Consider the following 72,089-nt stretch of genomic DNA (forward strand, 5'->3'; position numbering starts at 1 on the left):
TGATATTATGACGTTATACGCCGTTCTGAGACATGTTTGAACTTTCTATCACTTTTGGTTCCGGTAATTCTGTCGACCATACATGTGATATTCAGATTCCAAATGTCACATTGGAGCATGTTGGAGATAAAAAACAAAATGTGCCCAAAACGTGATATTATGACGTTATACGCCGTTCTGAGACATGTTTGAACTTTCTATCACTTTTGGTTCCGGTAATTCTGTCGACCATATATATGATATTTAGATGCCAAATGTCACATTGGAGCATGTTGGAGATAAAAAACAAAATGTTCCCAAAACGTTATATTATGACGTTATACGCCGTACTGAGCCATGTTTGAACTTTCTATCACTCTTGGTTCCGATAATTCTGTTGACCATATTTGTGATATTCAGGCGCCAAATGACATGTTGGAGCATGTTGGAGATAAAAAACAAAATGTGCCCAAAACGTTATATTATGACGTTATACGCCGTTCTGAGACATGTTTGAACTTTCTATCACTTTTGGTTCCGATAATTCTATTGACCATATTTGTGATATTCAGACGCCAAATGACATCTTTGAGCATGTTGGAGATAAAAAACAAAATGTGCCCAAAACGTGATATTATGACGTTATACGCCGTTCTGGGACATGTTTGAACTTTCTATCACTTTTGGTTCCGATAATTCAGTTGACCATATTTGTGATATTCAGACGCCAAATGACATCTTTGAGCATGTTGGAGATAAAAAACAAAATGTGCCCAAAACGTGATATTATGACGTTATACGCCGTTCTGAGACATGTTTGAACTTTCTGTCGCTTTTGGTTCCGATAATTCTGTTGACCATATTTGTGATATTCAGGCGCCAAATGACATCTTGGAGCATGTTGGAGATAAAAAACAAAATGTGCCCAAAACGTGATATTATGACGTTATACGCCGTTCTGAGACATGTTTGAACTTTCTATCACTTTTGGTTCCGATAATTCTGTTGACCATATTTGTGATATTCAGACGCCAAATGACATCTTTGAGCATGTTGGAGATAAAAAACAAAATGTGCCCAAAACGTGATATTATGACGTTATACGCCGTTCTGAGACATGTTTGAACTTTCTATCACTTTTGGTTCCGATAATTCTGTTGACCGTATTTATGTTATTCAGACGCCAAATGACATCTTTGAGCATGTTGGAGATAAAAAACAAAATGTGCCCAAAACGTTATATTATGACGTTATACGCCGTTCTGAGACATGTTTGAACTTTCTATCACTTTTGGTTCCGATAATTCTGTTGACCATATTTGTGATATTCAGGCGCCAAATGACATCTTGGAGCATGTTGGAGATAAAAAACAAAATGTGCCCAAAATTTGATATTATGACGTTATACGCCGTTCTGAGACATGTTAGAACTTTCTATCACTTTTGGTTCCGATAATTCTGTTGACCATATTTGTGATATTCAGGCGCCAAATGACATCTTGGAGGATGTTGGAGATAAAAAACAAAATGTGCCCAAAACGTGATATTACGACGTTATACGCCGTTCTGAGACATGTTTGAACTTTCTATCACTTTTGGTTCCGATAATTCTGTTGACCATATTTGTGATATTCAGGCGCCAAATGACATGTTGGAGCATGTTGGAGATAAAAAACAAAATGTGCCCAAAACGTGATATTATGACGTTATACGCCGTTCTGAGACATGTTTGAACTTTCTATCACTTTTGGTTCCGATAATTCTGTTGACCATATTTTTGATATTCAGACGCCAAATGACATCTTTGAGCATGTTGGAGATAAAAAACAAAATGTGCCCAAAACGTTATATTGTGACGTTATACGCCGTTCTGAGATATGTTTGAACTTTCTATCACTTTTGGTTCCGATAATTCTGTTGACCATATTTGTGATATTCAGGCGCCAAATGACATGTTGGAGCATGTTGGAGATAAAAAACAAAATGTGCCCAAAACGTGATATTATGACGTTATACGCCGTTCTGAGACATGTTTGAACTTTCTATCACTTCTGGTTCCGATAATTCAGTTGACCATATTTGTGATATTCAGACGCCAAATGACATCTTTGAGCATGTTGGAGATAAAAAACAAAATGTGCCCAAAACGGTATATTATGACGTTATACGCCGTTCTGAGACATGTTTGAACTTTCTATCACTTTTGCTTCCGATAATTCTGTTGACCATATTTGTGATATTCAGACGCCAAATGACATCTTTGAGCATGTTGGAGATAAAAAACAAAATGTGCCCAAAACGTTATATTATGACGTTATACGCCGTTCTGAGACATGTTTGAACTTTCTATCACTTTTGGTTCCGATAATTCTGTTGACTATATTTGTGATATTCAGGCGCCAAATGACATGTTGGAGCATGTTGGAGATAAAAAACAAAATGTGCCCAAAACGTTATATTATGACGTTATACGCCGTTCTGAGACATGTTTGAACTTTCTATCACTTTTGGTTCCGATAATTCTGTTGACCATATTTGTGATATTCAGACGCCAAATGACATCTTTGAGCATGTTGGAGATAAAAAACAAAATGTGCCCAAAACGTGATATTATGACGTTCTACGCCGTTCTGAGACATGTTTGAACTTTCTATCACTTTTGGTTCCGGTAATTCTGTCGACCATATATGTGATATTTAGATGCCAAATGTCACATTGGAGCATGTTGGAGATAAAAAACAAAATGTGCCCAAAACGTTATATTATGACGCTATACGCCGTTCTGAGACATGTTTGAACTTTCTATCACTTTTGGTTCCGATAATTCTGTTGACCATATTTGTGATATTCAGGCGCCAAATGACATGTTGGAGCATGTTGGAGATAAAAAACAAAATGTGCCCAAAACGTGATATTATGACGTTATACGCCGTTCTGAGACATGTTTGAACTTTCTATCACTTTTGGTTCCGATAATTCTGTTGACCATATTTGTGATATTCAGGCGCCAAATGACATGTTGGCGCATGTTGGAGATAAAAAACAAAATGTGCCCAAAACGTGATATTATGACGTTATACGCCGTTCTGAGACATGTTTGAACTTTCTATCACTTTTGGTTCCGATAATTGTGTTGACCATATTTGTGATATTCAGGCGCCAATTGACATGTTGGAGCATGTTGGAGATAAAAAACAAAATGTGCCCAAAACGTGATATTATGACGTTATACGCCGTTCTGAGACATGTTTGAACTTTCTATCACTTTTGGTTCCGATAATTCTGTTGACCATATTTGTGATATTCAGACGCCAAATGACATCTTTGAGCATGTTGGAGATAAAAAACAAAATGTGCCCAAAACGTGATATTATGACGTTATACGCCGTTCTGAGACATGTTTGAACTTTCTATCACTTTTGCTTCCGATAATTCTGTTGACCATATTTGTGATATTCAGACGCCAAATGACATCTTTGAGCATGTTGGAGATAAAAAACAAAATGTGCCCAAAACGTGATATTATGACGTTATACGCCGTTCTGAGACATGTTTGAACTTTCTATCACTTTTGGTTCCGATAATTCAGTTGACCATATTTGTGATATTCAGACGCCAAATGACATCTTTGAGCATGTTGGAGACAAAAAACAAAATGTGCCCAAAACGTGATATTATGACGTTATACGCCGTTCTGAGACATGTTAGAACTTTCTATCACTTTTGGTTCCGATAATTCTGTTGACCATATTTGTGATATTCAGGCGCCAAATGACATCTTGGAGCATGTTGGAGATAAAAAACAAAATGTGCCCAAAACGTGATATTATGACGTTATACGCCGTTCTGAGACATGTTAGAACTTTCTATCACTTTTGGTTCCGATAATTCTGTTGACCATATTTGTGATATTCAGGCGCCAAATGACATTTTGGAGCATGTTGGAGATAAAAAACAAAATGTGCACAAAACGTGATATTATGACGTTATACGCCGTTCTGAGACATGTTAGAACTTTCTATCACTTTTGGTTCCGATAATTCTGTTGACAATATTTGTGATATTCAGGCGCCAAATGACATCTTGGAGCATGTTGGAGATAAAAAACAAAATGTGCACAAAACGTGATATTATGACGTTATACGCCGTTCTGAGACATGTTTGAACTTTCTATCACTTTTGGTTCCGATAATTCAGTTGACCATATTTGTGATATTCAGACGCCAAATGACATCTTTGAGCATGTTGGAGATAAAAAACAAAATGTGCCCAAAACGTGATATTATGACGTTATACGCCGTTCTGAGACATGTTAGAACTTTCTATCACTTTTGGTTCCGATAATTCTGTTGACCATATTTGTGATATTCAGGCGCCAAATGACATCTTGGAGCATGTTGGAGATAAAAAACAAAATGTGCCCAAAACGTGATATTATGACGTTATACGCCGTTCTGAGACATGTTAGAACTTTCTATCACTTTTGGTTCCGATAATTCTGTTGACCATATTTGTGATATTCAGGCGCCAAATGACATTTTGGAGCATGTTGGAGATAAAAAACAAAATGTGCCCAAAACGTGATATTATGACGTTATACGCCGTTCTGAGACATGTTTGAACTTTCTGTCGCTTTTGGTTCCGATAATTCTGTTGACCATATTTGTGATATTCAGGCGCCAAATGACATCTTGGAACATGTTGGAGATAAAAAACAAAATGTGCCCAAAACGTGATATTATGACGTTATACGCCGTTCTGAGACATGTTTGAACTTTCTATCACTTTTGGTTCCGATAATTCTGTTGACCATATTTGTGATATTCAGACGCCAAATGACATCTTTGAGCATGTTGGAGATAAAAAACAAAATGTGCCCAAAACGTGATATTATGACGTTATACGCCGTTCTGAGACATGTTTGAACTTTCTATCACTTTTGGTTCCGATAATTCTGTTGACCGTATTTATGTTATTCAGACGCCAAATGACATCTTTGAGCATGTTGGAGATAAAAAACAAAATGTGCCCAAAACGTTATATTATGACGTTATACGCCGTTCTGAGACATGTTTGAACTTTCTATCACTTTTGGTTCCGATAATTCTGTTGACCATATTTGTGATATTCAGACGCCAAATGACATCTTTGAGCATGTTGGAGATAAAAAACAAAATGTGCCCAAAACGTTATATTATGTCGTTATACGCCGTTCTGAGACATGTTTGAACTTTCTATCACTTTTGGTTCCGATAATTCTGTTGACCATATTTGTGATATTCAGACGCCAAATGACATCTTTGAGCATGTTGGAGATAAAAAACAAAATGTGCCCAAAACGTGATATTATGACGTTATACGCCGTTCTGAGACATGTTTGAACTTTCTATCACTTTTGGTTCCGATAATTCAGTTGACCATATTTGTGATATTCAGACGCCAAATGACATCTTTGAGCATGTTGGAGATAAAAAACAAAATGTGCCCAAAACGTGATATTATGACGTTATACGCTGTTCTGAGACATGTTAGAACTTTCTATCACTTTTGGTTCCGATAATTCTGTTGACCATATTTGTGATATTCAGGCGACAAATGACATCTTGGAGCATGTTGGAGATAAGAAACAAAATGTGCACAAAACGTGATATTATGACGTTATACGCCGTTCTGAGACATGTTTGAACTTTCTATCACCTTTGGTTCCGGTAATTCTGTCGACCATATATGTGATATTCAGATTCCAAATGTCACATTGGAGCATGTTGGAGATAAAAAACAAAATGTGCCCAAAACGTGATATTATGACGTTATACGCCGTTCTGAGACATGTTTGAACTTTCTATCACTTTTGGTTCCGGTAATTCTGTCGACCATATATATGATATTTAGATGCCAAATGTCACATTGGAGCATGTTGGAGATAAAAAACAAAATGTGCCCAAAACGTTATATTATGACGTCATACGCCGTACTGAGCCATGTTTGAACTTTCTATCACTTTTGGTTCCGATAATTCTGTTGACCATATTTGTGATATTCAGACGCCAAATGACATCTTTGAGCATGTTGGAGATAAAATACAAAATGTGCCCAAAACGTGATATTATGACGTTATACGCCGTTCTGAGACATGTTAGAACTTTCTATCACTTTTGGTTCCGATAATTCTGTTGACCATATTTGTGATATTCAGGCGCCAAATGACATCTTGGAGCATGTTGGAGATAAAAAACTAAATGTGCCCAAAACGTGATATTATGACGTTATACGCCGTTCTGAGATAAGAAACAAAATGTGCACAAAACGTGATATTATGACGTTATACGCCGTTCAGAGACATGTTTGAACTTTCTATCACTTTTGGTTCCGGTAATTCTGTCGACCATATATGTGATATTCAGATTCCAAATGTCACATTGGAGCATGTTGGAGATAAAAAACAAAATGTGCCCAAAACGTGATATTATGACGTTATACGCCGTTCTGAGACATGTTTGAACTTTCTATCACTTTTGGTTCCGGTAATTCTGTCGACCATATATATGATATTTAGATGCCAAATGTCACATTGGAGCATGTTGGAGATAAAAAACAAAATGTGCCCAAAACGTTATATTATGACGTTATACGCCGTACTGAGCCATGTTTGAACTTTCTATCACTTTTGGTTCCGATAATTCTGTTGACCATATTTGTGATATTCAGGCGCCAAATGACATGTTGGAGCATGTTGGAGATAAAAAACACAAGGGCCCAAAACGTGATATTATGACGTTATACGCCGTTCTGAGACATGTTTGAACTTTCTATCATTTTTGGTTCCGGTAATCCTGTCGACCATATATGTGATATTCAGATTCCAAATGTCACATTGGAGCATGTTGGAGATAAAAAACAAAATGTGCCCAAAACGTTATATTATGACGTTATACGTCGTACTGAGCCATGTTTGAACTTTCTATCACTTTTGGTTCCGATAATTCAGTTGACCATATTTGTGATATTCAGACGCCAAATGACATCTTTGAGCATGTTGGAGATAAAAAACAAAATGTGCCCAAAACGTGATATTATGACGTTATACGCCGTTCTGAGACATGTTTGAACTTTCTATCATTTTTGGTTCCGGTAATCCTGTCGACCATATATGTGATATTCAGATTCCAAATGTCACATTGGAGCATGTTGGAGATAAAAAACAAAATGTGCCCAAAACGTTATATTATGACGTTATACGTCGTACTGAGCCATGTTTGAACTTTCTATCACTTTTGGTTCCGATAATTCTGTTGACCGTATTTGTGTTATTCAGACGCCAAATGACATCTTTGAGCATGTTGGAGATAAAAAACAAAATGTGCCCAAAACGTGATATTATGACGTTATACGCCGTTCTGAGACATGTTTGAACTTTCTATCACTTTTGGTTCCGGTAATTCTGTCGACCATATATGTGATATTTAGATGCCAAATGTCACATTGGAGCATGTTGGAGATAAAAAACAAAATGTGCCCAAAACGTTATATTATGACGCTATACGCCGTTCTGAGATATGTTTGAACTTTCTATCACTTTTGGTTCCGATAATTCTGTTGACCATATTTGTGATATTCAGGCGCCAAATGACATGTTGGAGCATGTTGGAGATAAAAAACAAAATGTGCCCAAAACGTGATATTATGACGTTATACGCCGTTCTGAGACATGTTTGAACTTTCTATCACTTTTGGTTCCGATAATTCTGTTGACCATATTTGTGATATTCAGGTGCCAAATGACATGTTGGCGCATGTTGGAGATAAAAAACAAAATGTGCCCAAAACGTGATATTATGACGTTATACGCCGTTCTGAGACATGTTTGAACTTTCTATCACTTTTGGTTCCGATAATTCTGTTGACCATATTTGTGATATTCAGGCGCCAAATGACATGTTGGAGCATGTTGGAGATAAAAAACAAAATGTGCCCAAAACGTGATATTATGACGTTAAACGCCGTTCTGAGACATGTTTGAACTTTCTATCACATTTGGTTCCGATAATTCTGTTGACCATATTTGTGATATTCAGACGCCAAATGACATCTTTGAGCATGTTGGAGATAAAAAACAAAATGTGCCCAAAACGTGATATTATGACGTTATACGCCGTTCTGAGACATGTTTGAACTTTCCATCACTTTTGCTTCCGATAATTCTGTTGACCATATTTGTGATATTCAGACGCCAAATGACATCTTTGAGCATGTTGGAGATAAAAACAAAATGTGCCCAAAACGTGATATTATGACGTTATACGCCGTTCTGAGACATGTTTGAACTTTCTATCACTTTTGGTTCCGATAATTCAGTTGACCATATTTGTGATATTCAGACGCCAAATGACATCTTTGAGCATGTTGGAGATAAAAAACAAAATGTGCCCAAAACGTGATATTATGACGTTATACGCCGTTCTGAGACATGTTAGAACTTTCTATCACTTTTGGTTCCGATAATTCTGTTGACCATATTTGTGATATTCAGGCGCCAAATGACAACTTGGAGCATGTTGGAGATAAGAAACAAAATGTGCACAAAACGTGATATTATGACGTTATACGCCGTTCTGAGACATGTTTGAACTTTCTATCACCTTTGGTTCCGGTAATTCTGTCGACCATATATGTGATATTCAGATTCCAAATGTCACATTGGAGCATGTTGGAGATAAAAAACAAAATGTGCCCAAAACGTGATATTATTACGTTATACGCCGTTCTGAGACATGTTTGAACTTTCTATCACTTTTGGTTCCGGTAATTCTGTCGACCATATATATGATATTTAGATGCCAAATGTCACATTGGAGCATGTTGGAGATAAAAAACAAAATGTGCCCAAAACGTTATATTATGACGTTATACGCCGTACTGAGCCATGTTTGAACTTTCTATCACTTTTGGTTCCGATAATTCTGTTGACCATATTTGTGATATTCAGGCGCCAAATGACATCTTGGAGCATGTTGGAGATAAAAAACAAAATGTGCCCAAAACGTGATATTACGACGTTATACGCCGTTCTGAGACATGTTTGAACTTTCTATCACTTTTGCTTCCGATAATTCTGTTGACCATATTTGTGACATTCAGACGCCAAATGACATCTTTGAGCATGTTGGAGATAAAAAACAAAATGTGCCCAAAACGTGATATTATGACGTTATACGCCGTTCTGAGACATGTTTGAACTTTCTATCACTTTTGGTTCCGGTAATTCTGTCGACCATATATATGATATTTAGATGCCAAATGTCACATTGGAGCATGTTGGAGATAAAAAACAAAATGTGCCCAAAACGTTATATTATGACGTCATACGCCGTACTGAGCCATGTTTGAACTTTCTATCACTTTTGGTTCCGATAATTCTGTTGACCATATTTGTGATATTCAGACGTCAAATGACATCTTTGAGCATGTTAGTAGTATAGATTCGCCGATTCAAGAACCTCCTCCTCGAACCTGCGTTCTAGGAGGAGGTTCTTGAATCGGCAAATTTTTTGGGGGTCAGAGGAGGTTCGATGAGGAGAGGAGGTTCTTGAATCGGCGATTCTTTTGAGGGTCGGAGGAGATTCGATGAAGAGAGGAGGAGGTCAATTAACTTGAGAAGGTCATGTTATTTTGACGAAATTATTAAAAATTTATCTTTATTAAAAATGTATCTTTATTTAGGTTATGTTATTAAAAATTTATCTTTATATGTAACCTGTTTACCTAGATGAAAACAATTACTATGTTTATCCTTCGACGCTTCTCAATGAACTGGTAATGTTTTCGATATATCTCTTAACTTATTGTACACAAAGGTATACGGTTTTGGGACATGTAGGTATACAAATAAGTGAGTCATGATCTACCTGCGGGATATTTTTTAAAATTTATTGTGTAAAGGTATACGGAGCTTTAAAATATGCGAGGAGGTTCTTGAATCGGCAAATTTTTTGGGGGGATACGTTCGAGGAGGAGGTCAATTAACTTAATACTAGTAAGTGAGTCATGATCTACCTGCGAGATATTTTTTTAATTTATTATGCAGAGGTATACGGAGTTATAAATATACATGTATACAAACGCACTCGATGCATCCTCCTCCTCCCCAATAAGTTTCAGGAGCGGTGAGGGTTTATAAACGCCTGCGAAATGTGGTATTGACGTAGTTCTTTCATAACAAGTAGAAGTGTACAACATTAAATTGTAAAATGGTCGTGTGTGAGGATTGTGGAAAAAGTTTTACTCGAGTTGACAATTTAAAAAGACATCAACGATTATCTTGTATTGGCAAGAGAATCAAGCTTGACGCACCGCAAATTCCAAAAGCAGTAAAATGTGAGGCTTGCGATGATTATGTAAATAGACAATGTTACTCTGCACATTTACGAAGCAACGCACACAAGCGTAACGCTTTTGTTATAATCGATGACGGAGTGGAGAGAATAGCTGGAGCATTCGGTGACAAAATTGTCAGTTATCGAATAAGTGAAGAAGGTTTTTTTGTGGATTTGGATGAATTTTCTCATAGAATTCGAGAAAAAATACTAAATCTAATACAAAGCGCAATCGATATTCACCGAAATGTAAAATTAAATATGGAATGTTTTGGTTTGTATTTTTTACAATCAAAGGAAGACTGTGAAATAAAATCATTCAATACGAAAAATAAGGTAGTATCATTAGCGTCGGATCTGTATAAAATATATAAGGAATTTATTGATGAAATTTCATCAAAAATGTCAGAATTCCAGGAACGAGATTCAGGTAAGCGTAATGTGACATAATATACCTATATATTAAAAAATAAATGTTTCAATATTTTATTTAGGATGGACTTTAATGCAAATTCTCTATATGGAGTTAAATTTAAACAAATATAATCCTATCAGAGCATCTAATTACATCGATCTACCATCGCAAATAAAAGCAAAGCGTGCTGTGATAAATATACAAAACGCGGATGATGCATGTTTTGCATGGGCTGTAACATCCGCACTACATGAACCGAACGGTTTACCACAGAGGACATCTTCGTATCCGAATTACCTAGACTGCGGCTTAGACTATTCAAATATTGTTTTTCCAGTTAAATTACGAGATATACCTGTATTTGAAAAGCAGAACAAACTATCTATTAATGTATATGGAATAAATGAGTATTTTAAAGACGGTGTTATGAATTATGACATAATTACAATGTATATATGTCGACAAAAAGAAGAAAGACATATAAATTTATTATTGGTTACAAATGATTCCGGGAATAGTCACTATTGTTGGATAAAAAATCTGTCTCGATTACTATCATCGCAAGCATCGCAGAATGGTCATGAAAAGTATATTTGCGACGGATGCTTGGTATTCTTTACGTCAGAAAATAAACTTATCCGTCATCAAAGTGACGATTGCAGCAAGGTAAGGGCAATTTTACCAACAACAAATTTGAAAATAAATAAATATGGAAATGAAGAAAAGGAAAATATACTACAGTTCGAAAATTTTGAACGACAATTAAAAATACCGTTCGTGGTGTATGCAGATTTTGAAGCATTACAGAAACCGATCGCCGATGCGGAAGCAACAGAACTTAACGATGATAATTCATACTCCGTCAAATGTTTCAAACACGAACCTTATGCATTTGCATATTATATAAAATGTTCATATGACGAATCATTGTCGAAGTTTGAAATATATCGCGGATGTAATGCTGCTCAAATTTTCATGAGCAAGTTGGAACATGACGTTCTGAATATATACAAAAATTATTTAAGCCAACCAAAAGAAATGCTCCCATTACCACCTATTGATAGATTAATACACGAGATGCAGGATATCTGTCACATTTGTTCGCACAAAATAAAAGAAGGTAATAAAGTGTGCGATCATGATCACCTAACTGGGTTGTATAGAGGACCCGCACATGCTGTATGTAACATCAATTATCAATTACCAAAGTTCATACCGATATTCTTTCACAATCTTTCGAACTACGATTGTCATATGTTTGTGAAAGATATGGCATTAAAAGAAGAAGACGTGGACGTTATAGCACAGAATAAAGAAAAGTATATATCATTTTCGAAAAAAATTATCGTAGGAGAAAACATTGACAGCAAGGGAAAGCTAAGGCGGGTTCATATGAAATTGAGATTTGTGGATTCATTTAGGTTTATGGCTTTATCGCTAGAGAAGTTGGGTTCATTTTTGGAAGACAACCAATGCGTTCAAATCAGAAAATATTTTAGGAACGAAGAACAGTTTCGACTTATACGTCAGAAAGGAGTTTTTCCGTATTCCTTTGTGGATTCATTCGAAAAGCTGAATCTTACCGCTCTGCCAGATCGAAGTAGTTTTTACAATACTTTATGCGACGATAGTATAACCGAAGAAAATTATTGTCGTGCACAAACGGTGTGGAACTTATTTAACTGTCGCACTTTAGGCGAATATAGCGACATTTATTTAACGTCTGACGTTTTACTTTTGGCGGACGTATTTGAGAATTTCCGAACCATCTCGATGAAGTATTACTCTTTAGATCCATGTCATTACTTCACAGCGCCGGGCTTCGGTTGGGATGCATTATTACGAATGACAGGGGTAAAATTAGAATTATTAACGGACATAGACATGTTACACTTCTTTAAAAATGGTATTCGCGGTGGATTAAGTATGTGCACTAAACGCAGTGCGAAGGCTAACAATAAATTAATGATGGAATTTGATGAAACCAAAGACCCATCTTATATTTTGTATCTCGACGCTACGAATTTGTATGGACACGCAATGAGACGAAAATTACCGACGGGGGGATTTCGATGGCTATCAGATGAAGAGATTCAAAAGTTAGATATTTACAATACGGAAGACGATTCCGAAAAGGGTTACGTGTTCGAGGTAGATTTAGAGTATCCGGAAGCAATACATGATGAACACAACGATTTGCCATTTTGTCCAGAACGGATTGTACCCCCAGGTTCAAAAAATGCAAAGTTAATAGCAAATTTGGAAAATAAAACAAAATACATCATTCATTACGTGAATCTAAAGCAGTGTATCAAGTTCGGATTGAAACTAACGAAGATTTACAGAGTATTAGAATTTAAACAATCCAACTGGATGCGGAGCTACATCGATTTCAATTCCGATAAACGTGCGAAAGCTAAGAATGAATTTGAAAAAAATCATTACAAAGCAATGAATAACATCGTATACGGTAAGACAATGGAAAATGTGGAAAAGCGAGTGGATATAAGACTAGTTACCCACTGGGAATGTCGTCATAAGAAACCGGGCGTGGAAGCCCTAATAGCTAAACCAAATTTTAAATCTTCGAAAATATTTTGCGATAATTTGATAGCCGTTCAATTGAACGTCGCGGAAGTTCGTTATTGCAAACCGCTGTATGTAGGTTTCAGTATATTAGAGCTTTCGAAAACCGTAATGTACAGCTTCTTCTATGATTACTTAAAAGTTAAATATGGAAATAACATAACACTTTTATACACCGATACTGATTCCCTAATCCTAGAAATTACTACTCCCAATGTATATGAGGATATAAAAGAAAATATTGAATTTTTTGACACGTCCAATTATCCGTTAGAGAATATACACAATATACCTCGCGGTCGATCTGTGTTGGGAAGAATGAAAGATGAATATCCAAACAGGTGCATAACGTCATTTGTTGGAACAGGAGCTAAGGCGTACTGCATCACCTTGTTGAATGATAATGTAAAAAAGGCTAAAGGAGTAAAGAAATATGTTATAGATAAACATTTAAGCGTGACCGATTATAAACGTGTGGTTGAATGTGGCGGATCGGTTCATAAAAAAATGTACATTTTTAAGTCAGAATTTCATACTATGTATACCGAATTAAAGAATAAAATTGCTCTTTCATCGTGCGATGATAAACGATACATATTGCCGAACGGATGTAATACTTTGGCGTGGGGTCATTGGTTGATAAAAAGATTGAATGCGAATAAATGAATTTAATTTAAAAAAATTGTAAAGAATAATAATGTATTTGTAATGTTCGATTGTTAATAAAGTCTTGTAAACTTTTAAATATAGGTCTTTATACGTTTTAAAGAACGTTAGTTTTTGAGATCCAAGAATTATGAGACGGACCTAATCCTAACCATTTCACAAACACTTGATTTCCTTTTCGCCGTAGCACTTTTTCCACCAAGTAGACGTCAGGATATTTAACTTTTTGTAATTCCTCTCGATAAAAACCACCCATAATTTTTTCATTGGATGCATCTTTGAGCAGATATGTTGTTGGGAAAGTATTACGAACAGAATGTATTGTAAACACTTCGTTAGACCAATTGGGAGTATAGTTTTTGGTGAAGGCGTGTCGATGCTTGCTCACTCTGACGTGATCACCGACATTAAATTTTTTGGTATAAGGATCGGCAATTTTTATGTAATTATATACAGTTTTTAACAGTGTCGATGCGTTTCTGTTATTTACCTCGCTAGGTTTCATTCCTATCGTCCTGTGAACTTGGTTGTTATAATCCAGAATTAATTTGGGAAGCAATTCCAACCAACGATAGTTACCTTGCATACTAAATTCTTTCCACATTTTTTCTTTTATTGTTCTATTAAACCGTTCAACAATAGAACTCTTTAAATTGGAAAATGAACTGTAGTGATTGATGTGATATCGTGACATGAGCTTTTTAAAATCCTCATTGTAAAATTCTTTTCCGTTATCCGTTTGCAGATTCTTCGGTATGTTTTTCCGCTTTTCCGATAGAATTGTTTCCATAGCTCGCGTAACTTCTTTGCCAGTTTTGTTTTTTAGTGGTACAGCCCATCCATACTTTGAGAAAGCATTAATAACTGTTAGAATATATTTAAAATTACCATTTGCTTTTGAATAAGGTATCATCTCCACTAAATCAGCTTGAAATAAGTCCGTTAAACCTTTTATAATAACACGTCTGCGTTTATACTTTTTCCTCGCGGACGCGTGCAACTCGTTTACGACGGACCTTTTAATATCGCTCATTTTCTGGATATTTCAATGAGCAGTTCTACCATAAATGGTTTCTTGAGTAAAGTGGTCTTCGTTGTGGGTTTGCAAACTATTTTATCTCCAAAGAAGAGAACATTTAACTTTTTATTTGGATCGAAGATACTCCCGTTAATAATCATTTCAACGTCTCCTTCAAATCGGTATTTCACTATTTCACCAATATATAAAAAGTTTATATATTTACTTACGTAACCTAAATTTTGAATAATGTAATAATTATCCGTTGTATCCGTAGTTCCATCTCCGCTAAACGTAAGTATTGTTGGTTGTTTGAAATATCGTTGTAAGTTTTCACGTTTATTAAAATGAGCAGCAATGTTGTGTCCGTGTACGTGTTTACCAAACTTATCGATCGTCATACTAGACGAATGTTTTCCGAACTTGCTTAAACTCATCTGCTCTAGTTCACAAACGTCGGTGTTTTAAAACAAAAAATGTGAGAGTCGTATATTTATGATAATATTTTAACGTATAATCTCGGCCTCTGTTAGCTCCGATATTATTGATGATATTTCATTGACATGTGCAGAATGACCTGCAGTTTGCGAGGCCATCAACAAACGCAGTCTGTCGACAAGTTCGTTGGGATCGTCCCAATACTCGTATTCGATAAGAGCCCCAGGAACGACTTGTTTTTGTAATGCACCACCGACTTTTTTCTTCGGATTCGGCCAGTATTTAGCCCAATGCACCTTGGGTTTGTTACCTTCAACGATAGGCTTGATAATATTCTGAAATTTCCCACTGTCGTCCTCAGTAGTCATACCTGCCTCTGGAATGTAATTAATGTACGGAGCATTTGAACGTAGTAAGATATCTTTGTAGTTGCGCATGTCCTGAATTGTAAATTTGCCCGGTTCGTTTTTAAATAGTAAATCGTATAAACCAACGGTTCCCGTATATTTGAAGTTTCCAACGTGAATATCCTGATCCTCAAAGTGAACAGGACTGACTCCAATGTAGAAACCTTCGGGAGTTTCGCGAACACCGTATAAACGATCATAATCATCTTTTAAATCAGTTGTTAAACCAACAATATACGTTCTGGGCAAAGGATGAAACTGACTCAAAGCGGCTTGTACCTCTGGAGACTCCAATCTTTCTTCTATTTCATCTTTAAGTCGTTCTATTCGATTATGTGCGTCCGAAATAAGAGCTCCGGTATCCTCGCTAGAATCGAGGAGTTCTTCTTCTTCGCCCGGCGGAACTTCATATACTTCTTCTTCTGCATGAGCTAATGGACCAAGAGGAGAAGACGTGGGAGAAGATACCAACCTTTTTTCAGGAGTCGATGTAGCAAATTTTCGTCGTTGTTCTTTTAATGGAACTTTCGGTTTTCGAATAAAATATTCGGTCTCGGTTTTAGCTGGTACGTCAGAAATATCCGGCGAGTAGCGTTGTATCTTAGATATCAATTTTTCTTCTTTTGGAGATAAACTTCGTTTTGGAATGGATAGTAAAGGCGCAGTGTCAAGTTTTGCGACAATATCCTGTAAGGGTCTTGCGATGGGTGCATATGCGGTTTCCGACCGAATCCTTGACTCCTCTAAGTCTTCTTTTAAAGAACGAATTTTGTCTCTCACGACTTCTCGTGCCGCGATAAGTTCTGCAGCTATCGTCTTGTTCATTGTATGATGTATGTGAAGTTACTACGAACTGTACAGCTGAAGTCGTTAGTTTTAAACTTCAATGAATTTATCAAAACCCTTACGGTAACGTCCCTTAGATACACTACAATCTAAATCAATAACTAGGATGCCGTGTCTATTCTCCCAACAAGCATCGCTAATTTCCTTTAGCCGATGAAACTCCATATCGCTCATTATGTGATCTTCAAATACGTGTTTTAAATTTGTTAAGTCTTGTTTAAATAACACCAAAAAGTTACAATTATCGCGAACTAATTGTTTTGGAATTGCACTATAACTTTGACAAATTAGAAAACAATCAATGTTTTTATGTCGACCATACGAAAAAAATTCCTTAATGACATTTTGACCTGTACAGGAAACATCGTCAAATACGACTACCGAATATTCTTTCGCATCTTCCGGTCGAATGAACTCGTCTATATTAGAAAATTCATAGTAACCGCAATCTTTTATAGGTTCAATTAAACGTCTTAAAAAATCGTACTTATTTTGGTATAACGAATTGGAGCATAAGTATAAGTTTAGGAAGCGGAGGCCATTACGTGCAAGTAAAAGCGATAACATAGCATTTGTTTTTCCGACACCAGAGGGTCCTACAATTAAACCTCGCTTACATTTTCCACCAAATAAATTGCTGTGTCTTGTAAAGTGTTCTTCGACCGAACCATTACTAAAATTTACTATAGGCAGTGTTAGAAGTTGCGGTAGACATTTTAATTTCTCGTCGATCATGATTCTCGTACTAAATGAATTATAACATTAACAGGATAAGACTGAATGAAAATATAGCAAAAGTAACTTTATATAGATATATTGAGTATATTGGAAGTATAAAATAATAATTAACTTAATAATTAACTTAATAATTAACTTAATAATTAACTTAATAATTAACTTAATATTAACTTAATAAATAAAAGAAGAGAAGGAGTAGTTACCACTCCTCCTCCTCCTCTTCTTGATATCTTTGGTAAGGAGGTGGTGGTGCTGCTGGTGCCGGAGTAGTTGCCGGAGTCGTTGCCGGAGTCGGTGCCGGAGTCGGTGAACTTACACATGTGCAACGGTTAATGTGCATGTTTTGCACATGCACTTCACCCCTCACCACAGCCGATTCTGACACACTCTGCAGCTGAGAAGATAAAATTAATGACATGGAAAAAAGTATTATAAGTATAACGTACCAACTTAAATATAGCATCTAATTTTACCTCCAACGAGGCAACTTTCTGCTCCACTTCACATAGTCTTAGCATATGATTAACTCTCATATTATCCATATTATTAGTCATCTTTAAGCTAGGAAGGGAAGTTTACGCTATTAGTAGTGAAACTAGATAAAATACATTCAGCCTTTTTAATTTCACAGGTTAATGATGCTATGGTGATGTCGAGCGATACTGTTAAAGGGTTGTTACAGCTCGATGCCAGCCCTTCTCTAAACTGTGAAAGTTCTCTCAAAGAGGTCTGCAATTGAAGAACCTTTGCATGAAGGTCTTTATAAAAATTTTGATACAAATTATTAATTTCGGCCAAAATCTCCCCTTTGGTTGTTTCTACTGCTGTACACATTGCGTTTGAAAAAAGGCTGGCAGACACATCGGAAATATCTGAAGTAGCAGGAATATTAGCAGGAATATTGTCAACCCTTAAGATGTGTACTTTCGGGCTTAACGAAGGAATTTCGGTGTTAGGGATATTTGAGTTAGTAACGGGAGCCAATGAAGCTTTAGAAGAAGAAAAAGAAGCCTTAGTAGCTTTAAGATACTTCCGGTTACTACAGTGTTGTGATACCGCCATTAAAGCAAGAGAGTCGTCGGATTTATCGGACTCGTTCTCGGTAACCACTTTCGACTGTGTCATTTCAACCTTCGACGGGGTCGCTTGTTCAACTGACACATACTTGCGTTGGCTACGTCGCGAACGAGCACGTGCCTCCCTTCTTTCCTCTCTATACTTTTCTGACGGTACCCACACACCTGCAGCCTTCTTCCAATGTTCACGGTTCCCCGAATTCCGACGAAGTGAAAGGCGTTTCACATTTTTATCGTCGACATTCGCGGAACCTGCGACGTTCAGAAGCGACGGATCTTGCTGCGCATTAGATTCTACGTTAGGATCCATCGGCTGCTCATTAGGTTGCACGTTTGGATCCAGCGCCTTCTCAACAGTCGATATGTTCAACAGGTTTATGTCAAAACTGTTTAACAGGAATGACTCCTGGCTGCTGGCGAAACCGGGAGCAGTTAAATCAATTTGACTAAAACCGTCTTGAGACATCTTGATAAAAAAAAGATTCATACATTAATTTATTTTATTTTAATAAAAAATCATGTATACTTACATCGCTTGATGAAAAGAACGTTAAAATCTAATTGCAGTGGGTGCTGAATGATAGGATGTGAATGATAAAAAATTATTGTAGATATTATGATACAAACGTTCGAATAATAAAGTTATGCTTACCAACAAAAATTAAGATTTAAAATAGAAGGAGCTATAGGAATGAAAAAAAAAACAGATTAGCAACAATATATGCAAAGGAAAAGAAGGCTATAAGGCTTACCAGAAAAAAGTCGCCGAGATAACGAAGTTATCAAAACTGATCGAACTGATCAAACACAAAATGGAAGTGATCAGTAGTAAGGTCCTGTAGGAATTGAAAAAATAAAAATAACAATTTAACATAACAAACAAATAAACAAGTTGTACTCACAAAAACAAAGTAGAAAGAACTGTTATGATGAAACAAAACAAGAATATTTTACATATTATATAAGCAAAGTAAAAAAGGTTACTTACCAAATAAAACACAGCAAAAAAAGAGAAAGCTGAATGAGCAAGGATGTCTAGGAGTGGAAAAATCAATTTTAAATATTATATAAACATACAAAACAAATATAGTTTTACTCACCAAAAAAGAGAAAGTTGTAGAAAGAGCTGTAGTGATGGAGAGAAAATGAACGTTATATAAACATGATAATAAAGAAGGTTGTACTTACCAAAAAACTGAAGAACACAAACACTTAAGTGACTTTCAAAGGCTGGGAGGTGCCTTCTTATACTAGAGTAATGAAGGGGGGCGTGGGGTGGGGCGTGACAAGGGGGAGGAGTGGGGAATGGGCGGAGTTAGAGTGGGGGTACTTTTTTTCTGGCTCTACTTTCCTGGCAACCGGGGGGGGGGGGGGGAATTTTAGATTTCCCCCACTCCCATCCCCACTCTTCCATCTCCACTTTGGGAGGAGCCTGAGGAGGAGCATGGGAGGAGCATAGGAGGAGCTTCAAAACAATCCTTTTCCCTTTTTCTTTTCTTCCTTTTTTCTTCCTTTTTTCCCCTTTCTTTCTTCCTTTTTTTCTTCCAATTTAATACTTTTTCAATGTACAACCCAAGTCATACCAACCCAACCCAATGTATACATACCATGTATTCATTTAGATTAACTATTTTTTTCTTTTAAATTAAAACAACTTTTTACACTTTTTACAATCTTTTATTATTATTAATTTACAATCTATAACTGACAATGTTTATATACTAAACCATACATAAAGAACAATCCTTTCTTGCCGATGGTGGACCATCAATATGCGTTTCCCAATGAGGCAAATTATAATGTTCAAAACAGGGCAGCTTGCTTTGTAATCGCTCATCGTTTCTATACTTCAACGGTAATTTAAACCAAACCGCCGCCAAATCTAATGGCTTTACTTTATTGATATAATAATCGATTGGTAAATAACATAATTCGTAGTTTTTAATATTCGCAAAAGATAAATCAGATTCGTATCTTTCCATAATATCCCACACTTTATTAATTATAAAAGTTGAAAGTCCCAATCTGGTAACTAACCGCCAAAGACGTTCCATCTTGAACTGCTCTACCGCTACTACCCGTCTGCCTTTCTCAATTCGTTTACATATAGTTATAGATGTCTGAATACGTATGAAAATAAATAAAAAACATTCGATAAGGAGCACATACTTGGTCTCTTTTTATGATAGGGACACATCGGCGCACCAACCTCCAATTTGCATTCATTTTCCGGCAATTCTTTTACCGGTATTGTTAAAATTCTTCTTAAAAATGTAGCTTTCTCACGTCCTTTTACGTACGCTACTTTTGTCGAACGACACAAATAATAAACGATCTCATCGAAACGAGACGCAGGAACAAACCCGTCGTTCCAATCAATACAATGATGATGACTCATTAACCAATTCGCCGTATTGCGAAATTTGGTAGATAGTGAAGAAAAGCTTCGACTAGGTTGAAACACGTAATGACTTATACAATGATTACTGTCGTAAGAAGCCAGTTCCTTTGGGATAAATTCTTCATCGTTTATCGTGAAACCTTGAATGTCCAAAATAATAAAATCCCTTTGAAAAACCATAATATCCATAATATACCACTATATGCAAACGTTTCCTTCGATGTTTAGAGATACACTAAATGACGTTGCTTCAACAGTACCACTATATTAATTGCTTAACCATTTTCGTAAGAGGCGAATACACAAATGCTCTGTCATGCAGAATTAATGCGTAAGCTGTCGTACCTTCCGGAATTGGATTTTTCGTTGAATACTCGATTTTTATTTCTACTCCGCTTTTATGTATTGCTTCCTGTTGATACGTGCAATCGATTCCAATTAACGGCGCGTAAGTTTTAAATTCTTCCGGTGAAAACAAAGGTTCGCTTTCTTGATAGTAGTATGCTTGCTGAAATCTTGAATACATATCATACAAAATCGCATAGTGATTGTTATCAAAATCCACATTCAAATTATCGTACGGAAAACGTTCTCCATTCAAGAAAACGGTTACGTTCGTTAAGTTTATATTATCAAATAATGCCATGTTTCCTTTAAATATACCCTTTCGATTTGTTTGAAATCCGATGATTATAAATCTAGGCGTTTCCAATTGTGGAGCAGTTTTGACGGCCCAAGATTGCTTTGTAGTTTGAGGTAATTGAGGGTACTCGTGTATTTCCCACGATCGAAAAGGAACGTGAATGTCTACGTTTCTTTCTGATAGTTTTGTTAATGCCAACTGTTCGCGTAATCCCACCGCCACGTGAGGAACTCTCCATATAATTTTATTAATGATCAATTTCAATTTTTCGTCGTTCGGAGCGGCTGCTGGTTGAAAGATGACGTCCGTATCATCGTGTCCGCGAATTAGCACAAGTTCCTGTCGAACGTTCATCATGATCTTTCTGAAATCTTCTGCGAATCCTAGCAACGTTTTTAGCGGAACGCTAAGACCGAAATTTCCATTTTTATCTAAAGCCTTTGAAACACCCGCTATATCATCTTTCCAAGGTTTTATGTGCCAACCGGCGTTCTCTAATTTCACCACCTCGTTCTGCGTAGATGAGAAATAACCCTTCATGCAAGAGCTTATACCGACGTTCCGCACACCATCAACATGTACTCCGTTAATAAGATATCGAATATCGCTAAACATAAATGCAACGGGATTGTTAACCAATTGCCCCGTTGCGCTGGCATCTTTTGTTATACTTCCGTCCGCGGCTAACTTACGAACGCTACCCTCGACGTATAGATAACTCTCGCTCGGTAAAGTATAATTATCTATTTCCGGAATTGAAATTCTAATTTCGTCATTGTTATCGAACGTGGTCGATCCAAACGGTTGATGCGAATGGAATTCATAACTTACGATAGAGTGATCTGTTTTTATCTTATCCGTTACTTTTAAAATGTCCATTACTTTAACACTTCGTATCCTAACTGAACTAAATACCTTCGATTGACTGGTGATAATCGATGAATGGATCGTCTTCTACTGCCGCTACGTTGACTGATGACGCGCGCTTTATAGTTTTCTCCATTAAACAATTTTCTCGCTCTGTCTCTTCTTGACCACCGCATTCTTTTGTTTTGATATAACACTGTCATAACGTTAGTCAAATTTAAATAATTCAATTTATCGATCTCAGGTGAACTCTCACTGTTATTTCTTCTTCTCTGAAGTCTACCAAGTTTCCGTCCTGATCAAGTATACGTACTGTTAAGCTACTAATCACGTTCGTTAAAACCGGTAAATAAATAGGTAGTTGTGGTGATTCGATTATTTTAAAACCTGCCGGAACGTTTGGGAAAAAATGATATAAAACGTGCACGGGAACTCCGTTATTATACGATCCCGTCACTAAATTACAATAAATTTGTAAGGCGTTCGTTTTATTTATGTTTACTACGAAATCGGATTCCACTTCCGTATCTCTAGGTAATATTTGAGGCTTGAAGCCAAGTAACGGCCCTATAGAATTATCGCATGCAAAATTAATTCGACGGGTACTTTTTATTAAAGAATGTTGTGTGTTATTATTCCCCTTAATCCTTATTACAACACTTTTAGCGTGTCTTTTGTCTAGCTGTTCATTCACGAAGTCGGCAATATCATCAATATCGTACGTTCCAACAGGTACTATTATATTGTTTTTAAAATGTCCTGTCTTATCTTCGTATTGGATTACGTTGTTGTTTTTATTAACGTTTGCTAAACTATTAAACGTTTCGAAATTCAAAAGAGCCAACTCGTAACTACCAAATTCGTTCAAATAGATCGGAGGATTAAAATTACAAGTCAATTCAGATGACTTTCCAGTCAACGTAAATGTATATGTCGTGTGTATTGCTTCTTTCTCCATTACTTCTGAACGTCTAAACGTCTCTAGACTCTAATAGGTTCTTTTATTACTTAGAAACTTCAGACACAACTGTCCGCAATTTTGATCTATTTCTCTTTGATATCGACAGTAATTATACTTTACTTGACCACCCCTACCGTCTGACAGCAAATATTGTTCAATTTCTAATGGCGGTCTTAAATCACCGTAACTGTCGAAATAGTATATGTCCTTGTCGTCTTTCTTATAGGCGACCCAATGAGTCCCTCGTCCTTTCAAGTTATCCAAGTTAACAATACCTCTTTCCTTCTTTTTAATCTTACTCGGGAGATTGTCTCTCATAAATATACCCCGAAAATGTGGAATTTTTAGTACTTTCGCAAACTTTTCCAACTCGACGTTAGTTAACGCACGACGAGGTATTCGAACTAGTTTTTTGAACTAGTGGTTATACCGCAACCTTTCTTATAGGGCTTATTGAAGTAACCTGTGCCGCCAACATTAATCCCCTTTCCTTCAATAAACAAACCGCAACCTTTCTTATATGGTTTTATATAAAATCCGCTACCTACGGCCTTTGCTTCCATAGCCTTGTTATGTCTTCGTTCTTCATCTAATTGCTCTCTAGCTGTTTTCGCGTTGTTTATAGTTCTTGCAATAGCGGCAGCACCACCGCCGATACTACCTAGGGCACCTAAAGCTGCGAACAGGGGAATTAAAGGTAAAAATCCTCCCGTTTTCGGAATTCGAATAACTCGACCTCTAGGTTCGGAAATTCTTTTTCTTATCTTTTTCAAAGCTCCGTACGCCGCTTTAACGTTTGTCAACAAATTCTTAGCACCTGATCTCGATATTGCGTTGCGAGCGAATCGAAGTGCATCTACAAAAGATATAGCTCCACCACGCTTTACACGCGTTCGGACTTTTTTTAAAGGTCGTCGACCCGTACGATTTCTTTTTCTACCTACGCCCATACCGACCGCTACTTTTGCTTTCATTAAGGCGGCAACTGCGGACGATGCCACTTTTTCTCCAAGAGTAGACTCTTTATTTCGTATTCGTTCTTTCGCTGCTTTATATAATGCTCTGTCTGCGTCGTGTCTAAATTTTAAATTTGAACTGACCGTATATGCTATATCGTGTTTCTTACACGCTTCGTCTAATGGATTCACGCCTCGATCTCCTCTCGATAATCTCTTTTCCAACTTGGTACCCGGTCCACAAAAATTATATCCTGGCAAATGAAGTTCTATCGGAAGTTTATCTATCAACTTGTTAAAAAATCCTCGACCAATTCGTTTGCCTGTCAAACGATAACTGTTACGATTAGGTTCTAACAAATTCATTTTATAATTTCACTCCTTCTTCCTTTTCTTCACAGTTAAAAACTAGAAATGAAGCTCTGCTGTTGTGCTTTAAGCTTTTATTCCTTTTAAATATTTTACAAAAACAATTTTGCTCTTAATTTATACTTAAATCTATTAATATTATTATTATTATTATTCAGCTACACTTAAATCTACTAATATCCTAAAAATTAATTGTTACTCAGTTAAAAACATTTCGATTACTCTACAATGCTAAAACGTTCTTGATATATATTTAATCTATAATCTACATCTAAATATTTTTCTAATAACTTATTTACGTTTCTTATCCTAGTCTTAAATCTAATTCCGTCCAACATCTTTTCTTCCCAGTCACTTATCCTTGATTGTCTGTAAGCAAACGTCCAAGTGTGCATTCGGTACACTCTATTTTTCGATTCGCAAAACGTCACTTTTTTTTCCATTTTATTCACTTCACATCTTCATTAATGCGTGCAAATCTAAATCCAGTAATATCTTATCCATACCGTATACGAGCAGTTCTTTAGTTACGCACAAATGTTCACTTGGTGCACCGTTTGAAGCAACCAATATATTCGATTTTATATCACCTTGCATTGTTGATACCACATCGATCACGCTATCGTAATAATTTTTATATTCCATACACTTTAATACTTCTACCCTACTCGAAACTAAATCGCTAAGTTTCCACAATTCGTGTAACGAGTCGTAAGCCAGGTAAAATATTTCTGACCCCCTTTCCATTTTCAACACTTTTCGTACATTTTCTATCCATTGGCTGCTGCAGGTCACGCCGCTTACAACGAAATGTGGTGGTGTCGATAAATCACCAACAAAACTATTCATAATCAATTGTCTGCTATTAATCACATTTTTCCATTCGTCTTCGGTAAAAGTTATGCATTGTCCTTTTCCCATTAATCTTATAACCGGATCAAAATGTAGATTGGCAGACATGCCAACCGATATCCATTTCGTTCGACTTTTATTTAAATAATATGTACTCTCGGAGAATAATGGCGCTTGATTACCTTTTTGGAGATTATTTTTCACTGCTTCATTTAATACTACGTTACTTGTGAAAGGTAACTTTCCACAATTTTCTACATAATGTTGTTGATTGCTAGGAAATACGTACTCCGCTAAGTCGGAAGCCAACAAATTAATTCCATCGAATACCACATCCTTTTTTCTTTGATTATCACTTCCTAGCGACACATTTGTTGCAGTTGTCTCATTACAATTACCCTCCATTTTGATGTTTCGGGCAGGTTTTTTATTTTCACCCTTTTCAAATGAATTTACAGCAGCTCTCTTAGTTGGACATTTGGGGTTCGGTCTGGTTGCCACTAAACATCAATATTATTGTTTACATTAGTACATTATTTACTTGTATTACATTTGAATTACTTACTCGTTACGTTAAAAATCCTCTGTACTAAATGCACCAAAAATCTACACGATATTTTTAATATGTACTAAATACACAAAAACCTTACTCTGAAGCACAACACTCTGCGGTACAACTTCGACCAACGTTTGTATTTATAGCAATACATAAGGTTGCTGGTGGGGGGAGTAATATTTCACATCATTACCGAATATATCTATTATACATGTTCTAACATGTCATTATATCGTGAGACGTCAGACAAAACGCATGACAAATTTATTAAGAAGCTCTTAAAAAATATCTCGCAGGTGGATCATGACTCATCTACTACTAACAAGTTAGTTGACCTCCTCCTCAAACCTGTCCTCCCAAAAAATTTGCCGATTCAAGAACCTCCTCGCATATTCTTAAATACCCGTACACCTTTACATAATAAAATAAAAAATATCTCGCAGGTAAGTTATGACTCACTTATTTGTATACCTACATATCTCAAAACCGTATACCTTTGTGTATAATAATAAATTAAGAGATATATCGAAAACATTAACAGTTCATTGAGAAGCGTCGAAGGATAAACATAGTAATTGTTTTCATCTAGGTAAACAGGTTACATATAAAGATAAATTTTTAATAACATAACCTAAATAAAGATACATTTTTAATAAAGATAAATTTTTAATAATTTCGTCAAAATAACATGACCTTCTCAAGTTAATTGACCTCCTCCTCTCTTCATCGAATCTTCTCCGACCCTCAAAAGAATCGCCGATTCAAGAACCTCCTCTCCTCATCGAACCTCCTCTGACCCCCAAAAAATTTGCCGATTCAAGAACCTCCTCCTAGAACGCAGGTTCGAGGAGGAGGTTCTTGAATCGGCGAATCTATACTACTCATGTTGGAGATAAAATACAAAATGTGCCCAAAACGTGATATTATGACGTTATACGCCGTTCTGAGACATGTTAGAACTTTCTATCACTTTTGGTTCCGATAATTCTGTTGACCATATTTGTGATATTCAGGCGCCAAATGACATCTTGGAGCATGTTGGAGATAAAACACTAAATGTGCCCAAAACGTGATATTATGACGTTATACGCCGTTCTGAGATAAGAAACAAAATGTGCACAAAACGTGATATTATGACGTTATACGCCGTTCAGAGACATGTTTGAACTTTCTATCACTTTTGGTTCCGGTAATTCTGTCGACCATATATGTGATATTCAGATTCCAAATGTCACATTGGAGCATGTTGGAGATAAAAAACAAAATGTGCCCAAAACGTGATATTATGACGTTATACGCCGTTCTGAGACATGTTTGAACTTTCTATCACTTTTGGTTCCGGTAATTCTGTCGACCATATATATGATATTTAGATGCCAAATGTCACATTGGAGCATGTTGGAGATAAAAAACAAAATGTGCCCAAAACGTTATATTATGACGTTATACGCCGCACTGAGCCATGTTTGAACTTTCTATCACTTTTGGTTCCGATAATTCTGTTGACCATATTTGTGATATTCAGGCGCCAAATGACATGTTGGAGCATGTTGGAGATAAAAAACACAAGGGCCCAAAACGTGATATTATGACGTTATACGCCGTTCTGAGACATGTTTGAACTTTCTATCATTTTTGGTTCCGGTAATCCTGTCGACCATATATGTGATATTCAGATTCCAAATGTCACATTGGAGCATGTTGGAGATAAAAAACAAAATGTGCCCAAAACGTTATATTATGACGTTATACGTCGTACTGAGCCATGTTTGAACTTTCTATCACTTTTGGTTCCGATAATTCAGTTGACCATATTTGTGATATTCAGACGCCAAATGACATCTTTGAGCATGTTGGAGATAAAAAACAAAATGTGCCCAAAACGTGATATTATGACGTTATACGCCGTTCTGAGACATGTTTGAACTTTCTATCATTTTTGGTTCCGGTAATCCTGTCGACCATATATGTGATATTCAGATTCCAAATGTCACATTGGAGCATGTTGGAGATAAAAAACAAAATGTGCCCAAAACGTTATATTATGACGTTATACGTCGTACTGAGCCATGTTTGAACTTTCTATCACTTTTGGTTCCGATAATTCTGTTGACCGTATTTGTGTTATTCAGACGCCAAATGACATCTTTGAGCATGTTGGAGATAAAAAACAAAATGTGCCCAAAACGTGATATTATGACGTTATACGCCGTTCTGAGACATGTTTGAACTTTCTATCACTTTTGGTTCCGGTAATTCTGTCGACCATATATGTGATATTTAGATGCCAAATGTCACATTGGAGCATGTTGGAGATAAAAAACAAAATGTGCCCAAAACGTTATATTATGACGCTATACGCCGTTCTGAGACATGTTTGAACTTTCTATCACTTTTGGTTCCGATAATTCTGTTGACCATATTTGTGATATTCAGGCGCCAAATGACATGTTGGAGCATGTTGGAGATAAAAAACAAAATGTGCCCAAAACGTGATATTATGACGTTATACGCCGTTCTGAGACATGTTTGAACTTTCTATCACTTTTGGTTCCGATAATTCTGTTGACCATATTTGTGATATTCAGGTGCCAAATGACATGTTGGCGCATGTTGGAGATAAAAAACAAAATGTGCCCAAAACGTGATATTATGACGTTATACGCCGTTCTGAGACATGTTTGAACTTTCTATCACTTTTGGTTCCGATAATTCTGTTGACCATATTTGTGATATTCAGGCGCCAAATGACATGTTGGAGCATGTTGGAGATAAAAAACAAAATGTGCCCAAAACGTGATATTATGACGTTATACGCCCAAAACGTGATATTATGACGTTATACGCCGTTCTGAGACATGTTTGAACTTTCTATCACTTTTGGTTCCGATAATTCTGTTGACCATATTTGTGATATTTAGACGCCAAATGACATCTTTGAGCATGTTGGAGATAAAAAACAAAATGTGCCCAAAACGTTATATTATGACGTTATACGCCGTTCTGAGACATGTTTGAACTTTCTATCACTTTTGGTTCCGATAATTCTGTTGACCATATTTGTGATATTCAGACGCCAAATGACATCTTTGAGCATGTTGGAGATAAAAAACAAAATGTGCCCAAAACGTGATATTATGACGTTATACGCCGTTCTGAGACATGTTTGAACTTTCTATCACTTTTGGTTCCGATAATTCAGTTGACCATATTTGTGATATTCAGACGCCAAATGACATCTTTGAGCATGTTGGGGATAAAAAACAAAATGTGCCCAAAACGTGATATTATGACGTTATACGCCGTTCTGAGACATGTTTGAACTTTCTATCACTTTTGGTTCCGATAATTCTGTTGACCATATTTGTGATATTCAGGCGCCAAATGACATCTTGGAGCATGTTGGAGATAAAAAACAAAATGTGCCCAAAACTTGATATTATGACGTTATACGCCGTTCTGAGACATGTTAGAACTTTCTATCACTTTTGGTTCCGATAATTCTGTTGACCATATTTGTGATATTCAGGCGCCAAATGACATCTTGGAGCATGTTGGAGATAAAAAACAAAATGTGCCCAAAACGTGATATTACGACGTTATACGCCGTTCTGAGACATGTTTGAACTTTCTATCACTTTTGGTTCCGATAATTCTGTTGACCATATTTGTGATATTCAGGCGCCAAATGACATGTTGGAGCATGTTGGAGATAAAAAACAAAATGTGCACAAAACGTGATATTATGACGTTATACGCCGTTCTGAGACATGTTAGAACTTTCTATCACTTTTGGTTCCGATAATTCTGTTGACAATATTTGTGATATTCAGGCGCCAAATGACATCTTGGAGCATGTTGGAGATAAAAAACAAAATTTGCACAAAACGTGATATTATGACGTTATACGCCGTTCTGAGACATGTTTGAACTTTCTATCACTTTTGGTTCCGGTAATTCTGTCGACCATACATGTGATATTCAGATTCCAAATGTCACATTGGAGCATGTTGGAGATAAAAAACAAAATGTGCCCAAAACGTGATATTATGACGTTATACGCCGTTCTGAGACATGTTTGAACTTTCTATCACTTTTGGTTCCGGTAATTCTGTCGACCATATATATGATATTTAGATGCCAAATGTCACATTGGAGCATGTTGGAGATAAAAAACAAAATGTGCCCAAAACGTTATATTATGACGTTATACGCCGTACTGAGCCATGTTTGAACTTTCTATCACTCTTGGTTCCGATAATTCTGTTGACCATATTTGTGATATTCAGGCGCCAAATGACATGTTGGAGCATGTTGGAGATAAAAAACAAAATGTGCCCAAAACGTTATATTATGACGTTATACGCCGTTCTGAGACATGTTTGAACTTTCTATCACTTTTGGTTCCGATAATTCTGTTGACCATATTTGTGATATTCAGACGCCAAATGACATCTTTGAGCATGTTGGAGATAAAAAACAAAATGTGCCCAAAACGTGATATTATGACGTTATACGCCGTTCTGAGACATGTTTGAACTTTCTGTCGCTTTTGGTTCCGATAATTCTGTTGACCGTATTTGTGTTATTCAGACGCCAAATGACATCTTTGAGCATGTTGGAGATAAAAAACAAAATGTGCCCAAAACGTGATATTATGACGTTATACGCCGTTCTGAGACATGTTTAAACTTTCTATCACTTTTGGTTCCGATAATTCTGTTGACCATATTTGTGATATTCAGGCGCCAAATGACATCTTGGAGCATGTTGGAGATAAAAAACAAAATGTGCCCAAAACTTGATATTATGACGTTATACGCCGTTCTGAGACATGTTAGAACTTTCTATCACTTTTGGTTCCGATAATTCTGTTGACCATATTTGTGATATTCAGGCGCCAAATGACATCTTGGAGCATGTTGGAGATAAAAAACAAAATGTGCCCAAAACGTGATATTACGACGTTATACGCCGTTCTGAGACATGTTTGAACATTCTATCACTTTTGGTTCCGATAATTCTGTTGACCATATTTGTGATATTCAGGCGCCAAATGACATGTTGGAGCATGTTGGAGATAAAAAACAAAATGTGCCCAAAACGTGATATTATGACGTTATACGCCGTTCTGAGACATGTTTGAACTTTCTATCACTTTTGGTTCCGATAATTCTGTTGACCATATTTTTGATATTCAGACGCCAAATGACATCTTTGAGCATGTTGGAGATAAAAAACAAAATGTGCCCAAAACGTTATATTGTGACGTTATACGCCGTTCTGAGATATGTTTGAACTTTCTATCACTTTTGGTTCCGATAATTCTGTTGACCATATTTGTGATATTCAGGCGCCAAATGACATGTTGGAGCATGTTGGAGATAAAAAACAAAATGTGCCCAAAACGTGATATTATGACGTTATACGCCGTTCTGAGACATGTTTGAACTTTCTATCACTTTTGGTTCCGATAATTCAGTTGACCATATTTGTGATATTCAGACGCCAAATGACATCTTTGAGCATGTTGGAGATAAAAAACAAAATGTGCCCAAAACGGTATATTATGACGTTATACGCCGTTCTGAGACATGTTTGAACTTTCTATCACTTTTGCTTCCGATAATTCTGTTGACCATATTTGTGATATTCAGACGCCAAATGACATCTTTGAGCATGTTGGAGATAAAAAACAAAATGTGCCCAAAACGTTATATTATGACGTTATACGCCGTTCTGAGACATGTTTGAACTTTCTATCACTTTTGGTTCCGATAATTCTGTTGACCATATTTCTGATATTCAGGCGCCAAATGACATCTTGGAGCATGTTGGAGATAAAAAACAAAATGTGCCCAAAACGTGATATTATGATGTTTTACGCCGTTCTGAGACATGTTTGAACTTTCTATCACTTTTGGTTCCGGTAATTCTGTCGACCACATATGTGATATTTAGATGCCAAATGTCACATTGGAGCATGTTGGAGATAAAAAACAAAATGTGCCCAAAACGTTATATTATGACGTTATACGCCGTTCCGAGACGTGTTTGAACTTTCTATCACTTTTGGTTCCGATAATTCTGTTGACCATATATGTGATATTCAGATTCCAAATGTCACATTGGAGCATGTTGGAGATAAAAAACAAAATGTGCCCAAAACGTGATATTATGACGTTATACGCCGTTCTGAGCCATGTTTGAACTTTCTATCACTTTTGGTTCCGATAATTCTGTTGACCATATTTGTGATATTCAGGCGCCAAATGACATCTTGGAGCATGTTGGAGATAAAAAACAAAATGTGCCCAAAACGTGATATTATGACGTTTTACGCCGTTCTGAGACATGTTTGAACTTTCTATCACTTTTGGTTCCGGTAATTCTGTCGACCATATATGTGATATTTAGATGCCAAATGTCACATTGGAGCATGTTGGAGATAAAAAACAAAATGTGCCCAAAACGTTATATTATGACGTTATACGCCGTTCCGAGACATGTTTGAACTTTCTAGCACTTTTGGTTCCGATAATTCTGTTGACCATATTTGTGATATTTAGGCGCCAAATGACATGTTGGAGCATGTTGGAGATAAAAAACAAAATGTGCCCAAAACGTTATATTATGACGTTATACGCCGTTCTGAGACATGTTTGAACTTTCTATCACTTTTGGTTCCGGTAATTCTGTCGACCATATATGTGATATTTAGATGCCAAATGTCACATTGGAGCATGTTGGAGATAAAAAACAAAATGTGCCCAAAACGTTATATTATGACGTTATACGCCGTTCCGAGACATGTTTGAACTTTCTAGCACTTTTGGTTCCGATAATTCTGTTGACCATATTTGTGATATTTAGGCGCCAAATGACATGTTGGAGCATGTTGGAGATAAAAAACAAAATGTGCCCAAAACGTTATATTATGACGTTATACGCCGTTCTGAGACATGTTTGAACTTTCTATCACTTTTGGTTCCGGTAATTCTGTCCACCATATATGTGATATTCAGATTCCAAATGTCTCATTGGAGCATGTTGGAGATAAAAAACAAAATGTGCCCAAAACGTGATATTATGACGTTATACGCCGTTCTGAGCCATGTTTGAACTTTCTATCACTTTTGGTTCCGATAATTCTGTTGACCATATTTGTGATATTCAGGCGCCAAATGACATCTTGGAGCATGTTGGAGATAAAAAACAAAATGTGCCCAAAACGTGATATTATGACGTTTTACGCCGTTCTGAGACATGTTTGAACTTTCTATCACTTTTGGTTCCGGTAATTCTGTCGACCATATATGTGATATTCAGATGCCAAATGTCACATTGAAGCATGTTGGAGATAAAAAACAAAATGTGCCCAAAACGTGATATTATGACGTTATACGCCGTTCTGAGACATGTTTGAAGTTTCTATCACTTTTGGTTCCGATAATTCTGTGGACCATATTTGTGATATTCAGGCGCCAAATGACATCTTGGAGCATGTTGGAGATAAAAAACAAAATGTGCCCAAAACGTGATATTATGATGTTATACGCCGTTCTGAGACATGTTTGAACTTTCTATCACTTTTGGTTCCGATAATTCTGTTGACCATATTTGTGATATTCAGTCGCCAAATGACATCTTGGAGCATGTTGGAGATAAAAAACAAAATGTGCCCAAAACGTGATATTATGACGTTTTACGCCGTTCTGAGACATGTTTGAACTTTCTATCACTTTTGGTTCCGATAATTCTGTTGACCATATTTGTGATATTCAGGCGCCAAATGACAGGATGGAGCATGTTGGAGATAAAAAACAAAATGTGCCCAAAACGTGATATGACGTTATACGCCGTTCTGAGCCATGTTTGAACTTTCTATCACTTTTGGTTCCGATAATTCTGTTGACCATATTTGTGATATTCAGGCGCCAAATGACATCTTGGAGCATGTTGGAGATAAAAAACAAAATGTGCCCAAAACGTGATATTATGACGTTTTACGCCGTTCTGAGACATGTTTGAACTTTCTATCACTTTTGGTTCCGGTAATTCTGTCGACCATATATGTGATATTCAGACGCCAAATGTCACATTGAAGCATGTTGGAGATAAAAAACAAAATGTGCCAAAAACGTGATATTATGACGTTATACGCCGTTCTGAGACATGTTTGAACTTTCTATCACTTTTGGTTCCGATAATTCTGTTGACCATATTTGTGATATTCAGGCGCCAAATGACATCTTGGAGCATGTTGGAGATAAAAAACAAAATGTGCCCAAAACGTGATATTATGACGTTATACGCCGTTCTGAGACATGTTTGAACTTTCCATCACTTTTGGTTCCGGTAATTCTGTCGACCATATATGTGATATTCAGATGCCAAATGTCACATTGGAGCATGTTGGAGATAAAAAGCAAAATGTGCCCAAAACGTGATATTATGACGTTATACGCCGTTCTGAGCCATGTTTGAACTTTCTATCACTTTTGGTTCCGATAATTCTGTTGACCATATTTGTGATATTCAGGCGCCAAATGACATCTTGGAGCATGTTGGAGATAAAAAACAAAATGTGCCCAAAACGTGATATTATGACGTTATACGCCGTTCTGAGACATGTTTGAACTTTCCATCACTTTTGGTTCCGGTAATTCTGTCGACCATATATGTGATATTCAGATTCCAAATGTCACATTGGAGCATGTTGGAGATAAAAAACAAAATGTGCCCAAAACGTGATATTATGACGTTATACGCCGTTCTGAGCCATGTTTGAACTTTCTATCACTTTTGGTTCCGATAATTCTGTTGACCATATTTGTGATATTCAGATGCCAAATGTCACATTGGAGCATGTTGGAGATAAAAAACAAAATGTGCCCAAAACGTGATATTATGACGTTTTACGCTGTTCTGAGACATGTTTGAACTTTCTATCACTTTTGGTTCCGATAATTCTGTTGACCATATTTGTGATATTCAGATGCCAAATGTCACATTGGAGCATGTTGGAGATAAAAAACAAAATGTGCCCAAAACGTGATATTATGACGTTTTACGCTGTTCTGAGACATGTTTGAACTTTCTATCACTTTTGGTTCCGATAATTCTGTTGACCCTATTTGTGATATTCAGGCGCCAAATGACATCTTGGAGCATGTTGGAGATAAAAAACAAAATGTGCCCAAAACGTGATTGTTTAGGCAACCCAAATAACAAACCAAATTTTATGTAACCATGACAATTTTGTCGATTTCAAATGTTACAAATAAAAACAAGCAGCCATTATTGTATTCGTTATTAAAACGACGCCTTTTATTCGATCCTCTGAAGATAGAACCCCAATTCAAGTAAGAAATTTCCAATTTTTCTTCGAACCAACACCTACAATTATTCCCGACATTTGTCGCGCGAACATTTGGTCCTTCGAGCCGGATTGTCGGTATTACCGGATTGTCGGTATTTTCTCTTTTCCCCGGTTATCGGACACATCTTCGCCAGCGTGCGTTGTTGGGCCCTTCGTTGCCGCGCTTTAATTCCCGGTACCTTGGGGTGATCCGGACGCACGACGCTGTTTCCGAGATTCCTTTTCCCTTAATTTATATTTAATTTCGTTTATTTTGAATTTATTTATTCACCATGACAACGACAACTGATAAATTACAAAAGGCCGTTTTAAAAAGGACTAGTTTGCTTAATAGATTAAATGAAACTCTTACCTACGGCCAAAACTTGATCTCGGAAGAAGATAAGTGTATCTTTTCTGCACGGGCAGACCGCGTTGATACTGTTTATGATCAATTTCAAGACATTCACAACCAGATCATGGGTTTTATCTCAGATGGTGACTTCCCACAACATGATGAGGTAAGGAAAGAAGTTGATAAAGCTTATTTTACCATCAAATCGATCCTTATAAAAAATAAATCGTCACCTGCACCTATTCCTATTCCGCAATCATGTCCAAAACTAAACAAAATCATAATTCCTGTTTTTGACGGCAATTACAAAAATTGGCCGACCTTTTTCGATTTATTTAATACAATGATTAATGACAATGATTCATTATCAGCCGTAGCCAAATATCAATATCTTCTCACTTCACTGTCCGGAGAAGCGTTAAATTTAATAAAAGGTCTTCCTGTGACCAATGACAACTATATAATTGCCTATAACTCGTTAAAGGGGAGGTACCAGAATAAACGTCATCTTGCTACTTTATATTTTAACGAGATCGTTGCTCTGAAACCAATACAAGAAGAGACATCGAAATCTTTTAGGTTTTTAATAGATACCTTCAAAGAAAATATAGACGGTTTTCGGATGCTTAATTTTCCCGTTGATCAATGGGACTTTCTTTTGTTTAATATTCTTCTTCAGAAGTTAAACATTTCTACAAAAACCAAGTTTGAATCCGAACATACCACCTTTGAAATTCCAACATACCTTCAATTAATTAATTTCCTAGAAAACCAAGCAAAGGCTTTCGATTCAGTGTTACTCACATCTGATAAACTTTCCATGAACAAAAACAAACCTTTTCAAAATTATCGTGGCAAAACATCGGTTAACCTCAAAACTGAAGATGTAAAACTATCTTTTAAATGCATATTATGCCCAGAATCACATTCAATATATCGTTGTTCTAAGTTTCTTGCAAAATCAGCTTCAGAAAGATTATCCATAGCAAGAGATCACAATCTCTGTCGCAACTGCTTAAACAAAAATCACAATACAAGTTCTTGTACATCCAATTATCGCTGTCATTCCTGCGATCAACGTCATCACACATTGCTACATTTTGAAACTAAGAAGCAACCAACTATGCATGTAGGGACGACTGCATGTAATAATGGCAACGTATCCATAGAAGGCGCTAATCATCAGGTCATTTTACCTATCGCGTTCGTACAGATTCGTGATCATTTTGGTCGACTTCATTTGGCAAGAGCTTTATTAGACTCTGGGAGCATGTCTAATTTTATTACCACCAAACTATCGCAAAGACTTCGGTTGCCACGTAAAAGTCATTCATTGGAGATTCATGGATTGAACTCTATGACATCAATTTGTAATAAGGGCATCGTTAATTGCAAGATTCAATCTTGTCAATCCCAAAATTTCTCTTGTGATCTGAAAGCCATTGTTACTCCGTCTATTTGTTCTGCTCAACCTTCATTATCACGTATCATTAATTCTTACGATCATCTTAAATGTTTGGATTTTCATCCTGAACATAATACCTCAGTCAAAGATGTTGATCTACTATTGGGAGCAGAACTAGTTCCTCAAATTTTTACTGGTGGTCGTGTCTGCGGTGGTCAGAACGATCCTATTGCTTTACATTCCGTCTTTGGATGGATATTAATGGGAAAATCTCAATTATCGACATCGACTTCATTATCAACTTGCGTTTCTACGACTGATGATTCTATTGATTCAGTAATTCAACGTTTTTGGGAATTGGAATCAATTTCTGAAAATAAAACAATGTCTTTAGAAGAAGAACAATGTGAAGATCACTACAAGAATACTTATCGACGAGACGTATCCGGAAGATTCATCGTATCTTTACCCTTCAAGAAGGATGAATCTGTTCTGGGAAATTCATACAACATCGCCTTAAAAAGATTTACTTTATTGGAAAATCGCCTACTGAAAAATGTGTCGTTACATAAAAAATACGTTGATTTCATGAGAGATTATCTTGAGACTAATCATATGTCCCTCATTCCTTCTCCAGATATTACGTCTATTAAATATTATATTCCTCATCATTGCATAATTCGTGATGATAATCAATTGTCAAAATTTAGAGTAGTCTTTGATGCCTCTGCGTTATCATCTAATGGCAAATCGTTAAATGATGTTCTGTTGATTGGTCCAAAATTGCAACAGAGTATCGTTAATATTTTAATCAATTTCCGATTTTTTAAATACGCATTCACTTGTGATATTCAGCAGATGTACCGGCAGATTTTAATCTCCCCTTCAGATCGAACATTTCAAAACATTTTATGGCGTTTTTCCCCTGAAGAACCGGTACAGTCATATCAATTAAACACGGTTACTTATGGCGTTTCTTCAGCACCGTTCTTAGCTCTCAGAACAATTCTTGAATTGGCTAATGTGTACTCAAATGACTATCCTAAAGCTTCCCATGTACTGAAACACAACGTTTACGTTGATGACATTGTCACTGGAGCTTCCACTATTAATGAGACACTTACGCTACAACAAGAATTAATAAACCTTCTCAACAAAGGCGGGTTTAAATTAAGAAAATGGGCCAGTAATAACCTTGATGTTCTAACTGCGGTTTCCGAATCCGATTTACAACGACCCATCTCCATGGACTATGATGAAACATGTTCCGTTAAGGTCCTCGGTCTTCAGTGGGATCCTTGCTCCGATCAGTTTTCCTTTTCATATACATCCTATGAATCACCTTGCAATAAGAGAACCATCTTATCAGACATTGCTAGGATTTTTGATCCGCTCGGATTTCTAACACCATGCACATTTAAAGCCAAGCATTTCATTCAACAATTATGGTCCCTTCATCTCGATTGGGATGAATCGCCCCCGTCAAGCATCCATTCCGAATGGAAAACCTTTAAACATAATCTTAGTTTATTATCCGATATTCATTTACCTCGTTTGATCATTCCTGATCAACCCGAACACATCCAACTTCACCTTTTCTGTGATGCATCGCAAACGGGTTACTGCGCTGTCGCATACCTTAGATGTTCCACATCCAATCTCATAACGACTTCGTTCGTTTGCGCCAAATCACGTGTGGCCCCTTTAAAGACGATTTCAGTCCCTCGACTGGAACTTTGTGGAGCCACCTTGTTGGCCGATTTATTTTCATCAATCACCAACACACTGTCGAATTTACCTGTCGATTTAGTCGTTGCGTGGACCGATTCACAAGTGGTACTTCACTGGCTTCATTCAGCTCCGTGTAGATGGAAAATCTTCGTAGCCAACAGAGTCTCTCATATACAAAACGCATTACCTCCCTCATCGTGGCGTTATGTGCCTTCTCATGATAATCCAGCCGATTGTGGTTCCCGTGGTTTATGTCCAAGTCAATTGTCATCTTTTAATCTTTGGTGGAATGGTCCATCATGGTTGAAAGAAGATTCCGATCAGTGGCCAGTTAACCCCATTTTCAAATATGAAAATAATGAAGCAATTGCTAAAGAGAGCAAACCTATTTTAGTAAATTGTGGGGAAAATCAAACACATTTTCTGGATCACTTACTTACTAAATTTTCTTCCTTATCAAAAATCCAAAGAATTATTTCGTACATAAGACGGTTTATTCTACTTTCTAAGAAAAACCGCAACGTTAATTTATTCTCATCATTTTCACAATTTGAACTGCAAGATTCACTTCATGTTCTCATAAAACATGTTCAAAATCAACATTTTTCGTGTGTCTTCAATGCTCTTATCAAAAACCAGTTGGTAACAAAACCCTTTCGTAAACTCACACCCTTCATCGATCGTGACGGGTTGCTCAGGGTGGGTGGACGATTAAGACATTCGGATATACCATACGAACATAAACATCCTTTATTACTGCCGTGTGATTCAAGACTAAGTGAATTAATAATCGAAACAATTCATCGTGAATATTTACATCCTGGTCAACGCACCCTTCATGGATTATTGGCTCAACGGTATTGGATCCTGTCTCCGCGAAGAGCAATCCATCGCGTGTTATTTAAATGCATCAGATGTTTCCGGATGAATCCACGGCCACAAGTTCCATTGATGGCCGACCTACCAAAGTACAGAATATCAGAAGTGAAGGCATTCTCAGCAGCAGGAGTCGATTTTGCAGGTCCCATACGCACTACCATGAACCGATCACGGGGATCTCGTTCTGTAAAATCGTATCTGTGTATTTTTCTTTGTATGTCTACTAAAGCTGTTCATCTGGAGTTGGTTACAGATCTTACGACTGATGCTTTCATCGCGGCTCTCCGAAGATTCCTCTCTAGAAGAGGGAATTGCATCAATTTGTATAGTGACCAAGGAACTAATTTTATTGGAGCGAACAACAAGTTAAAAGAGATTGCCGAAGCTACTGGTTCGACTTTCGGCATTCAGTGGCATTTCCACCCTCCAGGAGCACCTCACTTTAACGGATTGGTTGAAGCTGGGGTCAAATCTGTGAAGAGTCATTTATTAAGAGTAATTGGAGAACAAATACTTACCTTCGAAGAAGTGTACACGGTGATAACTCAAATCGAAGCAGTGTTAAACTCAAGACCGTTATGCCCTTTGTCAAGCGATCCCAACGACTTGCTGCCCTTGACACCATCACATTTTTTATGTTTGGAACCGTTAAATGTGGAATTACCTAGTCCAGACTTTACCAAGAGTCCAATAAACCGTCTCGACCGTTGGAATTTGCTGCAGCGTATGGTACAAGATTTTTGGGGCCGTTGGCGGACTGAATATCTACATACCTTGCAGCAACGTATGAAATGGAACAAAATCACTCCTATGATTAAAATGGGAGACATGGTGGTCATTAAGGATGAACAGCGTCCCCCATTGCAATGGACGATCGGACGCGTAGTGGAAATACATCCAGCGCAAGATGGCGTTGTACGGGTAGTGGTTGTGAAGACCGCTAACGGAAGATTAATGCGCCCCGTCGCAAAGTTATCTGTATTACCCGTCAATTGAATTTTGTATTTTATTTCTTTTCGCTATTTATTTATTTGTTTTCTTTTTTAATTCATCATTGTATTTTGTATTGTTATTATTATTCAAATATTAATTGTTAAAAAATAATATTTTTTGGTGGGTGGAATGTTTAGGCAACCCAAATAACAAACCAAATTTTATGTAACCATGACAATTTTGTCGATTTCAAATGTTACAAATAAAAACAAGCAGCCATTATTGTATTCGTTATTAAAACGACGCCTTTTATTCGATCCTCTGAAGATAGAACCCCAATTCAAGTAAGAAATTTCCAATTTTTCTTCGAACCAACACCTACAATTATTCCCGACATTTGTCGCGCGAACAGTGATATTATGACGTTTTACGCCGTTCTGAGACATGTTTGAACTTTCTATCACTTTTGGTTCCGATAATTCTGTTGACCCTATTTGTGATATTCAGGCGCCAAATGACATGTTGGAGCATGTTGGAGATAAAAAACAAAATGTCCCCAAAACGTGATATTATGACGTTATACGCCGTTCTGAGACATGTTTGAACTTTCCATCACTTTTGGTTCCGGTAATTCTGTCGACCATATATGTGATATTCAGATGCCAAATGTCACATTGGAGCATATTGGAGATAAAAAACAAAATGTGCCCAAAACGTGATATTATGACGTTTTACGCCGTTCTGAGACATGTTTGAACTTTCTATCACTTCTGGTTCCGATAATTCTGTTGACCATATTTGTGATATTCAGGCGCCAAATGACATGTTGGAGCATGTTGGAGATAAAAAACAAAATGTGCCCAAAACGTGATATTATGACGTTATACGCCGTTCTGAGACATGTTTGAACTTTCTATCACTTTCGGTTCCGATAATTCTGTTGACCGTATTTGTGATATTCAGGCGCCAAATGACATCTTGGAGCATGTTGGAGATAAAAAACAAAATGTGCCCAAAACGTGATATTATGACGTTATACGCCGTTCTGAGACATGTTTGAACTTTCTATCACTTTTGGTTCCGATAATTCTGTTGACCATATTTGTGATATTCAGGCGCCAAATGACATCTTGAAGCATGTTGGAGATAAAAAACAAAATGTGCCCAAAACGTGATATTATGACGTTTTACGCGGTTCTGAGACATGTTTGAACTTTCTATCACTTCTGGTTCCGATAATTCTGTTGACCATATTTGTGATATTCAGGCGCCAAATGACATCTTGGAGCATGTTGGAGATAAAAAACAAAATGTGCCCAAAACGTTATATTATGACGTTATACGCCGTTCTGAGACATGTTTGAACTTTCTATCACTTTTGGTTCCGATAATTCTGTTGACCATATTTGTGGTATTCAGACGCCAAATGACATCTTTGAGCATGTTGGAGATAAAAAACAAAATGTGCCCAAAACGTGATATATTGACGTTATACGCCGTTCTGAGACATGTTTGAACTTTCTATCACTTTTGGTTCCGATAATTCTGTTGACCATATTTGTGATATTCAGGCGCCAAATGACATCTTGGAGCATGTTGGAGATAAAAAACAAAATGTGCCCAAAACGTGATACTATGACGTTATACGCCGTTCTGAGACATGTTTGAACTTTCTATCACTTTTGGTTCCGGTAATTCTGTCGACCATATATGTGATATTCAGATGCTAAATGTCACATTGGAGCATGTTGGAGATAAAAAACAAAATGTGCCCAAAACGTTATATTATGACGTTATACGCCGTTCTGAGACATGTTTGAACTTTCTATCACTTTTGGTTTCGATAATTCTGTTGACCATATTTGTGATATTCAGGCGCCAAATGACATCTTGGAGCATGTTGGAGATAAAAAACAAAATGTGCCCGAAACGTGATATTATGACGTTATACGCCGTTCTGAGACATGTTTGAACTTTCCATCACTTTTGGTTTCGATAATTCTGTTGACCATATTTGTGATATTCAGGCGCCAAATGACATCTTGGAGCATGTTGGAGATAAAAAACAAAATGTGCCCAAAACGTGATATTATGACGTTATACGCCGTTCTGAGACATGTTTGAACTTTCTATCACTTTTGGTTCCGATAATTCTGTTGACCGTATTTGTGATATTCAGGCGCCCAATGACATGTTGGAGTATGTTGGAGATAAAAAACAAAATGTGTCCAAAACGTGTTATTATGACGTTATACGCCGTTCTGAGCCATGTTTGAACTTTCTATCACTTTTGGTTCCGATAATTCTGTTGACCATATTTGTGATATTCAGGCGCCAAATGACATCTTGGAGCATGTTGGAGATAAAAAACAAAATGTGCCCAAAACGTGATATTATGACGTTATACGCCGTTCTGAGCCATGTTTGAACTTTCTATCACTTTTGGTTCCGATAATTCTGTTGACCATATTTGTGATATTCAGGCGCCAAATGACATCTTGGAGCATGTTGGAGATAAAAAACAAAATGTGCCCAAAACGTTATATTATGACGTTATACGCCGTTCTGAGACATGCTTGAACTTTCTATCACTTTTGGTTCCGATAATTCTGTCGACCATATATGTGATATTCAGATGCCAAATGTCACATTGGAGCATGTTGGAGATAAAAAACAAAATGTGCCCAAAACGTGATATTATGACGTTATACGCCGTTCAGAGCCATGTTTGAACTTTCTATCACTTTTGGTTCCGATAATTCTGTCGACCATATATGTGATATTCAGATGCCAAAAGTCACATTGGAGCATGATGGAGATAAAAAGCTAAATGTGCCCAAAACGTGATATTATGACGTTTTACGCCGTTCTGAGACATGTTTGAACTTTCTATCACTTTTGGTTTCGATAATTCTGTTGACCATATTTGTGATATTCAGGCGCCAAATGACATCTTGGAGCATGTTGGAGATAAAAAACAAAATGTGCCCAAAACGTTATATTATGACGTTATACGCCGTTCTGAGACATGTTTGAACTTTCTATCACTTTTGGTTCCGGTAATTCTGTCGACCATATATGTGATATTCAGATGCCAAATGTCACATTGGAGCATGTTGGAGATAAAAAACAAAATGTGCCCAAAACGTTATATTATGACGTTATACGTCGTTCTGAGACATGTTTGAACTTTCTATCACTTTTGGTTCCGATAATTCTGTTGACCATATTTGTGATATTCAGGCGCCAAATGACATCTTGGAGCATGTTGGAGATAAAAAACAAAATGTGCCCAAAACGTGATACTATGACGTTATACGCCGTTCTGAGACATGTTTGAAGTTTCTATCACTTTTGGTTCCGGTAATTCTGTCGACCATATATGTGATATTCAGATGCCAAATGTCACATTGGAGCATGTTGGAGATAAAAAACAAAATGTGCCCAAAACGTTATATTATGACGTTATACGTCGTTCTGAGACATGTTTGAACTTTCTATCGCTTTTGGTTCCGATAATTCTGTTGACCATATTTGTGATATTCAGGCGCCAAATGACATCTTGGAGCATGTTGGAGATAAAAAACAAAATGTGCCCAAAACGTGATATTATGACGCTATTCGCCGTTCTGAGACATGTTTGAACTTTCTATCACTTTTGGTTCCGATAATTCTGTTGACCATATTTGTGATATTCAGGCGCCAAATGACATCTTGGAGCAAGTTGGAGATAAAAAACAAAATGTGCCCAAAACGTGATATTATGACGTTATACGCCGTTCTGAGACATGTTTGAACTTTCTATCACTTTTGGTTCCGGTAATTCTGTCGACCATATATGTGATATTCAGATGCCAAATGTCACATTGGAGCATGTTGGAGATAAAACAAAATGTGCCCAAAACGTTATATTATGACGTTATACGCCGTTCTGAGACATGTTTGAACTTTCTATCACTTTTGGTTCCGATAATTCTGTTGACCATATTTGTGATATTCAGGCGCCAAATGACATCTTGGAGCATGTTGGAGATAAAAAACAAAATGTGCCCAAAACGTGATATTATAACGTTATACGCCGTTCTGAAACATGTTTGAACTATCTATCACTCTTGGTTCCGGTAATTCTGTCGACCATATATGTGATATTCAGATGCCAAATGTCACATTGGAGCATGTTGGAGATAAAAAACAAAATGTGCCCAAAACGTTATATGATGACGTTATACGCCGTTCTGAGACATGTTTGAACTTTCTATCACTTTTGGTTCCGATAATTCTGTTGACCATATTTGTGATATTCAGGCGCCAAATGACATGTTGGAGCATGTTGGAGATAAAAAACAAAATGTCCCCAAAACGTGATATTATGACGTTATACGCCATTCTGAGCCATGTTTGAACTTTCTATCACTTTTGGTTCCGATAATTCTGTTGACCGTATTTGTGATATTCAGGCGCCAAATGACATCTTGGAGCATGTTGGAGATAAAAAACAAAATGTGCCCAAAACCTGATATTATGACGTTATACGCCGTTCTGAGACATGTTTGAACTTTCTATCACTTTTGGTTCCGGTAATTCTGTCGACCATATTTGTGATATTCAGGCGCCAAATGACATCTTGGAGCATGTTGGAGATAAAAAACAAAATGTGCCCAAAATGTTATATTATGACGTTATACGCCATTCTGAGCCATGTTTGAACTTTCTATCACTTTTGGTTCCGGTAATTCTGTTGACCATATTTGTGATATTCAGGGGCCAAATGACATATTGGAGCATGTTGGAGATAAAAAACAAAATGTGCCCAAAACGTGATATTATGACGTTATACGCCGTTCTGAGACATGTTTGAACTTTCTATCACTTTTGGTTCCGGTAATTCTGTCGACCATATATGTGATATTCAGATTCCAAATGTCACATTGGAGCATGTTGGAGATAAAAAACAAAATGTGCCCAAAACGTGATATTATGACGTTATACGCCGTTCTGAGCCATGTTTGAACTTTCTATCACTTTTGGTTCCGATAATTCTGTCGACCATATATGTGATATTCAGATGCCAAATGTCACATTGGAGCATGTTGGAGATAAAAAACAAAATGTGCCCAAAACGTGATATTATGACGTTATACGCCGTTCAGAGCCATGTTTGAACTTTCTATCACTTTTGATTCCGATAATTCTGTCGACCATATATGTGATATTCAGATGCCAAATGTCACATTGGAGCATGTTGGAGATAAAAAACAAAATGTGCCCAAAACGTGATATTATGACGTTATACGCCGTTCTGAGACATGTTTGAACTTTCTATCACTTTTGGATCCGGTAATTCTGTCGACCATATATGTGATATTCAGATGCCAAATGTCACATTGGAGCATGTTGGAGATAAAAAACAAAATATGCCCAAAACGTTATATTATGACGTTATACGCCGTTCTGAGACATGTTTGAACTATCTATCACTTTTGGTTCCGGTAATTCTGTCGACCATATATGTGATATTCAGATGCCAAATGTCACATTGGAGCATGTTGGAGATAAAAAACAAAATGTGCCCAAAACGTTATATTCTGACGTTATACGCCGTTCTGAGACATGTTTGAACTTTCGATCACTTTTGGTTCCGATAATTCTGTTGACCATATTTGTGATATTCAGGCGCCAAATGACATCTTGGAGCATCTTGGAGATAAAAAACAAAATGTGCCCAAAACGTGATATCATGACGTTATACGCCGTTCTGAGACATGTTTGAACTTTCTATCACTTTTGGTTCCGATAATTCTGTTGACCATATTTGTGATATTCAGGCGCCAAATGACATGTTGGAGCATGTTGGAGATAAAAAACAAAATGTGCCCAAAACGTGATATTATGACGTTATACGCCATTCTGAGCCATGTTTGAACTTTCTATCACTTTTGGTTCCGATAATTCTGTTGACCGTATTTGTGATATTCAGGCGCCAAATGACATCTTGGAGCATGTTGGAGATAAAAAACAAAATGTGCCCAAAACCTGATATTATGACGTTATACGCCGTTCTGAGACATGTTTGAACTTTCTATCACTTTTGGTTCCGGTAATTATGTCGACCATATATGTGATATTCAGATGCCAAATGTCACATTGGAGCATGTTGGAGATAAAAAACAAAATGTGCCCAAAACGTTATATTATGACATTATACGCCATTCTGAGCCACGTTTGAACTTTCTATCACTTTTGGTTCCGGTAATTCTGTCACCATATATGTGATATTCAGATTCCAAATGTCACATTGGAGCATGTTGGAGATAAAAAACAAAATGTGCCCAAAACGTTATATTATGACGTTATACGCCGTTCTGAGACATGTTTGAAATTTCTATCACTTTTGGTTCCGATAATTCTGTTGACCATATTTGTGATATTTAGACGCCAAATGACATCTTTGAGCATGTTGGAGATAAAAAACAAAATCTGCCCAAAACGTGATATTATGACGTTATACGCCGTTCTGAGACATGTTTGAACTTTCTATCACTTTTGGTTCCGATAATTCTGTAGACCATATTTGTGATCTTCAGGCGCCAAATGACATCTTGGAGCATGTTGGAGATAAAAAACAAAATGTGCCCAAAACGTGATACTATGACGTTATACGCCGTTCTGAGACATGTTTGAACTTTCTATCACTTTTAGTTCCGGTAATTCTGTCGACCATATATGTGATATTCAGATGCCAAATGTCACATTGGAGCATGTTGGAGATAAAAAACAAAATGTGCCCAAAACGTTATATTATGACGTTATACGTCGTTCTGAGACATGTTTGAACTTTCTATCACTTTTGGTTCCGATAATTCTGTTGACCATATTTGTGATATTCAGGCGCCAAATGACATCTTGGAGCATGTTGGAGATAAAAAACAAAATGTGCCCAAAACGTGATATTATGACGTTATTCGCCGTTCTGAGACATGTTTGAACTTTCTATCACTTTTGGTTCCGATAATTCTGTTGACCATATTTGTGATATTCAGGCGCCAAATGACATCTTGGAGCAAGTTGGAGATAAAAAACAAAATGTGCCCAAAACGTGATATTATGACGTTATACGCCGTTCTGAGACATGTTTGAACTTTCTATCACTTTTGGTTCCGGTAATTATGTCGACCATATATGTGATATTCAGATGCCAAATGTCACATTGGAGCATGTTGGAGATAAAAAACAAAATGTGCCCAAAACGTTATATTATGACGTTATACGTCGTTCTGAGACATGTTTGAACTTTCTATCACTTTTGGTTCCGATAATTCTGTAGACCATATTTGTCATATTCGGGCGCCAAATGACATCTTGGAGCATGTTGGAGATAAAAAACAAAATGTGCCCAAAACGTGATACTATGACGTTATACGCCGTTCTGAGACATGTTTGAACTTTCTATCACTTTTGGTTCCGGTAATTCTGTCGACCATATATGTGATATTCAGATGCCAAATGTCACATTGGAGCATGTTGGAGATAAAAAACAAAATGTGCCCAAAACGTTATATTATGACGTTATACGTCGTTCTGAGACATGTTTGAACTTTCTATCACTTTTGGTTCCGATAATTCTGTTGACCATATTTGTGATATTCAGGCGCCAAATGACATCTTGGAGCATGTTGGAGATAAAAAACAAAATGTGCCCAAAACGTGATATTATGACGTTATTCGCCGTTCTGAGACATGTTTGAACTTTCTATCACTTTTGGTTCCGATAATTCTGTTGACCATATTTGTGATATTCAGGCGCCAAATGACATCTTGGAGCAAGTTGGAGATAAAAAACAAAATGTGCCCAAAACGTGATATTATGACGTTATACGCCGTTCTGAGACATGTTTGAACTTTCTATCACTTTTGGTTCCGGTAATTCTGTCGACCATATATGTGATATTCAGATGCCAAATGTCACATTGGAGCATGTTGGAGATAAAACAAAATGTGCCCAAAACGTTATATTATGACGTTATACGCCGTTCTGAGACATGTTTGAACTTTCTATCACTTTTGGTTCCGATAATTCTGTTGACCATATTTGTGATATTCAGGCGCCAAATGACATCTTGGAGCATGTTGGAGATAAAAAACAAAATGTGCCCAAAACCTGATATTATGACGTTATACGCAGTTCTGAGACATGTTTGAACTTTCTATCACTTTTGGTTCCGGTAATTATGTCGACCATATATGTGATATTCAGATGCCAAATGTCACATTGGAGCATGTTGGAGATAAAAAACAAAATGTGCCCAAAACGTTATACGCCATTCTGAGCCACGTTTGAACTTTCTATCACTTTTGGTTCCGATAATTCTGTTGACCATATTTGTGATATTCAGGCGCCAAATGACATCTTGGAGCATGTTGGAGATAAAAAACAAAATGTGCCCAAAACGTGATATTATGACGTTATACGCCGTTCTGAAACATGTTTGAACTATCTATCACTCTTGTTTCCGGTAATTCTGTCGACCATATATGTGATATTCAGATGCCAAATGTCACATTGGAGCATGTTGGAGATAAAAAACAAAATGTGCCCAAAACGTTATATTATGACGTTATACGCCGTTCTGAGACATGTTTGAACTTTCTATCACTTTTGGTTCCGATAATTCTGTTGACCATATTTGTGATATTCAGGCGCCAAATGACATGTTGGAGCATGTTGGAGATACAAAACAAAATGTGCCCAAAACGTGATATTATGACGTTATACGCCATTCTGAGCCATGTTTGAACTTTCTATCACTTTTGGTTCCGATAATTCTGTTGACCGTATTTGTGATATTCAGGCGCCAAATGACATCTTGGAGCATGTTGGAGATAAAAAACAAAATGTGCCCAAAACCTGATATTATGACGTTATACGCCGTTCTGAGACATGTTTGAACTTTCTATCACTTTTGGTTCCGGTAATTATGTCGACCATATATGTGATATTCAGATGCCAAATGTCACATTGGAGCATGTTGGAGATAAAAAACAAAATGTGCCCAAAACGTTATATTATGACGTTATACGCCATTCTGAGCCACGTTTGAACTTTCTATCACTTTTGGTTCCGGTAATTCTGTAGACCATATATGTGATATTCAGATTCCAAATGTCACATTGGAGCATGTTGGAGATAAAAAACAAAATGTGCCCAAAACGTTATATTATAACGTTATACGCCGTTCTGAGACATGTTTGAACTTTCTATCACTTTTGGTTCCGATAATTCTGTTGACCATATTTGTGATATTTAGACGCCAAATGACATCTTTGAGCATGTTGGAGATAAAAAACAAAATCTGCCCAAAACGTGATATTATGACGTTATACGCCGTTCTGAGACATGTTTGAACTTTCTATCACTTTTGGTTCCGGTAATTCTGTCGACCATATTTGTGATATTCAGGCGCCAAATGACATCTTGGAGCATGTTGGAGATAAAAAACAAAATGTGCCCAAAATGTTATATTATGACGTTATACGCCATTCTGAGCCATGTTTGAACTTTCTATCACTTTTGGTTCCGGTAATTCTGTTGACCATATTTGTGATATTCAGGGGCCAAATGACATATTGGAGCATGTTGGAGATAAAAAACAAAATGTGCCCAAAACGTGATATTATGACGTTATACGCCGTTCTGAGACATGTTTGAACTTTCTATCACTTTTGGTTCCGGTAATTCTGTCGACCATATATGTGATATTCAGATTCCAAATGTCACATTGGAGCATGTTGGAGATAAAAAACAAAATGTGCCCAAAACGTGATATTATGACGTTATACGCCGTTCTGAGCCATGTTTGAACTTTCTATCACTTTTGGTTCCGATAATTCTGTCGACCATATATGTGATATTCAGATGCCAAATGTCACATTGGAGCATGTTGGAGATAAAAAACAAAATATGCCCAAAACGTTATATTATGACGTTATACGCCGTTCTGAGACATGTTTGAACTATCTATCACTTTTGGTTCCGGTAATTCTGTCGACCATATATGTGATATTCAGATGCCAAATGTCACATTGGAGCATGTTGGAGATAAAAAACAAAATGTGCCCAAAACGTTATATTCTGACGTTATACGCCGTTCTGAGACATGTTTGAACTTTCGATCACTTTTGGTTCCGATAATTCTGTTGACCATATTTGTGATATTCAGGCGCCAAATGACATCTTGGAGCATCTTGAAGATAAAAAACAAAATGTGCCCAAAACGTGATATCATGACGTTATACGCCGTTCTGAGACATGTTTGAACTTTCTATCACTTTTGGTTCCGATAATTCTGTTGACCATATTTGTGATATTCAGGCGCCAAATGACATGTTGGAGCATGTTGGAGATAAAAAAGAAAATGTGCCCAAAACGTGATATTATGACGTTATACGCCATTCTGAGCCATGTTTGAACTTTCTATCACTTTTGGTTCCGATAATTCTGTTGACCGTATTTGTGATATTCAGGCGCCAAGTGACATCTTGAAGCATGTTGGAGATAAAAAACAAAATGTGCCCAAAACCTGATATTATGACGTTATACGCCGTTCTGAGACATGTTTGAACTTTCTATCACTTTTGGTTCCGGTAATTATGTCGACCATATATGTGATATTCAGATGCCAAATGTCACATTGGAGCATGTTGGAGATAAAAAACAAAATGTGCCCAAAACGTTATATTATGACATTATACGCCATTCTGAGCCACGTTTGAACTTTCTATCACTTTTGGTTCCGGTAATTCTGTCGACCATATATGTGATATTCAGATTCCAAATGTCACATTGGAGCATGTTGGAGATAAAAAACAAAATGTGCCCAAAACGTTATATTATGACGTTATACGCCGTTCTGAGACATGTTTGAACTTTCTATCACTTTTGGTTCCGATAATTCTGTTGACCATATTTGTGATATTTAGACGCCAAATGACATCTTTGAGCATGTTGGAGATAAAAAACAAAATCTGCCCAAAACGTGATATTATGACGTTATACGCCGTTCTGAGACATGTTTGAACTTTCTATCACTTTTGGTTCCGATAATTCTGTAGACCATATTTGTGATCTTCAGGCGCCAAATGACATCTTGGAGCATGTTGGAGATAAAAAACAAAATGTGCCCAAAACGTGATACTATGACGTTATACGCCGTTCTGAGACATGTTTGAACTTTCTATCACTTTTGGTTCCGGTAATTCTGTCGACCATATATGTGATATTCAGATGCCAAATGTCACATTGGAGCATGTTGGAGATAAAAAACAAAATGTGCCCAAAACGTTATATTATGACGTTATACGTCGTTCTGAGACATGTTTGAACTTTCTATCACTTTTGGTTCCGATAATTCTGTTGACCATATTTGTGATATTCAGGCGCCAAATGACATCTTGGAGCATGTTGGAGATAAAAAACAAAATGTGCCCAAAACGTGATATTATGACGTTATTCGCCGTTCTGAGACATGTTTGAACTTTCTATCACTTTTGGTTCCGATAATTCTGTTGACCATATTTGTGATATTCAGGCGCCAAATGACATCTTGGAGCAAGTTGGAGATAAAAAACAAAATGTGCCCAAAACGTGATATTATGACGTTATACGCCGTTCTGAGACATGTTTGAACTTTCTATCACTTTTGGTTCCGGTAATTCTGTCGACCATATATGTGATATTCAGATGCCAAATGTCACATTGGAGCATGTTGGAGATAAAACAAAATGTGCCCAAAACGTTATATTATGACGTTATACGCCGTTCTGAGACATGTTTGAACTTTCTATCACTTTTGGTTCCGATAATTCTGTTGACCATATTTGTGATATTCAGGCGCCAAATGACATCTTGGAGCATGTTGGAGATAAAAAACAAAATGTGCCCAAAACCTGATATTATGACGTTATACGCAGTTCTGAGACATGTTTGAACTTTCTATCACTTTTGGTTCCGGTAATTATGTCGACCATATATGTGATATTCAGATGCCAAATGTCACATTGGAGCATGTTGGAGATAAAAAACAAAATGTGCCCAAAACGTTATACGCCATTCTGAGCCACGTTTGAACTTTCTATCACTTTTGGTTCCGATAATTCTGTTGACCATATTTGTGATATTCAGGCGCCAAATGACATCTTGGAGCATGTTGGAGATAAAAAACAAAATGTGCCCAAAACGTGATATTATGACGTTATACGCCGTTCTGAAACATGTTTGAACTATCTATCACTCTTGGTTCCGGTAATTCTGTCGACCATATATGTGATATTCAGATGCCAAATGTCACATTGGAGCATGTTGGAGATAAAAAACAAAATGTGCCCAAAACGTTATATTATGACGTTATACGCCGTTCTGAGACATGTTTGAACTTTCTATCACTTTTGGTTCCGATAATTCTGTTGACCATATTTGTGATATTCAGGCGCCAAATGACATGTTGGAGCATGTTGGAGATAAAAAACAAAATGTGCCCAAAACGTGATATTATGACGTTATACGCCATTCTGAGCCATGTTTGAACTTTCTATCACTTTTGGTTCCGATAATTCTGTTGACCGTATTTGTGATATTCAGACGCCAAATGACATCTTGGAGCATGTTGGAGATAAAAAACAAAATGTGCCCAAAACCTGATATTATGACGTTATACGCCGTTCTGAGACATGTTTGAACTTTCTATCACTTTTGGTTCCGGTAATTCTGTTGACCATATTTGTGATATTCAGGCGCCAAATGACATCTTGGAGCATGTTGGAGATAAAAAACAAAATGTGCCCAAAACGTTATATTATGACGTTATACGCCATTCTGAGCCACGTTTGAACTTTCTATCACTTTTGGTTCCGGTAATTCTGTCGACCATATATGTGATATTCAGATTCCAAATGTCACATTGGAGCATGTTGGAGATAAAAAACAAAATGTGCCCAAAACGTTATATTATGACGTTATACGCCGTTCTGAGACATGTTTGAACTTTCTATCACTTTTGGTTCCGATAATTCTGTTGACCATATTTGTGATATTTAGACGCCAAATGACATCTTTGAGCATGTTGGAGATAAAAAACAAAATCTGCCCAAAACGTGATATTATGACGTTATACGCCGTTCTGAGACATGTTTGAACTTTCTATCACTTTTGGTTCCGGTAATTCTGTCGACCATATTTGTGATATTCAGGCGCCAAATGACATCTTGGAGCATGTTGGAGATAAAAAACAAAATGTGCCCAAAATGTTATATTATGACGTTATACGCCATTCTGAGCCATGTTTGAACTTTCTATCACTTTGGGTTCCGGTAATTCTGTTGACCATATTTGTGATATTCAGGGGCCAAATGACATATTGGAGCATGTTGGAGATAAAAAACAAAATGTGCCCAAAACGTGATATTATGACGTTATACGCCGTTCTGAGCCATGCTTGAACTTTCTATCACTTTTGGTTCCGGTAATTCTGTTGACCATATTTGTGATATTCAGGCGCCAAATGACATCTTGGAGCATGTTGGAGATAAAAAACAAAATGTGCCCAAAACGTGATATTATGACGTTTTACGCCATTCTGAGACATGTTTGAACTTTCTATCACTTTTGGTTTCGATAATTCTGTTGACCATATTTGTGATATTCAGGCGCCAAATGACATTTTGGAGCATGTTGGAGATAAAAAACAAAATGTGCCCAAAACGTTATATTATGACGTTATACGCCGTTCTGAGACATGTTTGAACTTTCTATCACTTTTGGTTCCGATAATTCTGTTGACCATATATGTGATATTCAGATTCCAAATGTCACATTGGAGCATGTTGGAGATAAAAAACAAAATGTGCCCAAAACGTGATATTATGACGTTATACGCCGTTCTGAGCCATGTTTGAACTTTCTATCACTTTTGGTTCCGATAATTCTGTTGACCATATATGTGATATTCAGATGCCAAATGTCACATTGGAGCATGTTGAAGATAAAAAACAAAATGTGCCCAAAACGTGATATTATGACGTTTTACGCCGTTCTGAGACATGTTTGAACTTTCTATCACTTTTGGTTAAGATAATTCTGTTGACCATATTTGTGATATTCAGGCGCCAAATGACATCTTGGAATATGTTGGAGATAAAAAACAAAATGTGCCCAAAACGTGATATTATGACGTTATACGCCGTTCTGAGACATGTTTGAACTTTCTATCACTTTTGGTTCCGATAATTCTGTTGACCATATTTGTGATATTCAGGCGCCAAATGACATCTTGGAGCATGTTGGAGATAAAATCAAAATATGCCCAAAACGTGATATTATGACGTTATACGCCGTCCTGAGACATGTTTGAACTTTCTATCACTTTTGGTTCCGGTAATTCTGTCGACCATATATGTGTTATTTAGATGCCAAATGTCACATTGGAGCATGTTGGAGATAAAAAACAAAATGTGCCCAAAACGTTATATTATGACGTTATACGCCGTTCTGAGACATGTTTGAACTTTCTATCACTTTTGGTTCCGATAATTCTGTTGACCATATTTGTGATATTCAGGCGCCAAATGACATCTTGGAGCAAGTTGGTGATAAAAAACAAAATGTGCCCAAAACGTGATATTATGACGTTATACGCCGTCATGAGACATGTTTGAACTTTCTATCACTTTTGCTTCCGGTAATTCTGTTGACCATATTTGTGATATTCAGGCGCCAAATGACATATTGGAGCATGTTGAAGATAAAAAACAAAATGTGCCCAAAACGTTATATTATGACGTTATACGCCGTTCTGAGACATGTTAGAACTTTCTATCACTTTTGGTTCCGATAATTCTGTTGACAATATATGTGATATTCAGATGCCAAATGTCACATTGGAGCGTGTTGGAGATAAAAAACAAAATGTGCCCAAAACGTTATATTATGACGTTATACGCCGTTCTGAGACATGTTTGAACTTTCTATCACTTTTGGTTCCGGTAATTCTGTCGACCATATATGTGATATTCAGATGCCAAATGACATCTTGGAGCATGTTGGAGATAAAAAACAAAATGTGCCCAAAACGTGATATTATGACGTTATACGCCGTTCTGAGACATGTTTGAACTTTCTATCACTTTTGGTTCCGGTAATTCTGTCGTCCATATTTGTGATATTCAGATGCCAAATGTCACATTGGAGCATGTTGGAGACAAAAAACAAAATGTGCCCAAAACGTTATATTATGACGTTATACGCCGTTCTGAGACATGTTTGAACTTTCTGTCACTTTTGGTTCCGATAATTCTGTTGACCATATTTGTGATATACAGGCGCCAAATGACATCTTGGAGCAAGTTGGAGATAAAAAACAAAATGTGCCCAAAACGTGATATTATGACGTTTTACGCCATTCTGAGACATGTTTGAACTTTCTATCACTTTTGGTTTCGATAATTCTGTTGACCATATTTGTGATATTCAGACGCCAAATGACATCTTTGAGCATGTTGGAGATAAAAAACAAAATGTGCCCAAAACGTGATATTATGACGTTATACGCCGTTCTGAGACATGTTTGAACTTTCTATCACTTTTGGTTCCGGTAATTCTGTCGACCATATATGTGATATTTAGATGCCAAATGTCACATTGGAGCATGTTGGAGATAAAAAACAAAATGTGCCCAAAACGTTATATTATGACGTTATACGCCGTTCTGAGACATGTTTGAACTTTCTATCACTTTTGGTTCCGGTAATTCTGTCGACCATATATGTGATATTCAGATGCCTAATGTCACATTGGAGCATGTTGGAGATAAAATCAAAATATGCCCAAAACGTGATATTATGACGTTATACGCCGTCCTGAGACATGTTTGAACTTTCTATCACTTTTGGTTCCGGTAATTCTGTCGACCATATATGTGTTATTTAGATGCCAAATGTCACATTGGAGCATGTTGGAGATAAAAAACAAAATGTGCCCAAAACGTTATATTATGACGTTATACTCCGTTCTGAGACATGTTTGAACTTTCTATCACTTTTGGTTCCGATAATTCTGTTGACCATATTTGTAATATTCAGGCGCCAAATGACATCTTGGAGCAAGTTGGAGATAAAAAACAAAATGTGCCCAAAACGTGATATTATGACGTTATACGTCGTTCTGAGCCATGTTTGAACTTTCTATCACTTTTGGTTCCGATAATTCTGTTGACCATATTTGTGATATTCAGGCGCCAAATGACATCTTGGAGCATGTTGGGGATAAAAAACAAAATGTGCCCAAAACGTGATATTATGACGTTATACGCCATTCTGAGCCATGTTTGAACTTTCTATCACTTTTGGTTCCGATAATTCTGTTGACCATATTTGTGATAGTAGTATAGAAACGCCGATTCTAGACCGGAAATTGCACCTCCGCACCTCCGTGACGTCATCAATCCAATGTAAAAGGATAGGGAAGGGTACCAACCTAAGGCGGAGGTGAAAAAAAAAATAGGTTGGTATTGGAAAAGTAACTAGATCTGGTGAATTTTTTAAAAAGTAACGCGCCACCTAGTGGCTGGTAGTGGAACTAAACCATTACCAACCAGGTAGACGGTTACCTTTTTTAAAAAAGTAACGCGCCACCTAGTGGTTGGTAGTGGAACTAAACCACTACCAACCAGGTTGACTGTTACTTTTTTAAAAATCACCAGGTCTGGTTACCAACCTATTTTTTCCCCCAAGCCTTTGGTTGACACCCCTCCCTATCCTTTTACATCGGGCGGATGACGTCACGGAGGTGCGGAGGTGCGACAACTTCCTGTCTAGAATCGGCGTTTCTGAAAGCTGGCGCGCCTCACAACTCTTGAATGCGCGTGCGCAGGAGCTTGGGAATATTCCGGAAAATAATAATAACACAATTTAATTTTTCCCCCCAATCAACCCAATAAAAGTATTAATAAACATTTTAATTACATAATAAATAGTAAAAAAATAATAAAAACCGTAATGTTATGGTACTTTTTTTACAAATTCAATTATATGAGCGGGCTTCGGTTTACCAACATCCTTTATTATTATTATTATTATTATTATTATTATGCACTATACATTGATCTTGTAACCTTCTTGATCGATAATACCCTTAGCGAGCCGGGTAAGTAAAAACGTTGAGAAGCAAGCCGCCCCCGCTTCTAACTCCATCACAACGGAAGGTGACGACCATGCGCAGCTCGACGAAGACGTTTTCCATGAACAATAAATAGGGTAAATCCAATTCAACTTCGAATAAATTTTTTCTTTGGTTTAAACTCACAAAGACTGAAAAAAAAGAAGAAAAAAAAACACAGAGACGACTATGAGACATTGCGCGCGGTTTACGTTTGACGGGTAAATCCAACTCAACTTCGAATAAATTTTTTCTTTGGTTTAAACTCACAAAGACCGAAAAAAAGAAAAACACAGAGACGACTACGAGACATTCCGCGCGGTTTACGTTTGACACGTTCGATTTCTAAAGTAAAACTGATTATGAGTTACGCGATACAATGCTTTCCTCGCCGGGGGGGGAAGTGTCAACTTACGACAATCGGCGCGGCGCATCACCAAGTAAAGTGTAATGCACCTCGCCGGCGGAAGTGTCAAATTACAATCGGCGCGGCGCGGCTGCAATAATGCTGAGCAATGGAATAATTGACCTAAATGAAATGCTATACATATATATATATAATTAATATTAAGAAAGTAAAAAAATAATACAAATTATAAAATTGTTTTAATTAACAAAAATTTATTAACAAAAATGATGTACGTAAATACAATCTTGAAAGTTTATACACAATTAAATATATACAAAATTTAACAATCGGTAAAATTGCAAAACTCTACCGGCTTTAAAATCGATTCAAAATCCGCATATATAACAAAGGGAACGTTTTGAGTATTTTTATAATTATTAAATTGTAAAATATTTTCAGGCGTATACGAACCTAGAAAGTTTGGCCTTGAGCGCACATTTTTCGATGGCAAAATGGTTTTAATATGATTACAATCATGCAGTTGATGATCGTTTAACAACTTTTGTGTGGAAAAGCGTGTTAAACAACCATCGCAAAGGTGTACAGAATGGCCGTGGTTGTATACTTGTTTAGAAATCAAACGTGATAGATTTACAATTAAAACGTAATGTCCGTGTCCATTTTCATATAAATAAAGTAAATTTATATGGGTATCCCGTCGATTTTTTGTAAAATAAATTGGTCCTTCCACCACGTATTCTTTGGATGATTTAACTAGTTCATAAATATTTACACTTAAATTATTTAATTGTTCAATTTTAGGGATGTCTTTTAAATGAACGGGGAACTTTATATCTTTTAAATTTAGTACGGTTGAAAAGTGCGGGTACGATGATGTTAAATTTCGACGACGTTCAGCCGGCCGCAGATAAGATACCAGACACCAAGCTAAGCAAGCGTTGTCATCGTAATTTTTGATGTTAATGCACGCTTTCTTAGTAGCGATTGAATCTGGAAGCGGGATGTACGACGAGCCGGGTATTGGTTGGAATTTGTTTATGTTTAGAAGAAGGTATGAAATAGAAAAGAAGGCCCAACCGGACCCCCTCTCCTGAAACTCTTCAGCTTGATGGTTAATACTTGCCACCATCTCATCATAAGTTTCATTAAAATCGGCGAATTGTGTAATAATTTCGAATTTAGAATTAAAATTCTTTTCAGAGGCGGTAACGGTCTCATCACCATTTTCATTAATAGTTGTTTTAATAAAAATGGATAAAAGCTCGAGTTGCACCTTCACCGAGCCGTTCAGGGCCATGTAAGATGTGATAATATTTCCGACAGTATTTCGGGTACGCGCTAGATATGTGGAGATATCATCATCATCATCACGATCTCCAGATATTTTATAAGATGCAACTCGATCTTTGTAACAAGTTGCAATCTTCTCAACACCTTTCTCAACCTCTATCGTATGATTCATCCTGAGATGTGACTCTAAAGCCATATGATTCATGAATGAAATTTCGCACAAATCGCATACCTTTGATCTATTATCACCCGATAGCGGTTGAGGAAGATGTTTAGAAGGTTGCAAAATTGACCTTACCGCCGGCGCCGATGATGTAGATGGTGGTACATCGATGGTGGATTTTGCTTTCGAACAATTTGCCATTGCTGGAGGTGACGCTTGACGCTGAGGACCAACTTCTAAACCATTATCACCCAACAGCGGTTGAGGAAGACGTTCAGAAGGTTGCAAAATTGACCTCACCGCCGATGATGTAGATGGTGGTACATCGATGGCGGGTTTCGCTTTCAAATAATTTGCCATTGCTGAAGGTGGCATTTGACGCTGAGGACCAACTTCTAAACCATGCACTAATCTTTTATGTCTTTGAAAATTGTCGAATCTCGAAAAAGATTTATCGCATAAAGAACACTCGTTCCTAGCGTTATTAGTATGCGAATGTCGCGTGTGCCGATCGAGACTCCTTTTGGCGCTGAATGACTTTTGACACTTATCACACGCGAACATCTTCAAAGAGATTTGAAATTGAGAGTGTCAAATATAAACTTTAACGAGAGCAACCGCTTATTAAAACTGCTGATGTTGCGAGTACCACAGATGAATGTGAAGTAAAACGTTTCTAGAAATAATAGGTATTTATATTACATAAAAATGCAAACTAAGCAGTTTCTATTAAATCACCGAGGTTCAGTAAAGTTCAATGCACCACGTCAGTGGAAGTGTTAAATTACATTGTGGTTACAATAATGCTGAGCAATAAAATTATTGGTGTAAATGAAATACGGATAAATAGAAATTTAAAACGCTAATTAATTATAAGGATGTAATAAATTAAAAGTTTTAAATAAATAATAGGATTTATTAATATTTAAGTTGACAATAATGCAAAGTAAATATACGTTTTACTTAGAAAAAAACATTTAAACCTAAACGATATTGTCTTTCGGTATCCAACTGTTATGGGATGAATCGAATCCTAACCACTTAACGAACACTTGATTTTTTCTTCTCTTTAACACTTTTTCAACAAGATACACATCAGGTTGTTTGGATCTTTGAAGTTCGAATTCATAAAAAGCTCCTTTAATAGGTTGTCCATTCATATCTTCTAATAAATAAGAAATTGGATTCGTAATTTGTGTTTTAATTATTTTAAATAACTCAGTGGTCCAGTTGGGTAAATATCCCTTATCGAAGACATGCTTATGCTTGCTAATGCGAACTACATCTCCAACATTAAAGTTTCCCTTACCGGCAATTTTAATATGATTGTACACCGTATTGAGAAGTTTATTTTCTACAGATTTCGAATTTATTTGAGATGGTTTCATTTTCGTGGTTGAATGCTTTGAATTGTTATATTGAGTTGTAATAGCATCCAATAAGTGTAACCATTTATGATTTCCGTAAAGACTAAACATTTTATACAACTTTTGTTTTATGGTTCTAATTACGCGTTCAGCTATTGCAGCCTTCATTACGCTATACGTTGAATAATGATTAATTTTAAATTCCATCATCAACTTTTTGAAGTGTGTATTGTAAAATTCCTTTCCCTGATCAGTTTGTAGATTTTTAGGTACACGACCTTCAGAGAGAATTGAACGTAACGCGTATATTACATCCGTTGAAGATTTATTTTTTAACGGACGCGTCCAGAGATACTTTGAAAAACAATCGATAACCACTAAGATGTATTTATGTCCAACATTGATTTTACCAAATTCAATCATTTCAATAAGATCAGCTTGCCATAAATCATCGATCCCCTTCAGTATAGTTCTTCGTCTAGGAAATAAACGTCTAGCGGGACGATGAAGTTCTTCAACTATAGTTTGTTTCGCTTTCGATACCTGCATTATTACGTTCATGGATTAGGTCTAACTTTTTTTCTCCAATATATCTAGTCGTGAATTTATAGTGCTTTCCATATCAAGTAGACGATCTGCAACACCCTGTATCCCATTTCGAAGATTTGTTGTGAGTATATCAAATGCATTTAAATTAGTGTTGAATGATTTTGTTAGAGTTGTAATTTGCTGACCATTTAATAGGATTTCCGCATTAATTTTTTTAATGTCGCGTAAGAGTGTAGAGTTTTTAATATCAATTTTTGTTGACACCTGATGTATACGTTTACTATGATCTCCAATAATTCTTTGAACGTCCGCTATTATGACCTTAATTTCGTTTAAGATTGTAGCTTTCAATGTTTCACATATTTCGTCTACATACATTTTTATCGCACAATCATTTTCATCCGTCGGTTGTTGAACGTTAGATAGTTTACGCCCCTGGATATCATAATCTCCATCTACGGTTAAAGGGAATCCAATATGACGTTGAGATGTAGTTAAATTCTCATCATTCAATACTTTATTCCGCGCAGAACGTAATGTACGACCAAACTTATCAATGCTTACACCACTCACGCTTGATCCACCGTTCATTGGTACGCATAAATTATTATTATTATTATTATTATTATATAACGCCGCTCTCCTTCAGTTCTTCTATAATGGATGTGATTTCATTAATATGGGAATTGTTTCCTGCCGCATGTGAAGCGTACAACAATTTCAATCGATCTACCAATTCGTTAACATCATCCCAATATTTATACTCAACGATTTTCGAGTTCACTTCAAGATGTCGTCCGGGTATTAATCCACCCCCCGACTTATTAAATGTAAATAAAGGTTTAATAATTTTAGTATACTTGTACGATTTATTTCCAACTATAGGACCCGTAAAATTTCGCTTATGCGCACCCGTACACGCTAGAACAGATTTGTAACGTTGTAGATCCTCTTCGGTATAGTTCGTAGGTCGTTTTAACTGTATAAGTTCATATAACCCCGTAGAGGCTTGTATGCGTTTTTCGCCTCCGAGAACAATATGAGAAGGTTTAAACTGGACAGTCTTCGATCCAATCATCCAATCGTTTTCATCAGGATCATAACGTATACCCATTCTCTCATCAATTTCTCCTCTTTTACCAAACGTATAATATAAATCCCGAATTTGATTCGGTAGATTTTCTATAGGTAAATCCTCCGCCTTCAATTTTTGTTTTGCATCCGGCGGCGTTTTAAATTCATCATCACTTTCAGGAAAAGTTAATTTTTTCCTAAATGCCGGAGTTTTAAAATCGGTTTCATCAAATTTCGTTTTAACGTCAACACCGACATCATCAGTAGGTTGATAGTGGTGATGGTAATGTACAGAAGAAGAAGGTTTCACTTCACTTAATTTATTAGTCATATCTTTTAATGAATCGCTTAAAGGCTGATGTAGTTTAGCGATAAGACGGTCATCGTTTTCTCGACCGAGTTTAAGCGCTAAATATTTTTTCTTAATAGTATTTGTTATGTTAATTATAGCTTTATCCCTCTCACGTATGGAACGCTTAGTCATTTCATCGTTATGTGACATGCTTACTCTCACAAATACCAGATAACAATGCAATAATTTAGTCCGGGTAAATAAATTTATCCATTCCTATACGATACCTTCCATCCTTTACTTCAAAATCTTTCATAATAATCATAGGGTTATATTTATCATCATTCCAACACCGTTTACAAGCGTCCTTGAAAACATCAAACTTCATGTCGGTGTTAACGTGTTCATCATACACATGTTTTAAATTAACCTCATCTTGTTTGAATAGAATTAAGACGTTTGCATTGTCTCGTATTAGGTGTTTAGGTATCCGCGTATAGGTTTGCGTAAGGTAGAACGAATCAATATTATTATGTCGTCCCATACAGAAAAATGATCGAATCTTATCCTGTTTATCGCATGCTACATCGTCAAATATGAAAATTGAGTTTTGTTTAGCTTCAGACGGATCTATAACGGCATCATTATCGATGAATCTATAAAGTCCTATTTCGGGTAACTGTTTCATAATCATTTCTAAAAATTCATATTTCGGTTGATGTAAGGATTTTGAGTATATATAAATATTTTCAAAATTTAAACCATTTTTATCGAAAATGAGATTTAACATCAAGTTGGTTTTCCCACATCCGCTCGGACCGCATACTATTGCTCGTATACTGTTCGGTATGAGATCACCATGCCTACGACTGGTTATCGGTTTCATCATCGTTAACCGATCGAGATCGGTTAATGACATTGTGAGAGATGGGTGTTGCACTACACGCATTATAAAACTAAAATGAGTTTTAATCTTCATGTGCGGGTATATAAGGGATGTGAAAGCGTAAACCGCATCAGTTGAGTATGCTGTTTACTCGAGATAGTACATCTGCGACGGCGGGGGGAAGCGGAATACTTAATACACTTATCAATAAACTACCCGTTGAGTTACACGTTCCAGGCTATCAATTTTGTGGACCAGGAACAAAATTGAAGAAACGTTTGGCTAGAGGTGATAAAGGAATAAATCCATTAGATCGGGCTTGTAGAGAACACGATATAGCGTATTCGGACAATAATTCTTTAGAACAACGTCGCATGGCCGATAGACGTTTGGAGGAAAACGCTTGGGGGAGAGTGAAAGCGAAAGATTCGATATTGGGGGAAAAAGCATCAGCTTGGTTAGTTACAAACGCTATGAAAGTGAAACGAAAATTGGGAATGGGTCATAAGGGACAAAAAATAATTAAAAGATTAAAAGATAAAAAAAATAAACCGATAGCATTTAAAAGCGTGTTGGTAAAGCAAATCGCTAAAGATTTACCCAAAACAACAGATAATTTACGGGAAGCGGCTAGATTAGCTTTGAAAAGTGCTCGTATAGCTGTTAAATCCGCGGGTGGAAAGAAAAAAGTTAAAATTCCGCGTACAATCCCGTTACCTATTACAAGTGGTGGTATACTACCGATATTACCAGCCATATTTGCCGGACTATCAGCTCTCGGAGCGTTATCAGGCAGCGCGGCTGGTGTGTATCGCGCGGTGAAGAGTGGTCAAGAGGCTAACGAGAAGTTGAAAGAAGCTGAACGACACAATAAGGCGATGGAAGCTATCGCGATTGGCGAAACCGGAAGTGGACTTTATATTAAAAAATATAAAAAAGGATTGGGTTTATATTTAAGTAAAAAGCAACAAAAAAACTTGTAACTAGGCTACCTAATAGACCTCTAACAAATCTCGATATAATAAAATACGCTAAAACACTTAAAATTCCAAATTTTCGCGGAGTGTATATGCGAAATGGATTGCCTAAAGAAGGTCCTAAATATTATGAGTCAGCTGTTGTAAATTTAGATGATCACCGAGGTAGCGGAACCCATTGGGTAGCCTATAAAAAAATTGGCAATAGGGTGTTATATTTCGACAGTTATGGAGATCTAAAACCACCTAAAGAACTTTTAAAATACTTTAAAAAATGTCAAATTGTGTATAACCACGATAATTTTCAAAAGGATAACCCGTATAACTGCGGTCAATTATGTATAAATTTCCTACTTAACATAAGAAATAACTCATTTGAGTGAAAATGTCACAGACGTTCACACTGGTCAGTACAAAAAGCGAAATCTCCGAAGACTATTATCCGCCTATAGAATTAGACCCTAACTCGAGTTACTCGCTTGGTCTTATTGGATTCTATACGTATAACAGTATACCAAACATTGAACAAGGAGTAAACGATAAATTTTACTTTACCGAAAAATTGCCCATTAATAAAAGCCGACAATCAACTATAGACGAGGGGGCATTACCACAGGAAATCAAAATTCCTACTGGTGCATATGAAATAACGGACATTGAGAAATTTTTACAAAAAGAGATTTTACGTCGTATCGGATTGAATACGGTTGATGATCCTGAAAAATTTTTTTCACTCAAGGCTAACAATAACACCTTGCAGTGTGAAATAAAAAGCGATTATTTTGAGATAGATTTCTCTCAACCAAATACGATAGCTTCTATATTGGGGTTTTCCAATCGTAAACTAGATGTATCGATAAAGCATAAATCAGATCTTCCGGTAAATATAATACGTGTGACATCCGTTCGAGTGGAATGTAATATAATTTCCGGCTCGTATTACAATAACAAATTATCTCACACGCTATATGAATTCGCTCCAACTGTGGATCCTGGTTTCAGTATAAATATAGAGCCAAGGAACCCCATTTATTTGCCAGTGGACACCGATCGTCCGATATCGAACATTACACTAAGATTACTTGATCAGCGTGGTAAATTGGTAAACTTTCGTGGAGAAGAAATTGTTATTAGATTAGAATTAAAACGAACTTCATAATGGGGCTGTTGTTCCAATTAAAAGCCACCGATCCTCAACAGCGTTCATCTATCAAAAGAAAACATTATAACTCAGGTGGAAAGAGAACATCTAGATCAGTTAAAAGAAAGACTTCATTGCGAGCGGACAACAGACGTTTTCTCGAGCAGTTGGGTTATCATGTCTACACAAAAGTTAAATATATACCGCGAACCCATCGTGGATAATTCGATCGCTAGAGAAGAAGTGCATAGTTACCATCCTTCCACAAATTCTTTTCAAAATAACGATATATTCACCATTGAACTAAACCAAGAAGATGTTTTATTTTCGTTCTTCGAAAGTTATATACGTATTGAGGGAGATTACAAAGAAAAATTAAACGATCCAACTGATACTATCCAGCTAACGCACAACTTACCAACATATCTATTTGAGTATATCGCATTTGAGCATAACGGTACTGAAATCGAACGGGTACGTGAACCCGGTTTAACATCATTGATTCGAACCCTACTTCAACAAAACGAAGTGGAATGCAAATCTTTAGAAATAGCTGGTTTAAAATGGCCACCCGAAGGAAATTTGCCTACAGTTAGTGCGAACAAGGATTTCACGTTTCAAATCCCATTAAGTCATATTTTCGGATTATTTAGGGACTATAATCACGTTATGAGAGGTCGCTTCAAATTTAGATTTGTTAGAAGTCGTACTGACTCCAATTGTTATAAATCTACATCAAAAGCCGATTCTAGCACCGCAGAGTTTACTGTAAAAACGGTTACATTGTTGGCGAAACATGTGTACCCAAGCCCATCTATAAAGATGAAGCTGTTAGATGGTTTAAATAAAAACGCAAACATTCCCGTACCGTTTCGGAAGTGGTCTTTTTATGAGCTACCTTCAATGAGAAAGGGAAATAAAGAGATTTGGTCGGTCACGTCAACAACTAACAGAGGTAGACCTCAATACGTTATAGTTGCATTCCAAACCAATCGAAAGGATCAGCCGAATTCAGATTGTACACTTTTCGATCACTTGAACATTATAGATCTTAAAGTATATCTAAACTCATACTGCTATCCATTCGAGTCGATGAATTTGGAGTTTGCGAAAGAAAATTATGTTGAACTCTATAAAATGTATACCGAATTTCAACCATATATTTGGGAAACATCTCGAAAACAACCGATTATGGATTTCGCAAGCTTTAAAAAAAGACCTTTTTTCGTGGTGGATACCACTAAGAATAACGATGAAGAAGCCGCCCCATCCGCATCATGTGAGGTGCGTATCGAAATTCAAAGCGGTAAAGATTTTCCGCCTGATACAAAAGCATACTGTATACTACTCCAAGAATCCATGTATACATACAAACCTTTGAGTGGGGAGGTATCTGTAATTATAAATTAAATTACACATGAGGTCATATGTTAGTTTACAATATGAAGTTCAAAATCGCGGTTGTAGACGTTCAGGGGTTTTACATCAATTCTAAATTCGAAGTTAAAGAATTTACTCTTGTGGATATCACCACCGACTACATAATACATTTACACTTAAAAGCTAGTATACCATTCCAACAGTTAAACGTTCGAGATCGAAGATCAGTGAGATATTTGGAACGCAACCATCACAGGTTGCTATATAGCGATGGGTGGATAAATCAATCAGAAGGTCTAAATGTAATTGATACCTTAATTTCCTCCTACGATCAAATATTTGTTAAGGGAAATCAAAAGAAGCAGTTTTAGAAAACACGTAACAGCAATTCAATACTAACGGATATTGCGTTAGAATTTGCGGAAGAGGATGAGACTAAATTAAATTCATCCAACAATCAATGTTGTTCCACACCGGCTCTCCAGCAGTATGTTCACAAAACAATGTATTAATTTTACAAAAATTTTTATATAATCACAATAATGTTACTTGTATTTAAGTTGTAAATATAATAATTTTTAAATAAAAAATTGATTGTAGTTTTATTATTATAATAGTTGTAAAATTTATTGGGAGAGGGTGGGGGTGTGAGTTATATCATATAATTAAAAAATTAATGTATTCAGTTTACAACTAAATTTGATGAAATATGGATGTTAACACTGGGTGTGAAATTTCTGAAAGCCCTTACTGGGTATCAATTAATAAACAATGGAAGAAGTTTCGTGATGATATAGAGAAAGAAAATAAATTTATTGGTGAAACCTTATATTCGATCGATAGATTTAACATAAAAGTTAGTATTAGTGTGGCGAGAGGTTTTATAACATGTGTGAAATTGATTTTTAAATCTTGGAATGATGTAGAATCGAAATCACATATACTCTCTTTTCTACGTGAAGATTGGGAACAATTGATTAATGTATTTAAAATCATTCGTTTTAAAATGAACTTTTCTGACCAAATTATACCGTTAGCGGATGGAATTCTTAGAGTTACTGCAGACGTTGAGAATTGTGTGTGCATCACATATGAAGATATGGACCCTGAAAATAATTTTTTTATTCCGATTATATTAACCTTGATGGAAGTTCAAGACATTTTATCTAAGGAATTTTTAATTTCATACAAATTAAAAGTATTAGACAATTTGCATTTTAATGATTACATTGATTTTATTATGAACACTCAATTTTCGAAGGATAAGTTAAAATTAATTCGAGAATTTTGCTTGCAAAATTTATCTGAAATAAATTATTACTTAATGGAATATATTGATATGATTTCATGAGTTTAAACTTACTACTATTAAGAATGTTGACGAATACTTGCGTTAAAAAATTATATTTATTTTAATTTAAACAAGTTTAAACATGTTGAAACAAGTGTTGGTGAGGTTCAATGAACTTTACATAACTTTGGTGATTTAATAATAAAAACTGCTTAATTTGCATTTTAGATAACAATAACACCTGCGTGCGAATTGCATCATCCTTCTAGAAACTTCTATTACACAAAAACTGCTTGATTTGCATTTTAGATAACAATAACACCTGACGTGCGAATTGCATCATCCTTCTAGAAACTTCTATTACACATTTCCCCACCCCCATTATTTTCATACATATAATTACATGTTCTAAATAATTTATTTAGTATGACAGCTATTTCCAAGCTAACAGGTTACGTTTTATTATTAATCTACGAAACAAATCATGTCTCGTCTAAGTCAATTGGGTCAGTGCAATTTCCCACCGAAAAAATCAATTTCTGCGCTTCAAACAGACACTCCATACCCGATTAAGTGTGCGAAACGGCTTAAAAAGTGTTCTTGGCCGTCCGTGGTACTTGAACTGGAGGCTGGATTCGTAATTTATTTACCAAGACGCATCGCAGAAGATATTACCGACGAAGAAATTATGGAACTTAGCAAAATGTCTATAATTTATAAGGGTGCAAAAGACATTGGTAAAACACACCCTCTATATTTATTGGATTTCGTCAAGAAGCTTGAAACGTAAAAACTTTCCGAACGATGACCCTGATGTTCATCTGTATTAATATAAATGTAATTGTATTATAAAAATTATATATTCTTAAAAATTAAATAATAACAAATGTATTTCTTAAACACATCATTTTGTTGTTTCTATTTCACCTTACAGCCATCAATTCAATCCGCTTAAATTCAATTAAATAAGTAAGTTTTATATATTTCTTAAACACGCATCTTTTTTGTTTGTATTTCCGTTCAACTGCTAGGCTTTTAATATTAAATTGAAAAGGTTTCGGTGATTCAGTGGTTTATTGTCTTTAAAGTATTTATATTTCACCTTGCAGCTATCGGTTCAATTCGCGTAAAATTAAATTAAATAAGTCTGTATTATATAGTTCGTTAATTTACATCACCACTGAGCCGCCGAAACCTTTTCCTTCTTTTATTTAAATGTATTTTTTTTTCACGTACATCATTTTTGTTAATGAAAATGCATTAAAACAATTTTATAATTTGTATTATTTTTTTACTTTCTTAATATTAATTATATATATATATGTATAGCATTTCATTTAGGTCAATTATTCCATTGCTCAGCATTATTGCAGCCGCGCCGCGCCGATTGTAATTTGACACTTCCGCCGGCGAGGTGCATTACACTTTACTTGGTGATGCGCCGCGCCGATTGTCGTAAGTTGACACTTCCCCCCCCGGCGAGGAAAGCATTGTATCGCGTAACTCATAATCAGTTTTACTTTAGAAATCGAACGTGTCAAACGTAAACCGCGCGGAATGTCTCGTAGTCGTCTCTGTGTTTTTCTTTTTTTCGGTCTTTGTGAGTTTAAACCAAAGAAAAAATTTATTCGAAGTTGAGTTGGATTTACCCGTCAAACGTAAACCGCGCGCAATGTCTCATAGTCGTCTCTGTGTTTTTTTTTCTTCTTTTTTTTCAGTCTTTGTGAGTTTAAACCAAAGAAAAAATTTATTCGAAGTTGAATTGGATTTACCCTATTTATTGTTCATGGAAAACGTCTTCGTCGAGCTGCGCATGGTCGTCACCTTCCGTTGTGATGGAGTTAGAAGCGGGGGCGGCTTGCTTCTCAACGTTTTTACTTACCCGGCTCGCTAAGGGTATTATCGATCAAGAAGGTTACAAGATCAATGTATAGTGCATAATAATAATAATAATAATAATAAAGGATGTTGGTAAACCGAAGCCCGCTCATATAATTGAATTTGTAAAAAAAGTACCATAACATTAAGGTTTTAATTATTTTTTTACTATTTATTATGTAATTAAAATGTTTATTAATACTTTTATTGGGTTGATTGGGGGGAAAAATTAAATTGTGTTATTATTATTTTCCGGAATATTCCCAAGCTCCTGCGCACGCGCATTCAAGAGTTGTGAGGCGCGCCATCTTTCAGAAACGCCGATTCTAGACAGGAAGTTGTCGCACCTCCGCACCTCCGTGACGTCATCCGCCCGATGTAAAAGGATAGGGAGGGGTGTCAACCAAAGGCTTGGGGGAAAAAATAGGTTGGTAACCAGACCTGGTGATTTTTAAAAAAGTAACAGTCTACCTGGTTGGTAGTGGTTTAGTTCCACTACCAACCACTAGGTGGCGCGTTACTTTTTTAAAAAAGGTAACCGTCTACCTGGTTGGTAATGGTTTAGTTCCACTACCAGCCACTAGGTGGCGCGTTACTTTTTAAAAAATTCACCAGATCTAGTTACTTTTCCAATACCAACCTATTTTTTTTTCACCTCCGCCTTAGGTTGGTACCCTTCCCTATCCTTTTACATTGGATTGATGACGTCACGGAGGTGCGGAGGTGCAATTTCCGGTCTAGAATCGGCGTTTCTATACTACTTGTGATATTCAGGGGCCAAATGACATATTGGAGCATGTTGGTGATAAAAATCAAAATGTGCCCAAAACGTTATATGATGACGTTATTCGCCGTTTTGAGACATGTTTGAACTTTCTATCACTTTTGGTTCCGATAATTCTGTTGACCATATTTGTGATATTCAGGCGCCAAATGACATCTTGGAGCATGTTGGAGATAAAAAACAAAATGTGCCCAAAACGTGATATTATGACGTTATACGCCGTTCTGAGACATGTTTGAACTTTCTATCACTTTTGGTTCCGGTAATTCTGTCGACCATATATGTGATATTCAGATGCCTAATGTCACATTGGAGCATGTTGGAGATAAAATCAAAATATGCCCAAAACGTGATATTATGACGTTATACGCCGTCCTGAGACATGTTTAAACTTTCTATCACTTTTGGTTCCGGTAATTCTGTCGACCATATATGTGTTATTTAGATGCCAAATGTCACATTGGAGCATGTTGGAGATAAAAAACAAAATGTGCCCAAAACGTTATATTATGACGTTATACGCCGTTCTGAGACATGTTTGAACTTTCTATCACTTTTGGTTCCGATAATTCTGTTGACCATATTTGTGATATTCAGGCGCCAAATGACATCTTGGAGCATGTTGGAGATAAA

At 36.5% G+C, this 72,089-nt stretch overlaps 5 protein-coding genes across 7 annotated transcripts; 3 read left to right on the forward strand and 2 right to left on the reverse strand.

Annotated features, from left to right (window-relative positions):
- Positions 1 to 10,226: 10,226 nt before the first annotated feature.
- LOC111419505 (uncharacterized) lies at positions 10,227 to 14,019 on the forward strand. The gene is made up of 2 exons (XM_071200750.1): positions 10,227 to 10,782; positions 10,847 to 14,019. Exons 1-2 carry the CDS (start codon positions 10,227 to 10,229, stop codon positions 14,017 to 14,019), a joined length of 3,729 nt encoding a protein of 1,242 aa, XP_071056851.1.
- A 3,566-nt stretch (positions 14,020 to 17,585) lies between these two features.
- Positions 17,586 to 19,490, reverse strand: LOC139432261 (uncharacterized). 3 transcript variants are annotated; one of them, XR_011642115.1, is made up of 5 exons: positions 19,295 to 19,490; positions 19,195 to 19,225; positions 19,073 to 19,115; positions 17,913 to 19,008; positions 17,657 to 17,860 (listed from the first exon to the last, which is right to left on the reverse strand). XR_011642115.1 is itself a non-coding variant. In XM_071200741.1 (3 exons), the coding sequence occupies exon 3, from the start codon at positions 19,006 to 19,008 to the stop codon at positions 18,028 to 18,030; it is 981 nt and encodes a 326-aa protein (XP_071056842.1). In that variant the 5' UTR covers positions 19,073 to 19,225; positions 19,295 to 19,489; the 3' UTR covers positions 17,586 to 18,027. The 3 variants fall into 3 exon arrangements, 1 of the variants encoding a protein (XP_071056842.1); XR_011642114.1 differs by having other exon boundaries at positions 17,658 to 17,860; positions 19,073 to 19,225; positions 19,295 to 19,489; XM_071200741.1 differs by having other exon boundaries at positions 17,586 to 19,008; positions 19,073 to 19,225; positions 19,295 to 19,489.
- Positions 19,491 to 25,105: 5,615 nt separating this feature from the next.
- Positions 25,106 to 26,261, reverse strand: LOC139432258 (uncharacterized). Its single transcript, XM_071200735.1, has 2 exons — positions 26,157 to 26,261; positions 25,106 to 26,091 (listed from the first exon to the last, which is right to left on the reverse strand). Coding segments are annotated over exons 1-2 (900 nt in total). The 5' UTR covers positions 26,158 to 26,261; the 3' UTR covers positions 25,106 to 25,192.
- Positions 26,262 to 35,801: 9,540 nt separating this feature from the next.
- Positions 35,802 to 40,874, forward strand: LOC139432269 (uncharacterized). The gene has a single exon (XM_071200751.1). It carries the CDS (start codon positions 35,802 to 35,804, stop codon positions 40,872 to 40,874), a length of 5,073 nt encoding a protein of 1,690 aa, XP_071056852.1.
- A 25,426-nt stretch (positions 40,875 to 66,300) lies between these two features.
- Positions 66,301 to 67,533, forward strand: LOC111426642 (uncharacterized). The gene has a single exon (XM_023061258.2). It carries the CDS (start codon positions 66,301 to 66,303, stop codon positions 67,531 to 67,533), a length of 1,233 nt encoding a protein of 410 aa, XP_022917026.2.
- The last annotated feature ends 4,556 nt before the right edge of the window (positions 67,534 to 72,089 follow it).

Source organism: Onthophagus taurus, unplaced genomic scaffold, assembly GCF_036711975.1.
Source record: "Onthophagus taurus isolate NC unplaced genomic scaffold, IU_Otau_3.0 ScKx7SY_12, whole genome shotgun sequence".
Classification (NCBI taxonomy): Eukaryota; Metazoa; Arthropoda; class Insecta; order Coleoptera; family Scarabaeidae; genus Onthophagus; species Onthophagus taurus.

Excerpts from the sequence above, each read along its gene's own strand:
- LOC111419505 (XM_071200750.1), top strand. The coding sequence starts at position 10,227 with ATGGTCGTGTGTGAGGATTGTGGAAAAAGTTTTACTCGAGTTGACAAT. Across the intron at positions 10,783-10,846 it reads ATTCCAGGAACGAGATTCAG|GATGGACTTTAATGCAAATT; the intron begins GTAAGCGTAATG and ends TATTTTATTTAG.
- LOC139432261 (XM_071200741.1), bottom strand. The coding sequence starts at position 19,008 with ATGTCTCAAGACGGTTTTAGTCAAATTGATTTAACTGCTCCCGGTTTC.
- LOC139432269 (XM_071200751.1), top strand. The coding sequence starts at position 35,802 with ATGACAACGACAACTGATAAATTACAAAAGGCCGTTTTAAAAAGGACT.
- LOC111426642 (XM_023061258.2), top strand. The coding sequence starts at position 66,301 with ATGTCTACACAAAAGTTAAATATATACCGCGAACCCATCGTGGATAAT.